The following is a 62,247-nucleotide window of genomic DNA, read 5'->3' on the forward strand; positions in this document are numbered from 1 at the left end:
GGGACCTGGGGGAAGGCGGCTGCCTGAGCTGATGCTGGTAGAGCCGAAGAGCCGGTTGAGAAAAGTAAGACTGTTTCTCCCAGCTTGGGTGCCGGCTCCACCATTCCCAGGGATGCTGCTTTCCGTTCTAGCATAGGTGGGAAGCAAAGAGGGCTCTTGGCAGGAAGGTGCGCCAGGAGAGGCTGGGGTCAGAGCAAACTTGCAGATAGAGCTTAGAGCTGCTGGTTGTTTGGCTTTGTGCAGCGCCGTGCTGTATTGCAGAGCTGGGTCAGGCTGCATGGAAAAGTGTCTCCTGGTTTTTATCCCCGGTTGTTTTATTCCCGTGTACTTGCCTCTGAAATCATTTTAATCATTCAAGTGCCAGGGAGGAGGGTGGACGGCTGTGTGGGGAAGAAATACGGGGAAGGATGTTTAACCTGTCTGCTTTTCGCCATTGTTTGTGCGTATCTAGAGAGAAAAATGCCAGCCGGGCATTGTAACCTGTCAGTTTTAATTAATCTGAATTTCGTCGTAATCGCCTTGATTTGAACGCACTAAGCAAATTGCTTTCATTTATTCCTGATCGTATAAAACGACCTATGTAGTTGGCTTGGGTGAGGAGTAATGGAAGATCGGGTTATTTCAAGCCTGGCTTTAGCTTTCGAGATGGCTTCGGGTAGGCAAAAAAAAAAAAAAAAGAAAAAAGAAGAGGGTTTTTTTAATACAAAGCAATCTTGGATGCGTTTCGTCTCCAGCTAGTGGCTGGTTTACATTTAAATATGTGAGGACTTCTAAATACCGTGCTGTATGAACTCTTGATGGGCAAATAAAACCGAAAGAGAAAGAACGAGTAACCCCCCCACATTGCCTGGTCCCATTCGGGATGTTTTACCCAAATTCCCCCGGGTTCTGCGGTGTGGATCTGTCATGCTTATGCATCTCGATTTCTGGAAGATGTGATATTAGTATCAGCATTTGTTGAAAAGTCGGGAAAGGGAAACAAACGGGACAATGAGCGGGCTTCCACCCCGGCATAGGCAAGAGCAGCCATATTAGGCTTAGAGGAAGAGCTCTTTTAATGGTTATCTTTGCTTTACATATGAGAGAAGAGACAAGAAACGATCCTTACCAGCTGGCTGAGCTGTACATGGGCATATGATTGCATTCTAAAGTGCAGCACGTACTTTAAACGCGTGTTGTACAAATGGCTTCCTGTAAATGTTACACAAGTACAGGTACCTTAATTATAATACAATTCTGAGAGTCCATCAAAATATGAAGTTGGAGCTTTGAAGTCGTTGATTTGACAGTCTCGGTATAGCGATACTTCCTGTACCCGCCCCCTAAAACAACCATTGATGAAGAAATGTCTTTAGTTCACGATATGTGAATAAGGCTCTCCTATAAAGTTAGCAGTGGTACAGTAAAATCTGATGTGTTTCTTGGCGAGTTGGGCAAAATAATTAAATAAAAAATTGGAATACCTTTATAAATCATTGTTAAAATTTAATGTGCATTAGAGAGAACCTTATATCCTATAAAATTCAATTTAGCTTAGAATCCCAGTCAATAATCTTGACGTGAATTTCTGTGGCATAGTGTGGCTCTCAGCATCTCAGAAACAGTCTGACTATGACAGGCTGGTCTCGGCGTTGAGGCATTTCACTTTCTGTAGTGTTCTGGGCTTAATCTAGAGGGCACATTATATATCTCACAACTCTCGTGTGTTGTTTATATCCCGAATTGGTAGGCAGAAAATGCTCGTTTGCCAGAGGCAACATGATAGGATTGTTTTTCTTCTTCTTCTCACTGAATATATTTCCTTGATTAACAAATCTAAGGTCAAGTTCAAGGCATCGATTCTAGCAATACTTTCAAATGTAAGTCGACATGGGAACGTTTTGGCGGACTTTTTTTCCTTTTTCTTTATTTTTTTTCCTTTTTCTTTCTTTTTTTTTTTTTTTCTTTTTTTTTTTTTTTTTTTTAATGTATAGAGTAAAGCGGCACTCCCGGTTGCGGGTGAACTTTGCATGGGAACATCGCCTGGGATATGGCCGTCCGCAGGGATAACTGTCGATTACTAGCACCTCGCTTTCAAGGGACCACTGGGGATGTTTCCCTAAATCGCTGTGCTTAATTCTTCATAAAATACGCTGACACGAAAGGGGATTGGTACCTACTTACTACAAACGGTGCTAACCACACGGTGCTTTGTGGGTCTGGGTGGGAGTCGGTGGAAAGTGCCTGCTTTTCTGTACTGGTGCATTATAACGAAGGAAATTTTTGCAGTTTAGAGCCCTCCGCTGGCTCTAGACACCCCTCTCCCGCAGACTAAGTTTGCTAGAAGCCTCTTGCACCTGTATCTGGATAGACGGGGGAAAAAAAATGAGCGACTGTGTGTATGTTTTCATGTGCCAGGAAAGCCTCCGAGGGTGTTCAAGGGGAGAAAAAGAGACATTTATAGAAGCATCGTCAGTCAATCAATTTTTGATATACTAGTTGGTCTGAGAAAAGATCTTCTTACGTCCGTCTTACTGCCAGCATTGTCTTTCAGGGGCAGGCTCCGAGCAGTAAATATAAACAATTTAGAGGGGTTCAGCGCCCCGGGACCTGGGAGCTCAGGGCTGGGGAACAGGGGGGTGAGGAGACACAACATCGTGAGAGACTCCCCGCGCGTTGGGAAGGCGCCGGGAGGCTGTCAGAACAACAAATCGTTTGTCTGCTAGAGAGCAAGAGAATAGCTGCCGAAAACATGAAGTTACCTATCTGGAAGTAGCTTCCTCTCCTGAAAAAAAGCCCGCAATATTTCGGCTTCTTGCAGCTACCAGAGTCAGAGAGCCCTCGGATGTTCATCAGCGCAAAGGGATGCAAAATATCATGATTGGTCGCCAACAACGGGTATACATCTGTAGGTCCGTAGCCGTTTAATCCTGATATTCAAACTAGACGGGAGGCTTGAAAGGAAAAAACCAACCACCTTCTTAATTTCAGCAACTGAAAAAGGCACAGAGGGTGACGGAGGAAAGGAAAGGATTTTGCTAGTGATATTAAAAAATAATCTAACGTATTCTAGCCCAGACGAGTGCAGCCTTTTGAGGTGTTCAAGCCTCTAAAATAATGTAATGTGGTTAAAAAAAAAAAAAAAGTCAGAATTACATTGACTTAAATCCTGTTTACATTTTCTCGTTCTATTTAAATGTATTCTCAAATTTCCTAGCAAAATCACAACCACACCGTTTCACGTTTTGGACAATAAGTAGCTGTCCGTTGTCACAGTACAGGGCTTCCATCTCACCGTTATATACACATAAACAAATATATATATATAATTAAAATCATCTATTATTTAAAATTTTTAGATAGCTATTGTAGCACCTCGTTCTATTTCAATCTTGTGGAAACATATTTAGTTTCAAAAAATAAATAAATAAAAAGAAGTGTATGTATAGCTTCTTTCCATAGCAGACAAAACGGCAAATAGAAAAGAAACGCCTTCTGAGAATTTCTGAGCCCGAGGTATTTAAAATCCAAATAATAAGCAGGCTTTTCTAAAGCTGCATTCCTGGCAAATTTTGCGACGAATTATCGCCTTGTGCCCCTATTTGCACTGGTAAAGGTAGGAAGACGGTGCGCTTTTCGTTGGCAGCAACATTTCAAATTCCCTAATGCTGCGTTTTTCTAATAAGCCTTTGTAGACTGTAATCAACCCTCAATTTTACAAAACACTGTCCTAATTCCTTAGATATTTTCTCCTGCTCGAGTCCTAATACCCGCCACCCTCCCTATGAGAGAGAAGCAGCAGAGATTGAAGCCAGCAATCCTGTAATATTTTAATTAGCTCCTCTTGACGCAAATTCCTTCTAGCACACGTTTCTCCTGTTAATTAGAGGCACCCACCCTGCTGGCAAGGTAAATGGTTGGCTTCAAATATTTTTCAAGCAAAGCCCGGTACAAAAAGACAATTTAGATACAATAGAACTTGACCTTTTGAAGAAGCAGTAGTGAGTTAAACACTTTCCTTTGCACGCCATCTGTATATGTAAGAGCTAGACTATCGAGGCGTCCTAGTTCTGTTTATATTCCTCCAAAGAAGAGATGTAACTTTTTCTCCTCCCTTTGTTTAGCTTAGCTATGGGTAACAGTCTCCCCACCTCTTGGCCACGCTTCTCCTTTGCAAAACCGTCTTGCAGCAGAGGTTCCAAATTCAGAGCGGTTTTACCCTCTCTAATCCGGTCGAAATACATGGGAAGGCGTAACGAATGCATTTTGCTTCTCCAAACGAAATGCCTGCCTTTGTTTATGTTGTTCTCAGTGAGGTTAGCGAGGGGAAGGCTCGGTTTTCCCCATTCCTCAACGCGGAAGTCCCAATTACTGTATTAAGAGAGCAATTCAACATTAGACCAAATAATCAACATTGATAATTGTGCTGAACACAGCAACTTAACAGCAGGCTGCCTGCAATTACCCACACATTCCGGGACTTTAAGCGTACATTATCTCTTGTTTCACTTAACAGCAAATAAAGCAGAGAACAGCCTGTGCCTTGGGTGTCTACTCGCTCCCAGACGAACTGTGCCCCCCTCGGTTTTCCGCATCACCCTTCCCCCTTGTTGTGCAGGCGGCACCCGGAGGCATTTTGGGGTCCCCCTGCGTTACAAACCCGCTTGAAGAAATAGGCTGCTTGGTTGGGAGAGGTGGGGGAGAGAGCTCGAGCGATTCAAAAGCAGGCATCGGGGCTGCACGTGTGCATGCTGTGCAAGCACATATATGCCCAGACACACGCACACCCACGCACACACACTCCTATTTCCAGTTGCCTTCTCGCCCTTCTTGCCTTAATTTCCCTTTGTTTCGCAGAGGCAGCCCCGACCTCTGGCACGGCGGAGCCTCGCACGGCGCCGCAGCCCCGGCTGCAGAGAGGAGCGGCAAAGAGCCCCATACAAACCTGTGCCAGCTCTGCTCCCCATTTCTAGCCCCAAGGTTTGAAATTTATTGAAATGCAAGAGGGCGGCTGCAGTGAGTCCGAGGAGGTGGCGTCCCGCGATTAAGTGTTGGGCAGCTCTGTCATGTCTGCTCTGACACAAGCTGAAGTTGACTGCCAAAGTGCTATAAAACCGCAGGTCAGTCTAGAACTGTTTTCGGTTCCCCTAGACGCGCCGTGTTCAATTATAGCCTTAAAAGCCCTAATACAAGTGCAAGAATTTGTTTGCCATCACACAGAGGCGGGGCGAGGCTCGGCAATGGTGGCGCCTTTGTTATCTCAAAGTCACTGAAATCCTTATACATTCCTTTTTGTTCGAAGGGAGGAGTGTCTGCGTGTGTGCAGGGTGTGGGGAGAGGTTTTTCATCGACGGAACTGAACGGTGCGGGTATACAGGGAAAATAACCAATGTTCGGACACCAAAAGAGGGCTTCCGACCCCCCAGCCCACTCCACCCACCACCACCACCACCACGACCACCCCCCGTAAAACACCTAGGAGGAAAGTAAATGTGAGCAAAATTACAGCGTTAAGGAAAAAGCCAACCAGAGCTCTTGTACACCCCTCCCCACCTCAAGTAAAAAAAAAAAAAAAAAAAAAAAGAAAAAAAGAAAAAAAAGAAAAAAAAAGAAAAGAAAAGGAAAAAAAAAAAAAAAGAGAAGGAGAGAGAAGGAAAGCCCCCCAACCTTTTTACAATCCCTAAACGACATTGCAGTCTTCTGCTAGCAATTTTGACGACATGCAATCTCTTTCCATCCACTTTCTAGCAAATATGTCAAGCTGGAAGATTAATTCATTAATTTCAAGTTCAGCTCACAGACGTGCGGTAAGCATAAGAAGTTCTTGCAGCAAACCAAAATAAAGAGTTCATTACAGGGATACGTCCAGAGCATTTGATTTGTGAACGGTAACCCTTGTAAAATAAGAAAAAGGCATATAAACATTAATGCTAATAAATTAGTTTACTCCACTACAAAGTAATTACTTGATAATATTGAATTTACAGCTTGAATTCAAACGCAATAGTTAACTATAATGTAGGGGAAATACATAATGAGAATATTTTCTCTCTGCACAACATGATTAGATTTGTTATTGGGTCGGTTACGATAAGCTAAGCAATAAATAAACAAATCGATGTTGACATTTAAATACCGAAGATCTCCAGAATTTACTAGAGAACTTTTCTCCGGATGTATAAATACTTCCACAGCACTGCAGAGGGAGAGGGGGGAAAATCCAAATATTATTTCCCTAACATTTTCGTTTCCCTTTCACTACCCTCCCAAGTCCACGGGGGCACGGATCTTGAACTACGTCTGATTTCCTCAGAGTACCGACTTCACAATTAGCCTTTTGCCATTCTGCTTTTCTATTTTGATGAAATCCAGCCGGAATTCAAATATTTCTTTTCTGAAATCGAGCATCAGAATAGCAAAAAAAATACTTTTCCGAGAACTTAGGGATGTCCGTGCCTCAAAAGGTGCTGTATTCTTTGGCGTATTTCTCTGTTTTCTTTGGCTCTGCTCATTCGGTGGGGTGTGCATTTTTATTGGCAGAAAAGCACTTTTTATTCTCTGCCCTGTACAATCCGCTTTCTATATCATCCCTTTCATGCAACAATAGTAAAAGTTTAACCAGGTTTTTAAAATAGGTCTCCCTGGGTCTCAGCCTTCAGCGACGACACAAAGCTAAAAGGAGAGTATCTCGGTACGGCGAGTTTGTTCCTACGGGTTAACAGTATGTCAAGTAATTTTAGCTAGGCTTCTGGCAATTAAACTCGGAGTATTTGTCAAGCCGGGGTAGCCAAATATCCACTGGTTTTCCAAGCATTTAGCCGCAGTGTTGAGGCGGAGAGATCAGCAAACGGTCTTTAGCTCCGTGGTCTGCACTTTAAAGGGCTTGCTGGCTTTCTGGCGTTGCGAATGAGGCAAGGGACGATTTGGAGGGGGTAAGGAAGGGAAACCTGCGTCCTGGGAACCCGACATTGTTAGCTACCTCCAGTAAAGCTTGGCTGAAGCCGCGCGGGGTATTTGAGGTTAATATGTAAGTAAGGGAAGGAAGACACTAAGCGCTTCGGAAGTGAACATGAATGCAAGCATGTAATCTATTCACCATGAAAATCAGTAAAGACTTGACCCTGGCACATTCTTCCTAGTAAGGTTTCCAGAAAAAACCCTTAATGGTGAGGGCTTTTTTCTCTTTTAGGGGGGAGGAGGGGAAGCCCAAACCAAACCAAACCAAAAAAAAAAAAAAAAAAAAAAAGGAAAAAAAAAGGAAAAAAAAGGACGTTTTCTTCAGGAGCGTTTCCTCCTCGGAAGCAGCTTTCCAGAAGAAAGCGTGCGTCCATCTCTACGGTGCCCTCCTTCTCGTAGCCTGCCAGCGAGCCGCCGAACGCCCCAGCAAGCCCACAAACAAACAGAAAGGTCTCACCTAACCCTGAGGGGAATTGATAAGCCTCTCTGCTCCAGAGCCAGAGGGTGCCAGGGACCGGGCGGCTAAGTCTGGGGCAGTGGCAGGGCGGCTGTGTGTCCCCCAGGGCTCCCCCCCGGCCAACCTGCGCTCGGCTCGCCCCTGGGCGCTGGCGACGAGCTGTTGCTTTCCCCCGCGACGGCCACAAAGGGAGCGGGGCCCGGGCCCGCCGCTCGTCAATGTCAACGTCGGGCCACGTGACCGCACCTCCCTGCCGCCGCCGGGAGAGCTCTCCACGTCAGCCTACGTCTCCCCATCTCTTACTTCACGGATCCGCTTCAAAGGGGCAGCTGCGTTAGAGAATCATGTTAAGCTCAGCTAATGCGGAGAAGCCGAGGTAGCCCTAATGATGGATTTTGATGAGCGTGTTCCTTGTTCCTCTAACATGTATTTGCCAAGTTGTACTTACTACGTCTCGGGTCCTGATTTTTCCAGCCTCCCTTCTTTTTTGCCCCAAACCCCGTCTTCTCGCCCTATGACATACTCCTACTCCTCCAACCTACCCCAGGTCCAACCTGTGAGAGAAGTTACCTTCAGGGAATATGCCATTGATCCCTCCAGTAAATGGCACCCCAGGAACAATCTGCCCCACTGCTACTCCGCAGAGGAGATCATGCACAGAGACTGCCTGCCTGCCACCAACACTGCTAGCATGGGCGAGATGTTCGGCAAAAACACAGCTAACGTCTACCACCCCAGCACCAACGTCTCCTCCAATTTCTATAGCACGGTGGGCAGGAACGGGGTCCTGCCCCAGGCTTTCGACCAATTTTTCGAGACGGCTTATGGCACGGCGGAAAATCTGGCCTCGGCGGACTACCCGGTAGACAAGAGTGGCGAGAAGGCGCCCGCGGCCGCCGGGGCGGCGGCGGCGGCAACTTCAAGTTCGGAGGGCGGCTGCAGCAGGGCGGCGGCGACGGCGGCGGAGAAGGAGAGGAGGAGGCGGCCGGAGAGCAGCAGCAGCCCCGAGTCATCTTCCGGCAACAATGAGGAGAAATCCGGCAGTTCCAGTACGTATAAAGGCAGCGCCGGAGCGCTTTTAGGAAAGGCAGCTTGAAACCTAGCGCACCGCCGCTGTTAAATTTTTATATGCTGTTTTATAAGCATATAAGGTTTATGAAGGGCCTTTAGATTTCCCCCAACAAAACTTTGTTATAAAAGGCGAGATCACGTGTTTAGTGCTGAAATTGGCCGTGAAATACCCACCGGGCAATGGATGCCTAAAAAAATTTTTTTCTTTTTTTTGCTCCTTTCTTCTTTTTTCTGCTTTTTAAAGAAAAATAATAATAAAAAAAGAGTTCCGTGGTCAGCTCTTGAAAATATAATAACGTTAGTTCTGTGCCTGTAAATTCGGCAAAAAAAGGAGATCCTGACTCCTTTGATATCAATGTAATCCAGTGATTTTATAAAAGCCATGTGTTGCACCAGAAGTCTTGTTAGGAGCTGAATTCAAAGCCTTCGCCGTTTTAACGATTGCACTAGAATAGCGTTTAACAGATAAAGTAGCCGCCTGAACTGTAGCAATATATTAAAAGAAGCAAATTAACCTAAAGCTGGCCTTTTTGTCTAAAGGAAGCCATTTTACTAAGGCACTGTGGCAATTACGTGTTGCCTTCTGTCCAACAGTTTGTTACTTACAATTGTTATTCAATCTGTCAAAGTCTGATTTTTTTATGTGGGCTTTTTAAAAGGCAAAGCTAGTATACGGCCGGGGGAAAAAATACCTCGACAATGAACTGTACCAGAAAAGGAAGTTTTTAAAGGGATAGCAACTACGTTTAATGTAAAGAGCTCCTGAACCTTGAAACCTTTTATATTCTGCTTAATGAACTTTAAAACCGTAATGGCTAATCGAGAGGAGAATACCTCGATGCGGTGGAGAGCGTGCTTGAAAATAGCCGGCTAGGGGGAGAAGGAGACGCCTCAGCCTTGGGCTTAGGGGCTTTTCCTCTGCTCGGGACGTAGAGACGGGATTAGGCCAGGGAACGAGGGCGAGATCCAAGCGGGTACGGGCTCGGGGAGGGCTGGGCGCGGGCCCCCCCGCCCGCTGCAGCGCTGCCCGCTGCAGGCAGCCAGGTGATGGCTGCTCCCTGGGCAGCTCCGCGTGCGTGGGGGCGCCCGGCGGAGCAGCCTACAAAGGCTTTCCTCCGGCTCGTGAAATCCGCAAGAACCCCCCGCCACCACTCTTTCCTCCAGCTGCCCTCCCCGCGGAGGAAGCGAGGACGGATCCCCGCGTCTCGGCGGGGGTTTCGCCCTGCACACTGCCCGGGGCCGCGGCGCTGCAGGAGCCGGGGTGTGCCGGCGGGTCCCGGGCCCGGCTGCACGCACCCGCCAAGGCAGAGGGCTGGCGCCAAGCCCCGGACCTACCAACGCCGACCTCGGAGCGGGCAAAACGCGTCTTTTGCATGTTAACGTGCTTTGCCGGAGAGTCCCCCCATTCCATTTCAGCCCCCGCCGCCGGCCACCGCCGGGTCTCAAATGTTTCTGCATTTTTTCGCTCCACAGGTGGACAACGTACGCGTAAAAAGAGATGCCCTTACACCAAATACCAGATTAGAGAGTTAGAAAGGGAATTCTTCTTCAGTGTCTACATAAACAAAGAGAAACGCCTCCAGCTCTCCCGAATGCTCAATCTGACCGACCGTCAAGTCAAAATATGGTTTCAGAACAGAAGAATGAAAGAAAAAAAAATTAACAGGGACCGATTACAATATTACTCAGCTAATCCGCTACTTTAAAACTCATAGCGTTTTTCAAGATGAGATTAAATTCAGATTTCGCCCTTGACAAGGTCAAGCCACGGGGTTACGTGGAGGAAGGAGGTGTGTATCTGACGGGACTAGAAGAATCTAAGGTTTTACACACATGTAAACCTACTCTGGAACTGCGATGATAATTTTATATATATATATTTACATATCAACTGGAATCGATTTGATTTTGACACACATGGGATCCATTTCTAAACGTGCACGTCACCTCTGAGTGCAAAATTCATACCTCTTACCTTTCCAGGCACTGCGGCTCACCCTGCCACCGCTTTCGGCAGGCACAGGCGGGGACGGTCCTCCTCTATCCCCGGACTCGCCCACCCTCGGCCCTTTCTCGCCCCTGTGCTGCTGTGGAACAGCTGTCTGGAGATTGCCAGGTCGGGCTCACCCAACCAGGACCACTGCAGAATATAAAGTCTGTGAAATAATCTTTTGCTCTTCCTTAGAAAAATATCTGGGTTAGAGGCAGTGTTCCATTGCTCATGGGTTTGAAATAAGAATTGAAGGACGGAGACACACACACCCACACACATGCACACACACACAGAGAATTAAAGGAAGGGGGGATGTCATGTCTACACTTTCCCGGGGCCAACTGCGAATAGCTGTAATATGGATGTAGTGATGGTTATAATAAAGTTTCCTTTGGGGGTGTGGGAAGGTATGGGGGCGAGGGAAAAAAGACCTAAATGAAAGACTTAATTATTTACTTTAAAAGATCAGGTATAAATTCGCCATATGTCGTAAAGAAGCAATCACTAAAAATAAAATTAGAAAAATTTAATTAGCTCTTGTTTTATTTATGACAACAGACTATGTGTTGCCATCTTTTTGGAGACAAATCATACACAAATACTAAAAATAAATCGGCAAAAAAGTGTGAATTTCAGCATTTTAACAGAAACAACTCCATAAAGGAAACTAACCTTCTGGCTTCTGGCTCACAAACTTTCTTCAGGAAATACCTGTGGAGAACGACAGTTTAGCAAATACCACACAACACTTAATTGAAACTTGGAGTTGTGCAATGCACTAACATTGGATCATTAAAATAACTCTATTGCATGTTCGTTTAAAGGTGACTAGTGAGGAGTTTAAACAGAAGCCAAACAATGTAAATATGGTAATTTTGTTGTTGTCTACTTTAAATGCCACGAGCGCTACTTTGTCGCCCAGTCGACATATGCAAAGAATGGAGAGTTGTTTGGACTTATTTTAAATATCTATAAATATATATATTTCCCTGCAGGAACCAAAGCGTGAAAAAATGCAATTTAAAAAAAAAAAAGAGAAAAAAAAGGAAAATATTTAAAATTCTATATCAGTTTACAAAGGATACGGTGTTCTATCGTTGAGGTAATTTGCTGTTGAGAATATCTGAATGTATATTTCATACAGGAACGGTGTTTTACAAGACTTGTAAATAATAAGAAGAAAAAGAACCCATGACCTATTTTGTTCGAATGCCTTTTTTTTTCCCCTGATTGATTTTTTTTGTTGGTGGTTTATTTTGGTTTTTTTTTAATTGTTCCTTTGGGGCTAAAGGGTGTGGGATTTCTTTACATGTGCAACAAAGTGGTGATAAGAATGTTTTTGATTAATAAATTTTACCAAATGGATGTAATTTCTTTGTCACAATTCACAAAATGCAATATCTTTATATGACGTCACTGTTTTCAGTATGTATCATCTATATGTATATACAGTTTTCTTTTAATATGCGAAAGTATTTGGTTGCATGTATACAGTGGAACAGCGCACAAGGAAAATAAAAAAAAAAAAAAAGGTAACTTTATATTTTTACTCTGGTGTTACGTTACTGCATGTTCTTTTATCCAATGTAACTCTGGGACCCGAAATTCCTCATGACCTTGTTCGGTCATTTGGGGCGAATTACTCTTCTTTTGTGAACTTCGTCGTTAAATCTTCTACTCTGGAGTTAACAAGTGGACCTGGGCTTGTTTGGGCACAGTTTCAGCGGGTCACAGGAAAAGGAAAATTAAGTGTGTTCATAGCTCGCTACATGTTAGGCCTTCTTATCCTGCCAATATCGGCGGGGCAAGGTCCTATGCTCGAGGGCTGGATGTGCCATTGCTGTTTGCTCCCCGCCAACATGTGTCCAGGAGAAATGTTTGTCAGTAGCATTTGGGACACATTTTATAAGCTGGCACCAAAGGGAAGGTTCAAGCCATTTGATGGATGTGGCCAGAATTTAGGAGCCTTAAGAAAACTGTTGTCTTTCGGGAAAAAATCCGCATGGCAGTGTGGTGGAAATGGACTGTTTGAAATTGTCCTTGATCTCCAACGCAGGGAGGGGGTGGACTGAGGTGGACAGCGGGGGGAGGAGGGCAGGAGGGAGAAAGTTGGAGGGGGCAGGGGGGAGAAAACCCCAAACTCCAAACAATAGCTGAGATAGGAATGTGTTTTGAGAAGAGTGTTTGAATCTTTAATGTTGACCCTAACCCTAATCAGGAGAAGAAAGTGCATTCTGTTTTTGCATTGTTTACTGGCTTTGAACTTCTGTATTGCTTGGACATCACCCATAACCTTGAGGTGAAGGACTTACTGACTTGGGCCTTTGTTGACCACTGCCACCCAGCCAGACAACGTTTACCCAAAGGGAATCTTGAAAAATGAGGGGGAAAAGAGGGGACTTTGTTTGTTTGTTTGTCTAGTATGCAAGGGGGAAAGCCAGTTAAAAGGAGACAGGCAGATGGACCGACAGACGGTGAGAGAGGGATAGAGGTACGGATGGAGAGCTGAATGGCAATGAAAGTTAAGCCTGAAAGCTTCCTTTCCTGGTTAAAAATTAACTGGTATTCAGAGCCAATCCAAGAGACAGTAAAAACATGGAGTTTCTGTGGTCGGGGTTTGGATTTCCTAGCCCAATAAAATCGCATCCTCTGTGTTGCTGTGACATTGCGGCCATAAAAACTGTCCGTGACTTGTCCGCTCGCCTGTACCAAATGCATCGCTATAAAGGCAGTGGAGGCTCTTCCAGAGGTTTTTACACCGGGAGGTGAGCGACCATTGCTCTCCGCCGCCACCGCCGCCGCCGTCTGTCTGTCCGCCGGCCCTCCCGCCGTCCTGCCGCGGGGCCCCGGCGGGCGGGCGGACGGACGGACGGACGTCGGCCGCGGTTTAGGGGCTGCTTTGCCACAAGATGGCGATCTTCAGATCAATGTCAAAGCCGCCCAGGGCAAGGGAGCAGCTCTGCAAAAGGAAAAAAAAAAAAAAAAAAAAAAAAAAAAAAAAAAAAAGAAAATCTTGGCCTTTGTTCACTTTGCATCCCTGGAGCCACACGGGTAATTATTGCACTTACCGGGCTCCGCTGTACAAAAAGCCGCTCGGGATGCCGGGGGAGGGGGGAGACGCAGGGGCTTCTCGGTGGAGTTAAAGCCTCTGGGTTTTGGGTTAGGAAATGCGTGAAGGTAAGTGTTTTATACGTCTACCGGCATGGACAACGGCGAGGAGTGTGCAGGGACTGGAATGGTACCCTGTGATCTGGGGTGGCCCTTGCCCCGACCGCTGAGCACCGCGGAAAAGAACTGTAAGGAGGGGAAGGGATGCAAAAAGTTGGTGATTTGGATGTGAAATAATATAGAAGGGACTTTCTAAGTTGCAGTTGACCTTTTATTTTCTCTTCGTTTTGGCCAGCCGCGTGGAAAATCCACGTTATCTGGAAATATTTTTTCAGAATAACTTGTAGCTTTCTTCCACTTATTAAAAAAAAAAAAGTAAAAAAAATGTAGCATTGGAAATATTATGAAACTTGACATTTATGTGTGGAACAGTAGGTGTCTTCAATCAAATAGATCTATGGCAACACAGTCTGCAAATGACAGACAATTCTGACGATCTTATTAGTCTTGAACTGTAGTTTAGTTAGGGTCGTTTGGTAACTTTAAAGGGTAGTCTGCTTCCTTGCAGCTGGACACAGATCGTGGTAAACAACTTTTGACATACTTATGCTAAAAACTGTTCATGTGGTTGCATATTAAGTCAGTGTTCATGCAAGACCAGATTTAGATTTCGATTTTCTATCTTTCTTTCTTTCTTTCTTTCCTCCTTTCTTTCTTCCTTTCTTCCTTTCTTCCTTCCTTTCTTCCTTTCTTTCCTTTCTTTCTTTCTTTCTTTTTTTCTCTCTTTCTCTCCTTCTCTCTTTCTCTCTTTCTTTCTTTCTCTCTTTCTTTCTCTCTTTCTTTCTTTCTCTCTTTCTCTCTTTCTTTCTCTCTTTCTCTCTTTCTTTCTCTCTTTCTTTCTTTCTTTCTTTCTTTCTCTCTTTCTTTCTCTCTTTCTTTCTTTCTCTCTTTCTTTCTCTCTTTCTTTCTCTCTTTCTCTCTTTCTCTTTCTTTCTTTCTTTGCACATGTGCTGTAAACAAACAATAGTCACTCATTCCCGTGTGCTCAGGGCTGCTCTGGATTGTAGCTTTGAAACTCTATCCTCTCTACGAGTATCCCTAACTCCAGGTTACTTTTCATGCCCATAAAATTTTCACATGTTTTTCTTATGTCTCCATTTGAGAAGGGCGGGAGGGAAGGTGGTATTATATGGAGGAGATACTGGCTTGGCTACATATTTTAATACACATGTCTCTTAGGACAGAGTTTTAAATATCTGTCCGGAAAAATGAAAAGTATTATTTTGTCCTTTCTCTTCTATGTATATAATGCCATTTGCCTGCAGTATTTTTTTAACTGTGCTTCCAGGAAACTGTTGCAAGTGTAGTTAAAAGCACATGCTCAGTCGACAGAGAGCAGTTTTCAGATGATTATCGGAACCTATCGATTTCATCAAAGACGCTCCATTAAAAGCTCAGGGATGTTGATCCCTTTTGACTTCCCCTCAGCAATGCCAGGACGCGAGAAGCCACGTGAGAAGCAGGGAGATTTGAGGGTCCCTTTGCAACATTTCATTTTACACCAGTCAAGTTTAACTCCGCATATTTGATCAAATATTTATTTTCCCCCTTGTTGTTTCCCTGTCCCATTCAATACTTGGCTGAATAAATCAAAGGGACCCCAGCAGCAGTTAAAGCGCCCTCTGGTTACGAATTGTTTACTGACGGCCGCGGTCATAGGATAATATTTTAAAAAAACAAGCTTGTTTCTTACAATAACTGTTTATTATTTCACATTATTTGGGTTTGCATGTTTTGGAGGGAAGAGGGGAAGCCAGCTCAGTGTCTACACTGTGTTTAATTAATCGTTTACTCAACTTCAGCTCACATACCACATCCAAACCCCTGGGAGGCTTTTTCATAAGCTCACTGGGTTTGTGTTTTGTTGTCTTTTTTTTTTTTTTTTTTTTTTTTTTTTTTGGGGGGGGGGGGTGTCTCACAATCTTTTCATTAAATGCTCTGAAATCGAAACTTCTGGCCAACGTGTGTGTCTGAGAGCCAAGCTATACCACAACAACAACAAAAAAAGATATTTGTTTATGCATCCAGATCTTCTTTAAAGGGAAAACAGCTACAAAAAGGGAGAAGGGCTGCAGTTTCAAATGCTTAATAGAGCTGTGCGGCCCATCTCTCGCAATAGAAGGGGTACACTTAAAAGACAGACTTGGGTGTGCAATATTTTCCCCACACATATATAACCCGATACCGTTGTTACTTCTGCACGGTGTTTGGGGGTCTCCGAACAATGGAAAGCCCCGTTGCTTTCGTCAGTTGCGGAAAATGGCGAGGAAATAAAGCCCTAATGAATTGGTTTGGGTGTATTTTGTCCTGCCGCACACTAGAATTTGAAGCTTGTCAGAATTACTTGCAAAATATGTTCCTAATCCAAATAAGTAAAACGATACATGTATAATATGAAACACAGTTAGGAGAGCAAGCCTCTGGATGGCTGGAATAAAATTAAATCTCAGCCTAATTTTTAACAAGATAATCCGCCAAAACAAGCCAACCTCCCCAGCACCACCACCAGCGTGAAAGAATTTCTAGTAAAGATAAAATTAGTGGGGCCGTCATTTGTCACCTAACTTGGCACAGATGCAGTTTCTAAACCTCCTGTCTGAAATCCGCCTTCTTTGGAGCAAATCCAGAAAAAAAGGGGAAAAAAAAAAAAAAGAAAAGAGGAGTCTGGCACACACACACGTTCCAGGCAACTGACAGTTCCAATATTAAATAACTATAGTCTGATCGCATTAATTTTTGGAGCTGTATAAAAAGCAGTCCACGGCTGTATTCTCAGATAGGCGGCGCATGCACTCCTGCACAGACTGCAAGGCCGTTTACGTTTTCACAAATTGCAGCTTGCCCGTGTCTACAAATAAAAGCATATTTTAATTAGCTCGCAAAATGCGTCTCTGGATTAACAGCGCTGATCTTTTGGGTTATACGGGCCAATAATAAAAAGATAAATCACGGTTTAACACGATACGTTTTGAGATTTCCAGTCAGAGTTTGCTTAGGCTGAGCTGTCGGTTTTTATTTATTCCCTTTTTGTTTTTAATTTTAGTTCAACCAATAAAACGTCTTAACGACGCTATTAATGCATCTATTATATTTTTCTTAGATCAATAAAATTTTATTTTGATAGTATTGTCTATGTACGCCATGAATTTAGATTCTCCACGAAAGCACCTTCTCGCCGGCTTTGATATTTATCAGAATTTTATTTGCTCGGTTTTATAGACCCTCGGATAGCTTTACTTACAGAAGTAGAATTAAAAAGAAAGTAATTCTCGTCCCCTGGCGTCTACAATATTCTTTAAAATTTCTTTTAAATAGGGGTTAAGTTCCAAGGGACACATTGTTAAGCACTGGTAATGCAGTAGCTACACTCAGCGCATGCCAAATTAGCTCAGTTTAGTCAGAATTGACCATTATCTTTTATAGTTACGAATCAAGTGAACATTATTAGTTTTACTTCACTGGGTTTGATGATGCTGGTTATTATTTGCCTTGGCCTTGTTAGCGATTAAAGAAAGCAGAGATAATGCAACGCCGAGCTGAGTTCATGATCTAGACGGAGTCGGTGCCTTGACCATCAAACCGGCACCGTTTCCTGCGGTCAACACAGCACCCCACGGCAGCTCCCGGAGGACCTGACACGGGGCTGGGGTAGCCCACTGCTACAAAACCTAAACAGGGAAGCTAAAGAAAACCTCCTAAAATTCTCACCGGCCTCTGTGCCTTTTGTCTGATTCCCTTGCATTAGATCGCACAGGGAGGAGAAGCCTCTTCGATGCACTTCCAGACATTTTATTCCGGCTGACGAGAATTGCAGCATACTTTTTATAGTACTTTCCTTCACTTTAATCCAATTTTTAAAAGGGAGCTGCTTATTTTAAAAACAGCTTTGGAAGGATTTCAAGCATTTCTCCTCGGTTCCGTATGGCTTTTAGATTTGCAATCCGTTTCTATTTAATTTGGCAAATGCAAAATAAACATACCGCAAGAGCGGACTTCCCCGGAGTAATTTTTATACCTGACTTGTGTAGAGAAATGTATTTGGAAGGCGGCGCTGGGGCTCACGTTTCTTTTCATTTAGATCTGTATTTATGAAGCTAAGCCTATTGATAATAGCCTTCCTGTATACCAGCCAATAAACCGGTTCCTTATGCGGTATTAATTTTGTTAGTAATGATATGGCCCTCATAGGAATCTGATAAGACTTCGGCCATCGCACATTAACACATCCGAAGTTAGTCGGGTTGGGAAAATACAATGTTACAGGAGGAAATGTGGGAAGGAAAAAAACCTCGAAGGGTTTCTATAGGGTGGGAGATCTGCCCCTGCCACCGCATCCCACGGGCCTGTCAGAAAGAAATCGTACTGTGATGCTCGCCCCATCACGTTGGAAAAAATGAGGCGCCTTTCCACAGAGATTTTATGGGTGTTTCAAAGTTGCAGCATCCCCTGCCTGCCCTAGTGCTTCCCGGAGCGCTGAGGGAGTCTGGGGAGGGCCCCGCGGCAAGGGACACTGCCCTCCTGCCGCAAGGAGGGATTTCTCCAAGGGAATGTCACTCTGTGGAAAAAAAACTTTACCCCGTGGCAGGCAAACACTGCCGGACAAGACCACGTGGGTCTTGACAGATCCGTGGGGTGAGGGGGAAAAAGTGCTCCCTGGGGGTTTTGAAGGCCGAGGAGAGGGCCCGGGGAATTCGGGGCGCCGCGCCCGCCCCGGCACCACCCTTCCCGGCAGGCAGCGGCCCCATCACCGCCGCCAGTGCCCTCCCGGACACGGCAGCCGTGTGCCCGGCAGCACCTCTCGTCCCGGGCAGTGATGACGCCCGGTCGGCAGCCGCTCTCACCCGCCCGGCCAGCTGGAAGCGGAAAGCGGTCGACGGCTGCTTCTCCAGGCGGTGTGCGTGGAGAGGAGCGAGTGATGCTCCTCAGGGGTGGGCAGCGTGAAATGGGCAGCCTCAGGCTTCCTTGAACTAAAGTGCCCTTAGTTCCGCGGGCCAGGCAGTAAGGCGACTTCAAAATGGCATAAGCGGGAGATGATGGAAGTGAAAGCAAGTCCTCATTAAGCATTTCATTACGAAATCTATCTGTCTCTCTGTCTGCGTCCCTGCCTGTCTGCTATCTGTCTGCTACCTCCGCCACAATTACATATTGACTGGGCTGGACTGTCTAGTAGCTCGGTATTTATCTAGCTACTCTTATTTCTATTATTTAGTACATTGCTTAACGGAGACGATGCTTTTGAAGAGGCAAAAAGTGAAAAGACCCAAATGGAGCGGGAGGGAGGGGAGATATAAAAATGATCGTCCAAATATAAACACATCAATAAACATGGTGCACAGCATCCTGCGAGGATCCATTTGAACTGCTCGAGTCTGGATTCTTTCTGTGACATATGTCTGGCTTTATATTTTAAATGGTAATCAGACCTCAGGAAGAATCTAGCGTTAACTAAAGCATTAGAAGCTGCAACCGCACAATCAATCCTCCCAGAGTGGCATTGCTCCCTAAGAGATTCCTCAGCGCAGCGGCGAGCATTTTATCTCCAGGAAAATTAAGCCCAGCCTGGCGTCGTGGCGGTGATGTTAGGCTGCAAGCAGCCCCCTTCCTCGGTAGTTTAACGCGGAAGGCACCAGGCCCCTTTACGGTTTCCAATGATCCGTGATAAACAATAACACGTCTTTTATTTCTTAAAAAAACGAGACAATCAAATAAAATGAGCAAAGGCTGAGCATAAAACACCGGGCGAGCCGTGGCTTTATTAATTTCGTGTGACACATAGGCTGTACAGGGAGGTGAGCAGGCATTGCTGCTGGAAAGCCCAACCACGGGGAGAGAGGAGCGATAGTAAAAGCTTCATCTGGACACTGCTTCAGCCTAGGTATAATAAACATCAGGACCGCCGGGCTATTTTATAGCGGTGCGTGTGATAAGAGGGGAGCAAAACTTGGAGCCAGTACCAGCACAGCCCTCTCCTTTCCTTTCCCCTTCCCCTTCCCGGGAGCGCGGCTCCCGCCTGGACGCAGGCGCTCGTCCATGTGGTCGAAGCGCGCGCCTGTGTGTATGGAAATCCATATTACACATTAATATACATCTATCTTCCAAATTCAGAGGTCGACCTGAGAGCAGCTCTGTGCATACGAAACCAGACGGGGAGGGGTTGCTGGGGAGGCCCGGGCTTCCATTGGCTGCAGGCGCCTGCCGTGGTGCGGGGGTATCTCTCATCATATTCAGCATGTTTTGCACAAGAAATGTCAGCCAGAAAGGGCTATCTGCTCCCTTCGCCAAATTATTCCACAACAATGTCATGCTCCGAGAGCCCGGCTGCAAACTCTTTTTTGGTAGACTCCCTGATCAGCTCGGGCAGAGGGGAAGCGGCGGGAGCAGGAGGCGGAGGCGGAGGCGGAGGCGGCTACTATCCCAACAGTGGTATCTACCTGCCACAGGCGTCCGATCTGTCCTACGGGCTGCAAAGCTGCGGACTTTTCCCCGTTCTGAGCAAACGCAATGAAGGTACTTCTCAAAGCATGGTCCCCAGCTCGCACTCCTACGTGTCAGGGATGGAAGTGTGGCTAGATCCCCCCCGGTCCTGTCGCATGGAAGAGCCGGAGAGCCAGCAGGCCACCTCGTGCTCCTTCGCTCCAAGCATTAAGGAGGAGAGTTCCTACTGCCTCTATGACTCAGAGAAATGCCCCAAGAGCTCGGCCGCCACAGACCTCGCTCCCTTCCCCCGGCTGAATGCCGAGGTCAGCCCAGCCAGCAGCGGCGGCGGGGTCCCCGTCCCGGGCTACTTCCGCCTCTCCCAGGCTTATGGCACTTCCAAGAACTACGGCGCGGGGCCAGCCGGGGCTGCCCCTTTCCCTCCGCAGCCCCCCGGCCGCTTCCAGACGCCTCCATCTTTGCCTCCCGTCCCGGACGCGGGGAGGAAGGAGGATGAGGAACGCTCCCCAAGCCCCTTGGCGTGCGTCTCCCAGAGGGAGGACGAGACTCAGGCTTCATCTTCCACCGCAGAGGAGCTCTCTCCAGCTCCGTCAGAGAGCAGCAAAGCTTCTCCCGAGAAAGAGCCTGTAGGTAAGCGAATGATGATGGTGATGGTGGTAGTGATGATTAAAGAGAAAGAAAAAAAAAAAAGAAAGAAAAAAAATAGTCGTTGAGGATCATAGCGGCATTGAGATGCGAAAGGAGGATCCCAGCTGCCCCGCGGGGCTGCCAAGAAGCGCTGCTCAGACTGACCTTCTGAACTTTGTAATATTCGGGCATGGGGTTGCCGTAAAAATTAATGTCCGTCCTGTAGTTTAAAACCCTTAGAGCCTCTGCTATGGGCAACTTTAGCATGCATGCTGCTTAAACATATAGAAAAACAAGATCAATCTCTCCCCCGTGATGTGAAGGTGCCTACCAGATAACAGAGATATTTGTAAAGCATCCAAAATAAGCAATAGGCAGTGCCAATAAATAAACCTATTAACGCGGTAAGTTATATTTTACGATCCAGAATGCTTTTCGGAATAACAGCCGCGCTGAAATGTGCCATCTATGAGCTGCTATCAAATTAGACTGATGAATGCACAGCGAATATCCTTCAGCATCTACACTAGATAACAGAGATGTTATTTATACATTTCCTTATATATTTCCCTTTCGGGCACCCATGGCAAAAAATAACTCCCCTTCTTCGGACGGCAGACTTTTCAGGAGCTTCTCTCCGTCCGCATTTCAGACGCCCTGTTATTCCTTTCAGGCGACCCGTTGGAAAATAGTATTTAAAGAAAAGGGGGGGAAAAAAGGGTCAGCGAAAAACCATTAGAGAGCCAACCCCAAACCACTAACCACTCTGAGCCATCAAGGGATTGGTGTTACCTCTTTCCCAGCCAGTTCCACTGATAGAAATCACCTCGAAACTTTTTTATTATTGTTATGACTCTATTTTTTCTTCCCCAAAATGGTTGGAAAAGAGAAGGCCATGGCGAAACTCTCCGGAAAGGCAGGGGTGAAGGCAGGGAGGCTCCAGCTCCCCAGCTCACCTTGTTTTCCACCTCCGTAGCAGACTCACAAAGTCCGGATCCGGAGGCTTTGTTTTTTTGGAAGCAGGTGCTTGCGGGGAAGGAAATAAGACTGCAGGCCCTTCACCAGCTGCCACCAGTACCAGAGGGCTCGGAATGGCCGACAGGGAGAGGGTAGGAGCTCGTTTTGGAGGGTCGGAGATGAACTACAATCTGGGGCACGCTGCCCCGCCAGAGGCTGTCCGGAGGTTTTTTGAGCAGTGGCAGTTCTTACCCGGACATACCCAAAATCTTTGGGAAACCGTTTTGAAGCTCTCGGTTCTCTCAAGGATACCCCACATTCCAACTCTCTGCAGCTGGCGGAGTGAGCCCACCGCACACACAGACACAGACACACGCACAGATGCTCCTTCCACCCTCTCCCCCACAGCTCTTTGCCTCCTACCCGATGGTAACGTCCATTTTTTACTTTCTCAAAACTAGGCAATTCAAAAGGAGAAAATGCAGCAAACTGGCTCACGGCAAAAAGTGGCAGAAAGAAACGATGCCCCTATACCAAGCATCAAACTCTCGAGCTGGAAAAGGAGTTTCTATTCAATATGTACCTGACTCGTGAGCGTCGCCTAGAGATCAGCCGCACAGTCCACCTCACAGACAGACAAGTTAAAATCTGGTTTCAGAACCGCAGAATGAAACTGAAGAAAATGAACAGAGAGAATAGGATTCGGGAGCTCACAGCCAACTTTAATTTCTCTTGATGAACCTATAAACACATCTTTATGGTTTAAAGAGCCAGTATCATTTTCCTAGGCTGTATTCATCCGCACCTGTATGGATTAACGATTTTAGGCGCTCTCAATATGTCCTTAACCTCTTAAGAGCTACTTTGAAGGGTGGGCTGACTAAAGTCAAGCTAAAGCACAAAATGCCGTGTGTGAACCTCCCCTCTTCCTTCAGCCTTTCCCGGGGCTAATTTGTTCCTCTAAGCTTTGAAACACAAAAATACCATTTCAGAACCTGAAAATATGTTTTCCCCCATCTGTCTCTCTGAAAAGTAAACAATCTCGGCTAAAGGTACATTCTTTTAAAATATAAGTGCTGTAACTTGGACTGTATGTAGCTGCACAATGAAGAATTTAAGCGTTGCCATATTTCTATATATTGGAAGCTTTCCCCTTCTCTGTTTGCCGTTTCTCCCCCTCCCCCTTTTTTCCTTCGAAAAGCAGGACTTAAAATAATGAAATGCAGGCATCCTTTAAAGGAGTTTCTCGGGAACGGGTGTTAGGAGTGATTTTCTTTTCTTTTTTTCTTTTTTTGTTTTTTTTTTTACACTTTACCATAGAAGTCAATATTACAGCTTTAAATTTGGCCAGGAAAATGAAATATCTTCTCTTTAAAGGTATAAAAGATTTCGTTTTACTCATGGACTAAATTATTACACTTACCTCTGAATTCCTCTCGCTGGTTGTAGATATTTACTTAATGTAGTTTTGCTTAAATATGTGAATTTGGTGATTTTCTTTTGTGTCTATATATAACGTTACCATTGGTAACGCATGACAAGCACACAGAAATTCCCCCTTGAGAAGAAAATAGTCACTTTTTTCCTCACTAATTTCACTGAAAAGTATATATCCTGAACATCAGATGGACTTTCTGAGCCAGAGTCTGAGATTGCGAGGGAGAATATGTTCGCCTTCCTTTATACTGTGAAGTTACATGCATTAAAGGGTCAAACATATAGGTGAAAAAATTTTAAAAGTTTAAAAAAAAGAAAGAAGGGGAAAAGCTATAAATACAGATATGAATAAATGTCTATTATTATTAAAATGCCGATACTGTTTTAAGCAAATGCATTTTATCGTTATTATAAATGTTAGTTCTAGCTATATCTAGTTCTTACCTTAAATCGGAATAAATTAATATTGTTGTAATGCTGCTGTGCGTGAAAAAGACGATGTTTATGTTCTCATAGAAGAATAAAAAAAACGTGGAATGAATCCTTTTAATTTTACCTCTTTTTGTGACTGTTTATCCTCAGGTTCTACTTTATGTCTTCGAGAACTTTTACAACAGGAATAGTTGCCTAAACCCCCTGCAATTACTTTAGGAATCTATTTAAATATTACCTAGACGGTCGTAATTTGTCTGGGCCATATAGCGATGGTGCTCTAAGGTTTGTCGGCTTTTGTTCAGTTTTATGACTTGCTAGTATATCTGGATTGTTGCTGTCTTGAACGAGTGGTTTCAGTTGACTGAGGAACTGCATAGACTGAGGAAGCAAATTACTATTTCTTGAGAGTAGGGAAAAGATATATTTCTTCTTTTTTTTTTTTTTTTTTTTTTTTTTTTTTTTTTTTTTTGTTAATCGAACACCTACAAGTGTGCAGAGATCTTTAACTCCAGAGGACGTTGACAAAATTCTAGCTTTATCTCAGGGCCGAGAAGAAATCGTAAAGGTGAGCTCATGGGGAGGGGGGGGAACCCAGCCTCGCCTCCCTGCTAGCGGGCCCCTCCAGACAAGACTATTCCCTACCTGGCTGCATGTGGAAGGGCTTATTTCACACAGGCTGCCTTTTTTTTTTTTCTTTTTCCCCGCATCCTCTCTTCCCTGCTGCATGTTTAGCTAATAGAGTCTTGCACAAAGGGAAGGCAAAAGGAAGGCTGGAAGAAAAGGGACAGCTAATGCTTCCTTGCAAGGGTATATGTATGCCGGGAGGAGGGGGGGGACAGACTTTGAACCCGGGCTTCTTGGGAGCCGTTAGCTTTTCGTGATGTAACATTGTCGTGCACGGCCCTTTTTTCCCCGATTACATCTGCATGGAAAGGCGAAAGCTGCCCGCGCGCGCGTGTGTGGGTGGTTGTTATTATATTTTACTCTTGTTTTCATTAACCCACCCGAGGCTGGCCGGGGGGCGCGGAGGGGCGCCGGCGGGGTGGGCGGGAGGGCGAGAGGGATGTTTTAGTCACGTTTCTGGTTTTATTTTCGTAGCGGGATCCTTGCGTTAAGGACCACGGCAATGGGGAAAGTAATAATTAGCGCCTGAGAACTGCTCTGTGGTTTAGGTAGTTTCATGTTGTTGGGGCTCCACCTTTCTCTCTACAGCACGAAACTGCCTTAATTACTTCAGTTGATATCATCACCAGGTATGCTTGGTGCGAGGGTCCTTTCTGCCCGAAGAAATCTTAGCGCGAAGTGAACTGTAGGCGTCAAGTCCCAATGCCATTGTTTCCCATCTGCAGCGGAGCCTCCTTTGATTCCTCAGATAAACACGGCAGCCGAGGGGGGAAGCTTGACAAGTTCTTCAAGGTTAGCTAGCTCCTAAGCGAGTCTCTACCTGCTTGCGGGTTTTTAATATATCTCGTTGGCTGCATTCAAGGTCAGGTGCGTTTTTGCATTCCGCTCGGCGTGGGTCGAGCTCGGGGGGCCGGGGGGAGGTGGGTGGCTGTTTTATTTTTCAATCTGGATTTATTAAAAACCAAGAGACCTGAAAGCGTGCCTGGGGGAGGGGGTGGGGAGAGATCAAATCTGCCTGCCCCGCTCCAGGCGTCATCAAAAACAAGGGCCCGGAGCGCAGCGCCCGCGGCCGGGTGAACCCACTCGCGGCGGGGGTGCCCAGCCCCGCCGGCGGCTCTCGGCTCCCCTGGTGGGGTGGCTGGGGCTGCCGGAGCCTGGCGCAGGGCTCCGCTGGCTCCGTGCCTCCGCCGTCGGGCCCGCTACCCCGGGGCAGCCCGGGGCGCCGGCTGCCCCGCGGCCCGCAAGGCCTCGGTTACGATCACGATTGCCGTGCGGTCTCTCCGCGGCGGCGGAACGGGCAACAGCGACCTCTCCGGGCCCGCTGCAGTCGCCGCCACCGCCGCCTTTTGTGTTCGCAGCGCGACCGCGGGCAATGGGCGGGCTCCCGCCGGGCCCTCCGCCGGCAGCCAGCGCCGGCGCGGCCGCGGAACGGGGCACCTTTGGCGGAGGAAAGCAGGGCGGGGAAAAGGACAGAAAACGCACTCGTTGCTCATTTATTTCTATTTATTTTTTAGCGGTCATGATTAATTTTGTCTAAAAAAAATAATAGTAAAACCTAAAAACTTTTTCGAAACTTCGGGCTGGGCAGCAGGAGCTCGGATGAGTTTGGATAGCGGATTTCAGCCATCCTTAGAAAAGCAGACATCCCCGGCTGGGGCAGGAGCAGAGCTCTGCATTGCAGTCAAATTTAAGAGCTTGTGTTTGCCTCTACACACGAGGCCTGACGGGCTATCTGCAGGGTCTGTGTACATTTCGGGGAGTGTATTTACAGTGCCTATGTCTGTGCGTGCCTGTATGGCGTCTTTTGCCTCTGCCCTTTTGATTCCCAGTTGAATCGCCTCATCCTGATTTTGGACGATTTCTTTTAAAGTCTGAATAATTTTTTCTCTTCGCTGTGCCAAAACCCCTCCGTACCTTCGTACCACCACCGGTTCCGTGAGAGAGGTCTACAGCGGCAGGAAACCCTGGGGAAAGGCGATCCTGAACTTCCCGTTCGGGAGAGATCGCCAACACCCGCGAATTCCTGCCCCGCTCCCGCGTAGGCTCCGCGCCTCCGCCTCCGTGGTGCGTGGCTAATGAAGCAGGGCTTGCAGATGCCCCCCCGCTTAAAAACCGACGGGATTCTTCCTGATGCAGCCGGGGGTCGGAGCTAGCGGAATGGGAGCTCTGCTTATTCAGTTATGTTGGGATGGAGGAGAGAGAGTATTTTTATTGGGACATGATCGCTCCAGCAGTGCTTCGTTCCTGGGAATTCTGGTTTCATACAGCATTTTTAAGTGAATGTCTGTTTCTGCCCTGTCTGGGGTCTTTTGCCCCCGAAGGTGTAAGTCACCAAAACCCTAAGTCATTTGCAAAGTAAATTGACGAAGCGAAATCGCCTTCGTGGCTCGTATGAAAAAGGTATTTTGGGTGAAAATGGATCTAAAACAGCGATAAAAGAGTCGAATATCCCAGCGTTATTATCAGCAACGTGACCGCGTGAAAAATGTCTAATTTTTTGCTATATTTCACCTCTTGCTTTCTGTACAACCTCTCCTGCCACTTGGATGCTGGCAGTGAACAAATGCGGAATTTTACAGGGGAAATAAAAATGCAGTCACGTTCTTTTAAACGCTATTGTTATTGTTATTCATTTGCTATTAGTTTTGGTGAGGAACCAAAAAAATAAAACCCGCTGCTGAAGTTGAGAATCCAAATTCGAATATAAACATCCAGGACTCCTGCAGCTAAGATTATTTTTTCTGAATGGAAAAAGGAAGTTCTACAATCACATTTCACCACAGCTGACTCTTAATAATAAATACAAATGACGTGGAGTTCCGTCTTTCCAGGAAAGACATACAATTATTTTTTTCTATTACGGACCGTCTATACAATGGGGGGAAAAAAAACCCGAGAGAGCTTTATTTGCATTTTTAAAATTGTTAGAAAATAACGGGCCCCTTGTTTATTGAGATCTTGCAACTGATCCACAATTTTCAAACTCTAATGGGGGATAATAGTTTCATTATGGGCCTTTGTAATTTTGAATGTGGGAGACAGCGGTGTTAAAATAGGACCTCTATAAGATTTCGGATTAAACTGTTGAGAAGACATGAAAAGAAAAAGAGAGAAGGAGACCGAGAGAGAGAGGGAGAGAGACAGCCCACATAGCGATGTAAAACTAATTAGAACCACATTTTCGCATGCACAATATTTACACGCGATTTTAATCATTACTCAGTCGTCCCTACCATTTGCTGGGCTCTATTTTTAATACAAGGTATTTCGAGTAAATTGAGCCTCTCATGGAGATTTTTTGTGCCCCCTGCATCTTAGTGACCGCGCTCCTTCGCCAGCCACGGGGATAAACAGCGTGAATGTCCGCCAGGGAGAAACCAGGGAGTCGCAAGCATGTTTGCCAAGCGCTCAGCCACGACTTTAATTCCTAACACTGGACTTGGATCTGGCCGCCTCTTACTTTCCCCCGCGCACCCTCCCCTCCTTCTGCGGAGGATTGTAACCCTCCGCTCGGCTTCCGATGCCGCTAGCGTGTGTCCTGCAGTCACAGGAGGTGCCAGCAAATAAATAACTATATTTGCACATAAATTTGATTCACCAGAATGCGGGACGGCCGACTGCGAACGCCCCTTTGATAGCCGCCTGGAGAAGCAGGGTGCCTTTCGGCAGAGGGGAGACGGGGCATTTTCTCCCGTTTCCCCCCGCTGCTTGCCTGCATAGTTGAAGAATTAATTGTGGTGATAAATACCGCTGCCCGGCTCTGCCCGCACTCCTTCCCTCCCGGCCAGGACGGCGGCTCCGCTCCGCTCTGCTGCGGCCGCTGCCGCCCCGCCGCCCAGCCCCGGCTCCTCTCCCCGGCCTGGCGAGGGGGTCCCCGGTCCAAGGGCAGAGGCGGCGGGGAGGACGAGGAGGGTGTTTCGGTCACTGCCGCGCCATGCCCGGCGGGGTGGGCTGGTGAAGTGCACTTTGGTGCGGGCCAGGCTAAATACCGAGCCAGCGCCTGCCCCTGTCCTTCTCCGGCCGGGCGGGGAGGGCCGGCTTTGCGCCGGGATTTCGGAAAGGGGATACGTTGAGTTTGACTTTCCCCTGCCAGCTCTGAGCCGAACGGAACGGTATTATTTACAGTGGGTTCCCAAACTAAACACAATAGTATAATTTAACCTTTCCAAGCACTCGTAAATTTTTACTGCTGTGAAACACAGCGATGCAAATGAGCGCGCTCATAGTTACTGACTTAATAACAACCCCGTGGCTCCCGAAACAATAACTCCTTATGAAATATAATAAATGTATATTTAAATACAGTATACCGCAACTACTATTTTACTCTTTTTATTGCTTCAGTTATTGTATCATTTTATGTGAAGGTCTCCGATCACAAGGGTGGTGGGATTTTTTTTCACGGAGAACACGACCCACTGATGGGATGATTAATTATGATATAAAATAGTCCGCTTGAATGAAAAAAAAAAAAAAAAAAAGAGAGAAAGAGAGAGGGAGAGAGAGAGAGAAAGAGGGAAGGGGGGGCTGTAATACGGAATCTGATCTTTTAATCTCAGTTGGCCGCAATTAAAACAAACCCCGCCGTATAACTCAAATATCCCTTTGCATAAAAACATATGGCCTCGCTATAAAAATTATGGCTGGAAAACACTGACCCATTAATAGCCCGCGGACTGATTTATACTTTATTGTTCTGCTCCCCCGCCACGTGACAGGCGCAGCCAATGGGCGCCTGCGCTGCCTTCAACTTATTACTGACTCTACTTCTCCGCCAGCACCAAGTTGTTACGTGAAACCCGCAGCCCCGAACCGCGGCGGGTCCGCCGCCGCCCGCCTGCCCGCCATGTCGGCTCCCGGGACCCTCAGCAATTACTACGTGGACTCCTTCCTGGTGCCGGAGGGGGACGAGCTGGCGGCGCCCCGCTACGCCCCCGCCCCGCTGGGGCCGCCGCCGCGGCCGGCGGCGCTGGCCGAGCACCCCGAGCTGGCCCCCTGCAGCTTCCAGCCCAAGGCGCCCGTCTTCGGCCCCCCCTGGAGCCCCGCGCACCCCGCCGGCGCCAGCGGCGTCCCCGCCGTCTACCACCCCTACGCGCACCACCAGGCGCCCGTGGCACCGCCCGACGGCAGGTACATGCGTTCGTGGCTTGAGCCTGTGCCGGGCTCCTTGTCTTTCCCCGGGTTACCTACCAGCAGGCATTACGGCATTAAACCTGAACCGCTGGCGGCCAGGAGGGCTGACTGTACCACGTTTGACACTCACACTTTGTCTCTCTCTGATTATGCTTGTGGTTCTCCTCCAGTTGATAGGGATAAGCAAAGCCACGAAGGCGCATTCTCTGAAAGCAATGGAGAAAGTGAGGCAAACGGAGAGAAACCGCAGATCGATCCAAGTAAGTGGGACGGCAAGGGTAATGGACTTAAGGGCTCTGCGCCGGCCGCGGGGAGGTGTCGAGGCGCTGGGGCTAATTACGCGGCCGAGCACCGGCCGCTACCGCCGCCGCTGCGCCAGCCTGCCGGGGTCTGCCATCTGCAAAAGCCAGAGCTGCCTTTCTCAGGCTCGAACGGGATCTCGTACGGCTTTGGCTTTCCGGGCTGAAAGGAAAACAAAAACCCACCCTACAACTGCAACTTAAACAAACATTAAAAAAAAAAAAAAAGAAAAAGGAGAGAGAGAGAGAGAGAAATGCAATAGCCGCCTATCCCCGCTCCTGCCACCCCAGCAAACTCAGCAGGACGTGCTCACATCCTCCTGCCTCGCCGCGCTCCCAGGCGTGGGCAGACGCCAGGGAGAAGGGTGCCTAGAAAGCACTGGATGTGAATCTGATCTTTTTTGAGACGGCTCTCAGGCCAGGGCGGTTATTGCTGGGCTGAGAACAGAAACCTCGCCGTTGACTTGGTTCCTCCCCTCCCCCCTTCGTCTCCTCGGTGGAAAACCCCGGGCTGGATGCTCCCAGGACTACGAGACTGGTGGCAGAGTGCCTCGGGATTACTATCGCGATTAACGCCGTGCGAATAAGGGTCCTAAGAGGGCGAGGGTTTAATTATGCCGGCTGTAGACTACTTCTCCATCTCCCTGGGTCTTGCCAGGGATGACACCGGAGAACGTAGAAATTAAAAAGAGAAACAATTTCGATGACATGTTGACCTGGCTGGTCACTCCCCGGGCTGGCAGTTTGAGGTGTGGGGTGGCCAGGAAGGAGGGAGGGAGCTAGAGAGAGAGGAAGAGAGAGGAGGAGAAAGTATTTTAAAACTGTATGCTACAAACAATAAAAAAGGCGAGGGGAGGCGGGGGTAACGGGGCTTTGCCGCGTGTGGTTGCGTGTGAGCTCCCCATGTGTCTGTATTTTGGAGTCCATTGTGCCTCACGATCCTCTGTGCCTGGGGAAATGAGAGCCACGTCCTAAACACGAATACCGGGACACCTGATCGGCTGTTTCTGCGTGGATTTCCCTCCCAGCCCCCTCCCTCCACACCCCACCCTCCCCCTCAGCCTGAACTTCTGTTGTTTTCGTTGTAGATAATCCAGCTGCAAACTGGCTCCACGCAAGGTCCACCAGGAAAAAGCGATGCCCTTACACCAAGCATCAGACATTGGAACTGGAGAAGGAGTTTCTGTTCAATATGTATCTCACTAGGGACCGTAGATACGAGGTGGCCAGACTCCTCAATTTAACAGAGAGACAAGTGAAAATCTGGTTTCAGAACAGGAGGATGAAAATGAAGAAAATCAACAAAGATCGAGCGAAGGACGAATGATGGCGACACGTGGGTTAAATTGAAAATGCATAAAGTAAAAGGAAAAAAAAAAGAAAAAAGTTAAAACAAAAAAATCATCCCCTCGAGCCCTGCCATGCAATGCATCTGGGTCCAGGCCTCATTTTTTCCCTTGGCAAATTCTGATTATGATTGTACAATGATAGTCACAGAGGCCAGATTGCCAGGAGAGGTACAGTAAGACTTTTAATTTTCTAATAGGAAAGAAAAAGGGGGCATTAGCACGAAAAGGCTGTTTAACTGGCTTGTATAAATCTACCTGTTTCTTCACTTATGGAAAGAGAAAAAAAAAGAAAAAAACTACCTTTTCATAATGCACAACTATTTACGGACTGTATAGTTTAGTCTACGTAGTTAATTTTATTCGCTCTTTGCGTGGCAGAGAGATCTCTGCTCTAATACTTGAACACTGTGTTTTATTGTGGTAATTATGTTTGTGACTCAATTTATGTGCTTGGGTGCTGTACCGGATGTAATGGTGTAAGCTAGAATTCAATTTGAACTCAGGTTGTTTATTATAAAAATTGCATAGAGTATAGCTCTGTAGTGTATTAAGTCTTTTCTGTATAATTAGACAGTTAACCTTTGATTGTAAAATATATATATTATATATCCCAATGCAAAATAATAAAATAAAGGTAGAAAAAAATTCGTTCGGGATGTCTGGGAATTACGGTTCTCAAAATATGAAGCAAGTCATTTTAGTATGCACAGTTGATATATATATAGTACTGTCTTCGTCGGTTGTATATATAATCTATATATTAAAAAAAAGTAAATAAACAGACTAGCTTAAATATTGTTTTTGCACCAGTGAGCAGTTAGCAGATTTCGGAGCTATACGTATATGTGAAAAGGGTAACTACCTATGGTTTATGTTTGAATTTTAATCGAATGATTTGATGGTTATTGTAATGAAGGTTAATTTTATTGATAATAAATTATACATTATAAAAACCTACATTTGGTTATTGTAAATTTGTATCAATTTAAAAAATAAATCTGGGAAGTTATGTTGATGCAGAACGTACACTGTCTATTTTGAAATAGTTACCTCATGGCCTACTGACCAAATCGTTGTGTTGAAATGATATTTAACTTTTTGCAAAATAAAATATATTGATTCTTTTATATTTTGTGATGTTTTAGCATTATTGAGGAGAGGTTCTTCCACAGCACACTGAATCTCGCCAGCAGATGTGGCAGGGCTAGGGCAGCTGCAGAGGTGAGGCAAGGAGTGGTATTATTTTCGAGCCAAGGCAAACCCACGGTTTTATAAACGCAGCCCCCAGGTGATGGAAATTTGGGCTTGTGTTCATCCTAAATGGACAGATTCAGGTCCTAAATGCCATAGCTTCTCTGAGGGTAGGCATCCTTCCCCCCTTCCGGATAAGATTTGGTAAGCCGGTGCTTAGCAGTGTGCGGAGGAAGCCCCTTGGATGGCAGCGGGGCACGGTGCCGAGCTAACGCCGTTTTAATAAAATTCGCCGGCGGGGCGGGGGAACTAGGACCAAACCAAAATGTCCGACGTTCTTCAGTGCGGACAATAATGTAAATCAGCTCAGACAGCGACATTTAAACTGAGATTGTTAATTAGCCTCCACCAGAAAATGTCCAGCACTAAGTGTGCTCCCACAACCCTTGTGAGAAGGCTCGCCTTACCAGGGCGTTAATTTCAAATTCCCTGCTAGAGATAATTGTCCATGCAAAATATGTTATTTCAAACGTCATCCACTTTTTTCCTTCCCTTGCCTTCACTTTTGGGGTTTTTTTTTGTTCCCCCCCCCCCCCCCCCAAAATGTCCCGTGGCAAAAAATACAACCCATTGCATTTTACTAGCGCCTCAGATGATATATGTATTTATAGATAGATATAGATACAGATAAAATTTTACTGACAATTATGGTAGAATTTATGGTGTCCATTTTAGTCGCTGATTTAGCCGAAGGAAAGCGGTGGGCTGGCAGCAGTCTACAGCAGAGAAGACAAAATAGTATTTATTTTTAAAAAGAGAAGGATGGTTTCTTTGGAGTGAAAGATTTCCATACACCCCCTCCCCATTCCACCTACCCCTCCCCCGCCGCCCCAAGCCAAACCAAGCTCAGCAACAAAAGAAAATAGCGAAGTCTATGAGCTTGCTCAAATTTACCCTTGTTTTGGGCGGACATCTTACTGCTCAGAGTGGATATCCTCCATAACATGAATCGCAGCACAGCTCTGCACCACACCGACCCTTGTTTGCAAATATGGCGAATAACAATAAAATCCTTCTTGTTTTACGAAGGTACCCTTACATATATATATGTATATATATACTTAAAGCAAAATAAGACGGAACACGCTTATGGTCTTGGCAGAAGTTGTTGTTAGGAAAATTCAGAGCCATACTACAGTGCAATAAAAGAAAATGACTGCTGTAACCGTTTATGGGGTGTAAAACGCTGCAGGGCTAAAGACAAAACTTAGGGAGCCGGCAAGAAGTTTACAGATGTGCAGAACGGCGGGAGGAAAAAAAATGCTTTCGACTTCACCTTAAAAAAAAAAAAAAAAAAGGAAATAAATCCGAGGTAAGATTTGATGAGTTCTAATTAGCAAAAGGGAGCTCGTTCTGGCGTGCACACACACAAAAAGCCCCTAATTGATCCCTGAGCCAGTATTTGGGGATGCTGGGACGCCCTCTGTTGTTGCAGACAGAGGCAACTTCAAAGAATCAGCATTAAGAGTGTGTAATAAATGACGGGTCTGCAAACTGTCTGGAATTCGGCTCTTAATGAGTTTACAACTGTCCAGCCACAATTAAGATTTTCTACAAAAGCCTTTTCATTTGTTTTGTCTGGCTGTTTTAGATAAAGCGGGAGAGCGGAAATAACAACCTTTTATTGGCCTTCCCGTGCTTAAATCCAGGCTGGGAGGTGGACATTTATCTTGCCAGGGGCTGGCGGGCAGAGGCGCGGGCTCCGGCGGGCCGGGCCGGGCGGCGGCGGGGCGGCCGTGGCGGCCGAGCGGCGGCAGGTGGCGCTGTGAGCCCGCGGAACAGCGCCCGGCCGCCCTCCGCCATCAAGCGCTCGGCCGCCTCCCCGACAGCTCCTAAAATGTCGACTTTATGGGAGCATAACCGTGCTTGGAAGCGCTGGGTTGGTTTTAACAAAGGCCGATAGGTTTGAGGGTGTTTTTACCCCTCTTATCCTCGAGTTTTTTCCCACCTTATCCGGCCGACCGGGCGCCGTCAGGGTGGCATTTACCGCCTGGCCACGCTCAGTGCACTCGTGGCAAAAGTAAAGCTTGATCTGCACCAGGGACACGCTGTTCATTTATTATTCTCAAAATACCGAGACATTTCCTACTATGTGATAGAGACGGATGGAGCCCTGGCACCGAACTGCCAGCTCCTCTTTCTTTCCCTTGCCCCAAAGGTTTGCTCTTCCCTGGTTAAGCTCTGAGCCTGCAAACAGGGTATCCTGATTTCCCAAAAGGCTGGTGTGAAATGAAGTATTGTGAGAAAGGGGGAATTGAAGGGTTCGAGCAGGATGTAACAGAGTCTCCCCGGCTCAGCCCGGGAGGAGAACGCCCAAAGAGCTTCACCTTTGGAGATCTGGGGCTAGCCGACGAATTTTCCAATGCCCTTGTCCGCTCCGCGTGGCTGAGACACAGCCGTGCGGGGAACCGGCAGTGCCGCAAAAATCTCGTTTGAAAATTATTTACCGGCGGCTAAAATTCTTCAACAGCTGTCTTTGATACAAATAAAAAGCCTTGCTTGTGTCCGAAGCAATTTCAGCTCTGTGGGACCCGTTGTGATTATATTACACAGATGTGAAAAGGCTGATGCTCTGCAAACTTGACGTGTCTCTCAAAGTCATTCCTAACTTGTTCTCGCCGTCTATTTTGTTTCCTCGAATGGTTTTCCTTTCTTTTTTCTTTTTTTTTTTTTTTTTTTTTGACGCTTTGCTTTTGTTGGCTTCCACGTCTTGAGAATGAGGCTTAGTGTGGAGTTGTGGAATATTTTCAGATGCCAATTGCCAAAAGAGACGGGGAAAAAAAGTAATTGGAAGGAAAATAAATGCAGGAGGAAAGGAAGCATAAAATATGGGCTGGAGTATAAACGTTTTATTTTGTAAGTTTAAGCCAGACAACTAAACAAATCGCTGCATAGTATTCCATAACAGAACTACTTTCTCTGCATCTTACTTACATTTCCTTAAATCAAAGCCAATCTCTTTATATCGAAATTCAGCACAGGGAAAGAATGCACTGAGCTAGTTTTTCCCCGCACTGATTCAAAGATTTAATTCTTTCTAGGGATAAAGACTAACAGCCACTCCCTGCTTTCTAACAAGAGCCTTCCTATCAAATGTTTGCCTACATTGGCAGTGCTAAACTTATTATGATTAATTATTTTTTCCTTGGGCAGTAAAATTACACTGAAATTTGAAAGTGTTTATGCATCGTCATACTAAGTAATAACTTGGCGCAGCACGTTCCATTATAATCGTGGATAAATTACGGCGAGAACAGATTCCAAACCAACAAAATCATCTCTAGTATGAACCACATCAAGATACTGCTTAGTACACAAGCCATAATCATGTAGTGCTCCCAGGTCGCTTATAACTTACGAGCACCGTTTTATCACTACGTTTTACTTCCCGGAAAAGCTCAGCGGCAAAGAGGTGTAGTCCAGAGTTTACAAGGAAAAAAAATTACAATTAATCCCTCATAGACGACTATTTTTAAAGCGTGTGAGAATATAGCCATGACCAAAAACTTGAAATCTGCTCCTGTTCACCCTTTCTCCGATTGGAAAAAAAAAAAATTCAAATGAAAAGCGTGTTTACAGGCGCGGGAATCTAACCTGATCTTGTAAGCGACAAAACGAGATATTTCAGAGGGTGTTTCAGAAGCAGCGTTATGCCTAACTCGCAGAGGTGGGGGAAGTCAACAAGGTGGCGGGGATCCATGTCTAGGGGTCCTTCTAGCATTTATTCAGTGAAGGCTTTTTGATAAATCTAAAGGGCTGGCAGGGAAAAAAAAAAGCTGAAAGCAAAATACATTTTTAAAAACCGTGGCGGCGATAAGAACACGTAAGGAAAGAAAAAAAACACATAAACGTGCAAATTGTAGAGAATCAGAGAGCTCGAAATACAACCACCCAGACAATCTATTCGGTCCTACACTATTCATATTTAAGTCTAGTCATTGGTTATATTTGCTATTTCTTTCTTCTTGCATCTTGCTATGTTGTCACCAGAAGAGCAATTTATTGGTCTAATGTCATCTACTCCAGCCTCTTTGATCTTCTTGGTCGTCGTCTTGTTTGCATCGCATTCGTTTAAGTTCTTGGGCCTCTATTCCTTTCCAGCAACCTCTTCTGCCGGCGTGTTCCCACACCGTGATTGCGACCGCAGGGATATTGTTTAATATTGGTGAATTGGAAGAAATAACCGAAGGGGCTCTTTCGGCGGCTTCTCCCTTATGCCTGCGAATAATAACTGCGTTTTCACATACTTAACACTTGGCAAACATTTACATGCATCCGCCACATCTGGATGCTCTGAAGCACCAGTATCTCAGGGATCTGGCTTTCAAGAATTGACTTGCTTCTGTCAGTAACCTGTATTCATGGGGCTGCAATAACCACGCATAAAGGGTGCCAAAGGGTGCGCGGGTGTGTGTGCGGGTATGTGTTGGAGGTGTGTAGGGGGGCAGAGGGTGCTCCACTTTTACAAAAAATAAAGTTTAGGGTCCGTGCGAAATATCGCCAAGAACAATTTTAACTGGTGAGAAAGTCTTTGTACAAGGGGCACCAAACTATAATTGAAAGGAGAATTTCCGGGGCAATTCCATTGTGCTTCTTCCAGTTTATGATGTGCAATACAGGCAGGCAGTAAAAGCTGTCTTTACCAGGACTCCCTGTCTGAGGGAAGGAAACTCATTTTACGATCCGTTTAAAGGAAGGGCACGGAGCAGCATCCTCAATGGAGAGCCATTCGCATTGTTGGGGAGCCCAGTGTTTAGAAAGGCAGCCACTCTCCCCGTCATCCGCGCGTACCGCTGCTGCCTCACGCTCTGGACTGCAAGGTATGTAGGGCGGAAAGGTAACTCGGGCAGTAAACAGGCGGCGGCAATTTGAAGCCATTTGTAGGCGATTTCTTCAACTCTGGAGTTTCAGTTTATTCTGTTTTTTCTTCTTGAGAAGTTCAGAAAGTTGAACCCTCAATTTTTAAAATTCTTTTTGCCATTATTTTTGGTGGGTGGTGGTTTTTTTTGGTGTGTTCTATTGCTGGGTGGGAGTTTTTTGTTTGGTTGGATGTCGTTGTTTGTTTGGGGGGTTGGTTTTTGTTTTGTTTGGGTTGTTTTTCTCCTTTCCCCGGGGAGGGTGACTGTGATTTTTTTTTTCCCCCGGTGCTGACTGCTAGAGAGTGCCTTGATTTCCAAGGCTCGGCACCCCTCGGGACCAGAGGGGGGTGCCCTCGCAAACCCTGTTGCAGGGTTACCTCCTGATTCTTTCCATTACGAGAAAACAACGCGGGGGGAATGAGCCACCCCCTTTAAACTTGATATAGATACATATACACACACATAGACATATATATTTAAAATTTTTAAATTTGATTTGTCGCAACGCCCCCCGGTCCATCAGCGACCACGCGGGGTGCGCGCGTCCCCAGGGGCCGAGGGGCCGGCCCGGGCGGCGGCTGGAGGGCGGCTGGAGGGCGCTGTCGGGCGCGGCGGCAGCGGCGGGAGCAGCGGCGGGAGCAGCGGCGGGAGCAGCGGCGGCAGCGGCAGCGGCGGCGGCAGCGGCGGCAGCGGCAGCGGCAGCAGCAGCGGCAACGGCAGCAGCCCCAGCCCGTCCATGGCCGGGCACCGTCGGGCCCCGGCCGGCACCACCTGTGAGGCGGGCGGGGATTGGCGGGCGGCGTCACATGACCGGTCACGTGCTCCGGGCAGCTCAGTCCAAAAGAAAATGGGGTTTGGTGTAAATCTGGGGGTGTAATGTTATCATATATCACGCTACCTCGTAAAACCGACACTGAAGCCTGCCGGACAACAAATCACAGGTCAAAATTATGAGCTCTTCGTATTATGTGAATGCGCTTTTTAGCAAATATACGGCGGGGGCTTCTCTTTTCCAAAATGCGGAGCCTACTTCTTGCTCCTTTGCAAGCAACTCCCAGAGAAGCGGCTATGGACCAGGCGCGGGTGCCTTCGCCTCCTCCATGCCCGGCTTGTACAATGTGAACAGTACCATATATCAAAGCCCGTTCTCTTCCGGATACAGCCTGGGCTCTGATGCCTACAACCTGCATTGTTCCTCTTTTGATCAGAACATTCCCGTCCTCTGCAATGAGCTAACCAAACCCAGCTGTGAGAAAGCGGAGGAAAGCAACCTGCACAACCAGGCTGAGCCTAATTTCCGGATATATCCCTGGATGAGGTCTTCAGGTAGGGGCGAGCGGAGAGGGCTCGGAGCCGTGGCAGTCAGGCAAAGCGTGTCGCCAGGATTACTGTCAGCACAGCCTTTATGGTTTTAATTATAGCCGAGGCGCCATTGCGTAGAAAGCCCGTGGCATTGTATGTAAATGAGTATCATAAAACTTTTTATTGCCCAATTAATGGGTTCTAGCCTCGTAAATTTATTTAACTCCATTTGCTATGGAATTTTAGCACTGAGTTGATTTGCGCTGTTTGCTACTAAAAAGCGGAGAGTTGGCTGCGGGCTCCCAGAGCCCCCGCGGGTAAGCGTCTCCCCTGCCCTGCTGTCGAAGTTGGGAAAAAAAATCCCGCTCGCTGGGGAAGGCGGAGGGGACAGGGGCGTTTAGGACCGAGGGACGGCATACTGAGGACTTTGCCAGCCCGCGTTGCCGAGACGTGCCACTCTCGTCCCCCCCTGCCCTTTCCACGGAGATAAGGATCTATAGAAATGTACTAAACAGGAAAACGGAGGGGGGAGGGGGGGCTGGGGGACGAGAGTCTGTGTGAAAAAGGAGAGCTCTCTTCTGGAGCTAAATGCTATGTATTGTTTACGATCCAGGCGGGATGGGGGGGGGTGGGGGGGGAGCCCACGACATTAAAATAAAATAAATACAGCCCAGCCTTCCAGCTTTTTATTTCCCCTTGTGAAACGTGAAAGTCTGGAAGGTTTTAGGGAAATACATCGCCTGGGGGAAAAGTTCCTCCTCTCAAAAGCAATTTCCTCCCCCACCTCCTCTCCTGAATGCTTTCTCTTCACTTTTTCTAGGTCTCGAGCAACTTAATTTTTGCCCTGCCTGAGCAGGGCAGGTCGTGTGGTTGAAATGTCTTTGTTAGGGCAAAGTGTGGGGGCGGGTGGAAGTCGAAGAAGGGGATCGTTCAGTCTGGCTCGGCCACTTTTTTGTTTGTTTATTTATTTATTCATTAAAAACATCAACAAGAAAAATAAAAAGAGAAAACTTTCCACTTCTCTTCTTGTCTAACTCCTGGCCGTGTGTTTGCCTGTTTTCAGGTCCAGATAGGAAGCGAGGGCGCCAGACCTACACCCGCTACCAGACCCTGGAGCTGGAGAAGGAATTCCACTTCAATCGTTATCTGACTCGGCGGCGAAGGATAGAGATCGCCCATGCCCTCTGCCTGACGGAGAGGCAGATCAAAATCTGGTTCCAAAACCGGAGGATGAAGTGGAAGAAGGAGCACAAGGAGGAGAGCTCCAGCACCCCGGCTCCCAACGAGCCCACGTCAGCAGCAGCTTCTGTCGAGAAAGTGGAAGAAGACGAAGAGGAGGAGGACTAAGAAGTCCCACTCAAGGAAGTGATCTCTTAGAATAGTGTATGCACATGACAGTTGGAAAAGCTCCCTTTAAAGGAAAAAAAAAAAAGAAAAAGAGAGACTTACTGTTTTTATTAAAAAAAAAAATCAGTTCCCTTTAATAATCATCTTGAAAGCGAGCATTTGCAAACATGAAAACATTTCTTGGGTTGGTTTTCCAGCCTTCTCTCCACTCTCCCATACTCCCCAAACCTGCCCTATGCCGAACCTTTCGGTAATATTTCCTAAGAGCATCTTACAATCAGTTTGGTTTTTTTCTTCATTAACCCAAACCTGGGTGGGCTTCTTCAGGGGACATTTCAGTGGGAGAACTGCTGCTTGCACAGATAGTAAACCGTGACCTTCCGAAGTAACTACCTGACTCAATAGTCCCAATCATGTGTAAGGGGAAAAGTGCATTAGGCTGACATTAAGAAAAACTACCTAATTTTGAATAAGTAGCTCTGCACTTCTCTTTTTGTTTTCTTTTTTTTTTTTATTGTTGTTAGAAAAGTATCATAAGTAATAGCTACACTAACAAAAGGTTAAAACAGCAAGTAAGGGGGAAAAAATGTTCCACAAACCACTACACTCTACAGCAATTATTTGTACTACCTATTTTCCAGACTACCTACCTATATATCTTGCTCTGCCTACCTATCTTCGAAAGTATACTGTATTTTAGTAGTCAAAAGGATGTTACAAGATTACTAATGTGAATCGCAAAATGCTTTTAGACATGTAAGTGTAGTAATTCGAAAAGCACGCATCAATAGCTTTGGTATAGAATTTGGTACCGAAAAGTCTGAATATATTTAAATTTAAAATAATATATTTATTCCAAAGCAATTATAAATGAAAACCATATGCTGCAATATATCTTTGTTCTCGATTCTTTGCTATTCTGAGAGAGGAAGCAAACACACGCCAATATTGTACAAAGCGGTTTAATATCTCCCGTTGGCTTCTACCTTCGGCTGCTTCTGCTAAAGGCCGTTTTCTTATTCTACATTGATCTTACTTAATACAGCGGAAAGTGTTCTTTGAAAAGTGAATTTAAATGATCATGTAACCACCTTAAAAAAAAAAAAATCCACAAACTGTTTGTCCTGATTATCTGAACGTGTTAATATGTAATACCATGAATTTTCCTACAATAGCAGATATTGTAATTTTTTTGTCATTTATATTCGTCTTGAACCTCATTTGTAAGATCATGTCATAAATTCGGAAGTATGTAATTAATTTGGAAAGTTTGTAGCATGATGTATTGTTAAGAACTCTGTATAAATCCGTCTTGAAGGTTTGGCTAAAGTTAATTCACAAATTGTATGTTACAATGTGTTTCGATGTGTTCGTTGTGAACATTTGGATATGCCGTGTAAGTATTGGAAGTGGGAAAAAAATGTCTGTGAACTCTCTTTGGAAGTGATACCGTGTTCAACTATCTCCCACGATAAATGTGTTTTATGTTACACAGAAAATAAATATGCTTGTTGACAATGAATTGTGTTTCTTTATTAAGGAACCAGTTCGAGGGAAGCATAAAAAAATATATTACACAGTCAAATAAAGAAATTAGACCCTCTAAACATTTTTTTTGTTGTTGTTAATCAGAAAGGAAAAAAAAAAATCCCAGGTGATGAATTGATAGGAATCAGTCAATATCTCTATCTCGACTTCGTGATTTTTTTTTCCCTGGCGTTGTTGATTAATAAAGCGGAAAGCCTTCTTTATGGGAGAGCTTCCTTCCACCGTGTTCCCGTGTCCTCTTGCAGTCATAACCCCAGTCCAGACGATCGGCGATCAAGTCGAAATCGCATGCAGTGAAAGAATATTTTGTAATGAACAGAAAGTGCAATGCCAAACTTCCAAGTGTAAATGATCTGATCGGATATATATGTGGTTTGTGTGTGCGGCTTTTGGGGGCCAGGGGGCATCACGGTGGCACGAAAATGGGAAAAAATTGCCCCACTTTAGAAAACGTCTCATTTTTGTCAGGTACCACGTAATATCAATGAGATCTAATATTTCCCTTTTTTAATTTTAATTAAAAAAAAAAAAATCTAACCCGAAAAGTCTCTTTATTCGGCCGGGTAAATAGAGGTAGACCTGGAGCATTTTTTGCGCTGAAGTTCCCTTTTTTCTACTACACTCCATTCCTGGTCAATGTACTAATTGTAATTTTAATAAAATTAGTACAAAGTCCAGGTCTTTTAAAAAACTCCAGGGCTGCCTCTGTGGTAAGATGGCGCCTCTCTAAGACCTGCCTCTTCTTAGTGATGAGGAAAAGGCCATAAATCCGTTGTTGTTTATGAAAATTTACAACTTTGCAATACAACTTTATGAGTTGTTCGGTTTTTCCATTGGTCGTTGTCGGTCATGTGGATGGTAACCGTGAACATGAACTTTTTTATAATTTCCCTTGCGAGAATAGAGCCGCATTCTTTTGCTGAGCTCTGTCCTGCTTCGGATCTCTCTGGCTTTCAATCCCCATTTCATTTGTTCTTTGTAAGGCAATAGTGAACAAAGTGTGCGGAGGTTCGGCATAAGCAGCCGCCTAGAACACAGATCCGGGATGGCAATTTCCAGTTCCCCCGCTGGAAGGTGTGGCATATTGGATTCAAAGCACTGGCGTGGCAGATTTTCAACTTGCAACCTGGCTAATTTCCTGCTTCTTCTGGCACCAAAAGGAGGGCGATTCGTCTCCTGTGCAGCCAAAGCGACAGCTGTCAAAGTCGCAGGGGCTCCTGTGAGCCAGAACCTAAAAGGTGAGAAATGTATATGACACTACTGTAAGCAGGGAAAAATGGTTTAATACGTTTAAATATTAGACATGTGCAATTAAACCAAATGGAAATGTTACCGGCCAAAAATAGAGATGGCTGCAGCTCAGTTGATTTTGACTTAACCAGTGCATGCAAAAATATGCCTAAATAAAATGTTTGTTTTCTGTGATTTAGCAAGGAAGCGGTGTATATATATATTTGTTTTTTCACGAAGTTGATTTCTTTTTGCATTAGCCAGGGGTATGTTGTGACGTTCAGGTTATTTTCTAATAATTCAGTTTTACAGCATCAGTGGAGGGGATTTTTTTTTCCCAGCACGAGGGAAAAAAAGTGATATCCCCAAACATTTTAAAATATTAATTCGCATCATTAACTCATTAACTTAAATTTCATTTGCGGTTCACGAAATTTAGATGTAATTTATTTTTTACTATTTCATTAAAAAAAATACCAAAAAAACCCCCAAAAAACAAACAGCACAATGTCTCCTAGCTTCTCTGCCATGTCCGGGAGGAAGGCTATTTCTAGACGGGGGGAAACAGCACGAATGTGCCTTGGATTTTCTTTATCAGATCAAGCGCTGCCTGCATAAATCCCTTGCCCCGCCGTGGGTCCGTTCCCGGCGGTTCGCGGCGTGGGCGGCTTGCGCGCCTCGGCTGCGCGGAGCGGGCTTGGCGGCGGCTTAGCCCATTTCAGCGCCGGAGACGGAGCTTTCCCCCCCCTTTCTCTCCTTGTTGTGACTGTTACGGTGCGGCGCTGGGGCGGGGGAGCGGCGGCCGGCGGGCCGGTGCCCCGCGGTGTGTGCCGGCGGGGAGCAGCGGGGACCCGGGGACAGCGCCCCCGGCACTCCCCGCCGCGAAGCCCGGCTCCGCTCCCGCCTCCTCACGGCGAAGGAGCGGCTCGGAGGGCTTTAAGCGGCAGCCTCGGCTCTGCTTGTGCCGCCGGGCTGATAAAGCACTGCATTTGCATTGCATTGCGGTATCCGCCGGACTGGAGCTGCAGTGAGCGCCGGATTATTTATTGCGGGGCCGCGGGTGCTCAGTGCTGCCACGGCGTGGCGGGATGGGGGAGGCGGGCGCGGAGTGGAGCGGCACCCGCAGTCCCTGGAAGAGCAGCGCTGGCAGCCTGCGCTGCTCTGGGGAGCCTAAATAAAAGACTAAGATGGCAAAAAAAAAAAAAAAAAAAAAAAAAAAAAAAAAAAAAAAAAAAAAAATCCGGCCTACCTTTTTCTGCGGGAGTACCGGAGCTCGCCCCCGGGCTAAATATTCCGGCAGGGCCGGCTCTGCCCACTCCATTTGCCCTCCGCTTCTACCTCGGTGTGTGTCAACTGCAAGTTACCACGGTGGGAGCCGGCGGGGGAGGACCCGCCCGCGTCCCCCCGGCCGGGCTCCCTGTACCCCGCCAGTCTAAACAACGGTCCGCCTTGCCCAAACTGTTTGGATTAGGAGCTATTAGTTAAAGGTTGGTTTTCATGACGCTGGCGAGCACGAGAATGATTTGAAAGTGGTTTTATATACCAGGAGAAGGAGGCTTTTAAGCTTAAGAGGGTAACTACCCCCGCACCTGTATCCGAAAGTCTCTGGGGTCGCGGACGCGTTTTCGGCGGGAGGAGGAAGGCGAAGTGTTCTGTGGAGGAGGTGCTGGGTGGAATTACGAAAACAAATAAACGGGGTATGAAATACACAGGTATCGCGAAGTGTGACTTTGTTTCGGTGGCAAAATGCAGAGGCTGGCTTTCTTTCTGCTTTCCAGAGTGGGGGCAGGAATGGTGAAGGAAAACTGCTGCGAAATGTGTCCAGGCAGGACATTTCCTCAGCAGACCTGGGGGGTAGCAGATTATTGTAATTCGGGGTTTTCTGGGATAGGGGGAGGAGCGGAAAGGACGCCTGAATGTGACTGAAGCAGAGATTGCAGTGCAGATTGTTTAGCTGTCACTGTAACTACTCTAACACGACCCGGTCAGGCAAACGTGCACATTTCATTTCTTTTCATATTATGGGATCGACGAAGAAATATTTTTCCTGCCTGCGGCCGGGCTTTCACAACTTGGTTTGGACGTAAACAGTAACTTGAAAAACGGGAAAGAAACAAAAAGAAACAGAGGGAGGAAAAATTAGGCTCTAACCGATGCTATAAAATGCAAATATAACTAAGCCTGGAGCGATTTTTATTTTAAATTTTGTTTTGGTCTTTGTGTGATGGATTCAAACAAAAGATCGTCTGCCCATAACTTTTTAAAGTAAGGCCGGTGGGGTTTGCTTGTCCCTAGTATTCATTTTTTCGTGGTGCGTTTTCGGTCTGACCTAAACTGGCGAAAATATGCTCTTTTAAAAACCTTTCCGCATTTAGCGTGCTGTGTATGGGTGCTTGCTTGCTGATGTTTCCTCCTTTTTAAACTCTATTCTCACTGAGTAAAAAAACCTTATTTTTCCGGAGGAATCTGCTTTTCAGGAAATACATGTTTCTGAAATGACCTCTCAAAGCATGCAGCTAGAGAGCTGTAATTCTACCAGGTGTGTTTGTGGATTAGCTGAGCTGAAGAGGTTAAGGAAGTTGAAAAAAAACCCGAAGGCAATCAACATCTGAATGTGAAAGTCCAGCTGAGACTGCAAACAATACAAACTATTGTGGAGCGATGTTTTAACTCGCTACTGTTTTATAGGTATCGTAATCTGCCCCCGGAAATGAGACAAATAGTCTCCCAACAACAACAAAACTCTCCTTTGAAAGCTGCTTTAGGAAACGGGGCTCGTACGAATGTCACTTTAGGTGACAGAGCGCGTTTAAAATTAGTCTATTCAATCTGTTGTAATGGGCATGGATTATGAGTAAACACAGCTTGGAATGAACAACCTCCTGTTATCTGCAGGAACTGCAGGGTTACGGCTGAATTAAATGCGCATCAGCAAATTTCATCAGCACTGTTACTGTCCGAGCCCTGGGCCAAGAATTATATTTCCGCTATGGGGTAACTGCCATATTGAAAAATGAAGGTGGAAATGTTTGTTTCGTGTATTGTTCTTCCCCTGTTAAAGACACACACCCACGTTTAATCAAATTATTCGGAGCAACAACGAAACCGATTGGCTTCTGCTGACTCATTAGCGGGGTTGTATTAATTAGGAATAGTCCTACTGGCTCGTTTTTGAATTTGAATGTTTGATTCCCTCGGCTCTACTCTGGCGGGAGGGGGGTAGACTTGGGGAGAAGAGACACATGGAACTTTATCTGGGCTGCCGGGGGGCGCCGGGAGCTCATACAGATCTTCCCGAGGCCTCCTCGGGCACTTGGTGCAAATCAAAAATCCCACTCCCCAGAAGGCCTCCGCCACAATCTCCTAATCACGGGGATGTTCATTAAGATACGAGACTTCTTCCATTGCAGGACGCGTTAGCCTCTCTCACAAAAGCTGGGTTCGGCGCCGGGGCGGGCTCCCTGATCTCCGAAGGGAAGCCTTAGTGGAGGGGCAATTTTCGACTGAATGGATAAATAAATACATTTTAGAATCGCTTAAAAACTGTTGGATGCGGTTGTGGCATCGCGACGGCAAAATGGAGAGAGGCCGGCCCCCCCCGGCCCCCACTCTGCGCGGCGCTCCGCTCCCCCCTTCACGTGCTCCCTCCGCTCCAAAGTTTCCCTCCGCAGCATCCTCCACTGCCGCCTCCTTCCCTCCCTCCTTCTCCCCTCCGCCGGAGAGCCGGGGGCAGTTCGCCCACCCTTCCCACGGGGTTGCGCGACTCCCTTGTCGTGGGGCCTCCAACTTTTAAGGGCGCCCCCCTACACACACCTCCAGCAGCCGGGGGTTGTGCCCGTTAGTCGCTTTCCCAACGCCCGCGCTGCCGGGAATTATCGCTGTTGCTGTTGTTATTATTATTGGATTATTTTCCCGCGGAGGGGCGGTGCCGCGGCGGGGGCGCGGCCGGTCCCGCGGGCTGCGCGGCGCGGTGCGGGGGGCGCGGGGCGGCGCGGCGGGGCCGGGGCTGCCGGTAAGTTGGCGGCGCGGTGGCGGCGGCCCCGGGGGAGCGGGCGCCGCGCGCGCTCCCATTGGCCGCCCCGCCGTCAGCTGCTCCTATTTTCTGCTGTCGCTTTTGGCGCTCGGCCATCCAGAAACAAACCACTTCGATGACTCCTAATAGTTATCGCCAGATGTACTAATACACAACAAATCACGGTCCGGGAGAGGGGGAGAGCAAATGAGTTCCTATTTCGTGAATCCCACTTTCCCGGGGAGCCTGCCCGGGGGCCAGGACTCCTTCCTCGGGCAGATCCCCCTGTACCCGGCGGGCTATGATGCTCTCAGGCATTTTCCGGCTTCGTACGGGGCAAGCAGCCTGCAGGACAAGACTTACACCTCACCTTGTTTCTACCAACAGTCCAACACCGTCATTGCTTGCAATCGGGCTTCCTATGAGTACGGAGCCTCTTGTTTTTATTCGGACAAGGACATTAGTAGCGCCTCTCCTTCCGGCAGTGGCAAACAGAGGGGGCCCGGGGACTACCTGCACTTTTCTCCCGATCAACAGTACAAATCCAGCGGCGGCCAAGCCAAAATTATAAATGACGAAGGCACCGACCGGAAGTACACGAGCCCTGTTTACCCCTGGATGCAGCGGATGAACTCCTGCGCTGGTAAGGCATCTCGGCGCAGTCAAGGGCGGGGAGGGGAGGAAAAGGAAAAGTTTCTTTTTTTTTTTTTTTTTTCTTAGATAAAGTCCAGATTGCTGGAGAAACACGGTTCCTGCAGGGCAATATGTAACATGAAACCTTCCCAGGTTATTTTAGACCTGGCACGTTGGCACCCAGGGAATGGTGGCCAATATCCCAGTATGTAGGTTTACCGGTGAAAGTTACTGGGGAATCCTTAGCAAGTAGAGGGGGGAAAAAAAGAAGTAAAAAGGAGCAAAGCAGTTTTATCACTGTCTTAAAGCCATACCAAAGCCTCTGCCCTGCTTCTTCATTGTCAGAGAGCGATGCATGGAATATGCCCTCTGTACTGAGGATCCAATGCATTTATGGTACATTCCTCCTCGCCCCCCTCCCCCAGCTCATTAGCCTGTGAGTATTGGATATTGAGAGCACGTTTCTGGGGCCGTGGGCGCACTTCCATGGCATCGCGAATTTTTTCTGACTTAGGAGTGAACTTCACATAATTGAACTATTCTGTACAGGAGTGGTGCTGGGGGAGTGGAGGGTGGGGGTGGAGTGGGAGGGTTGTATTGGGGTGACATTTATTTTTTATAATTCCAAATTTAAACGTTTATTTCAAGTGTTTGCTAATGACTCGCCTTCTCTCCCATCCTCCCGAGTTTATGTTTGCTGCAGGGTAGGTCTCATTCCTTTTTTTGAAAATTAAACTTTTAGCAAGACCATTCCGATGTTGCTTTGCATTCAAGAGCAATAAATTCCGGAGCAAATGGCAAAACGCTCTTCTACGATCTTTAGCTGATGTCTATAGTTATACTTAGAGACCTTCTGTAGTCCCAGCCATGGCAATGGCTGTGTGTTGGTGTCAACACAGCCACATGTGCGTGCACACACACACGCACGGACACATGCGTGAGGCTCCCCGGATAGCACACGTGTGCCTGTGTCTGTGTGTGTGTGTGCGCACAGGCTCCCAGAGCGCACAGAGCAGCCTCTGCTCAGCGACTCACACCGGGCTACCTCCTGCACCTTCCCTAGGTCCACCTTAAAGCCTCTTTGTATCCCACTTACCCTGCCACTGCCTCCGTAAGCACACTGCACGTCCGCATTTATAGCTCGTCAGGCAGTAGAAAAGGAAAAGAGAGAATTTAAAAAAAAAAAAAAAAAAAAAAGCCTCCAGGAAACCAGAGCAGCTTCCCCCACTCTCCGTGATTGTGCCTGCAAAAGGAGGCAGAATATACTAATCGCTCTTTCTGGTCTGAAATCACTGGGCCCTGTCCAATGCGATCGTTTTGTCTTTACTTCTACAGGTACAGTATATGGAACACATGGGAGACGAGGGAGGCAAACTTACACCAGATACCAAACGCTAGAGTTAGAGAAGGAATTTCATTTTAACAGATACTTAACCCGAAGACGACGCATTGAGATTGCAAACGCTCTCTGCCTTACTGAACGCCAGATTAAAATATGGTTTCAAAACAGGCGGATGAAATGGAAAAAGGAAAACAAATTCATAAATTCCACACAGCCCAGCAGCGAAGAAACAGAGGAAAAGTCAGGGGAGTAGAACCATGTTTAATAAACGCTACCAGGCCTTTCCTTAGCGCTTACTACTACTATTACTATTATTATTTACCTTGTGTTCCTTCTGCTACTGAAATCCTATAGGTTCGTCACAGTCTATTAATCCCCAAAAGGCTTGGTTAAAAGATGTATATTTGCAATCATCTGTGACTTACTTTAATATATGTGGAAGCCCCAGCTTTCGAGCTACAGGCATGTATGTATGTAACCACCTTCCCAAAGCATATATGGCGTTGGTTAAAGTATTAGAGAATTGGCCCAGAATTGTAAATATTTGAGATGAGCATCTATGTGTGGGCGAGTGTCCCTGGTGTGGTTGTGTGAGAAAAGATAAGCAAATTATTTTTAATCTTTTTTTTTAATTAGAAATGTTCATATTGTAGAAAGACAAGAGATTTTAGAAAATATTTGGTTTATGTTTTTGCCAGCTCCCACTACAGCGGGCCATCTCGTTGTGCTGTGTTTGGGAGTTTATGATCTGCAGGGGGAAAAAAAGTTTTAGTTATGTATAAGATATTTAAATGGCAAAAGGAAGAAAAATTCTTTTAAAAAATCGTTGTGTAAATCCCTGTGTATAAACTTTCAGTTAAAGCGAAGATGAATTGCAGGGAGATTTTTTTTTTTTAATGCCGCTAAACTGCTTAATCTGCACTACTAGTATTAAAGTAAAAACTCAGCGTTAAACTTCAGGGGAAGCAAGGGAAGAGGTTTCGAAGCAGGCAATTTTCTGTGGTTGCCGTTGAGCTTACGCTGAGGTTTTTTTGAGCTCCTCTCTACACTGAAGGGGCTTTGAATTATGGACTGCATTTCTTGGGGCTTCGTGAGCTTAGATTGATCCTTTTTTCTTTTATCTCTCTTTCATTCTCTCTTTCTTTCTTCCTCTCTTTCATTTTTTTCTTTCTTATTTAAAGAAAAGGTCTTATTAACTCGGGGATTTTCTTTCCTGCTTCTGCGGTGTCTTAATTCACATTTGCATTACTTAGCACTGGAAAAAATAAATTGATACTCTGAAGAAAAATAGCTGCCATAAAATGCTTCCACTTCGAGTTCTGTAAAAGTAAAATAAGCGCAGCAAAAATATTGATTAATATATGTGTTATACCTCTCTATATTATATTGAGTGTGCATGAGTGTGCATGTGAAGCTGTGTACAAACGCACTTGTATACGCATCGAGGCTCTTTTGTTTGGAAGGCAGAACAATTTGGGCTACCACTCCAAATGTTTTAAAAGCCAAATCTGGAGAATATAATGCAAAATGGCTACCGCCGCATTTAGAGGTTTTTTTTCCTTCCGAGAGGCGATAAAATAACGGCGGCCGTAAAGCCGCCTGGAATTTGACCCCCTAGTTGGAAAAACGCTGCACGATATTTATCTTCAATAGATATCTGCCATTTCACATCGGCAGGACCCGGCTGCCTCTCGAAAGGTCCAGCACGGAAATAAGTGTGGGAGGAAATTATATATACATACATATATATATGTAGAAGAGACACAAGCCTTGTCAGCACCCGAGAACGGTTCGTATAGGATTTGTGAACTGGTGTAAATAAGCCTCGCACGGAGGAGAAGGCAGACACAAAGCGGAGCGCTCTCTGCACACCCGGCTCTCCGGCGGCCGGCTCGGAGGAGCGATCCCCGCCGGCCCCGCAGCCTCGCCGCCGGTTGCCGGTGCCGGTGGCTGCGAGCCCCGCTCCGCTCCGCGCCTCTCCGCGCCGCTCCGCGCCGCCGTCGGGGACCGTCACCCCGGGCCGACCCCGCGGAGCCGCCGCCATCCCCCGCGCCGCCAGCGGGTGGCGCTGGAGGCCGGCGGACGGGCGGGCGGCGGCAGCGGCGGCGCGCACGGGAGGCGCGCCCCGGGCCGCCCGCGCCCTCCCAGCTCCCCCACCAGTGCACGAGTTTACCTCTAGAGGTCATCAGGCAGGATTTACGACTGGACAACAAAAGCACGTGATGTGAAGCCGTACCCCATATTTGGGTGCCTACGTAGGAGGGAACCAAGTACATGTCCCAGTCATTTCCATAATTCATCATAAATTGTGCAAGGGTGCTATAGACGCACAAAACGACCAAGAGCCACAAATCAAGCACACATATCAAAAAACAAATGAGCTCTTATTTTGTAAACTCATTTTGCGGTCGCTATCCAAATGGCCCGGACTACCAGTTACATAATTATGGAGATCACAGCTCGGTGAGCGAGCAATACAGGGACTCCGCCAGCATGCACTCCGGCAGGTACGGATACGGCTACAATGGCATGGACCTCAGCGTCGGGCGCTCTGCTTCTACCCACTTTGGTGCCAATGAGAGACCCCGCAGTTACCCGGCCAACACCACCTCTGCCTCGACAGAGCCCAGGTACAACCAGCCCGCGACGTCTTCCCACTCGCCTCCCCCTGACCCTCTGCCCTGCACCGCCGTGGCCGGTTCGCCTGTCAGCGAGAGTCACCACGGGGTGAAAAACTCCCTCGCCAACTCCACCAGCACTTCGTCCAATTCCAGCAGCAACACGCACATCAGCAGAGACGGGGTTGGCACCTCGTCTGGGACTGAGGAAGACACTCCAGCAAGCAGCGAGCAGGCAAGTGCCCCGACCGACCAAAGCACAGCCCAGCCTTCACAGCCCCAGATCTACCCCTGGATGCGAAAACTGCACATAAGTCATGGTAAAGCAAATACCCTCTTCTTTCTTTATTTCTCTGGAGGAAAAGGAGGGTTTAATGTAAACCGGGTGGCTGCGCCGAGCAAGGTCGGGGAGAGGGGGAGAGGAGGGCGTGAGAGCGGGCAGTCTCCGCGCACACCACAACTCTGCTCGCAGGGAAGCACGCTCCCTTCTCTGGGCGAGTCCCCCCCGAAAGGAAAAAAACCGCCCGGCCCCGAAAACACCTCCCGCCTGGCTCCCAGCGCCGGCGGGGGGAGTAGAAGGCGCCTTGCCGAAGGGAGATCGGGAGCAGAGGCTGCTCCCGGCTCTCCTCCGGATGGGGTGTCTTCCAGAGGGAACGGCGCGGCTGACCCCATTTATTTTGCTTAGACATATTAAAAAGAGAATAGGAAAGGGCGAGAAGGGCAGTTTTCACTGCTGGGAAGCCGTGGGGGAGGGGGGAGGGCGAATCGCCCCAAACTCGGAGGAGAGGGCTTGAGGGGCGCGGGGAAGCGAAGCAACTTTCAGCCCCGGGTACCTGCCCTGCCCTCGCTGCTGGGAGAGCGGCCGTAGGCTCGCTGCCTCCCAGAGCCTCCCCAGCTCAGCCGTGGGAAAGGGCTGCACGCTTCAGCCTTGCTCTCTCAACTCTGAAAACCCAGCTACCAGCAGACACATCCTCCAAATCAGCTTATCTGGGGGAGGCATGGGGGAGAATTAACCTTGTTAAAAAAAAAAAAAGAAAAAAAAAAAAAGAAAAAAATTCAATTAAAAAAAAATCGAATCGCAAATTCAAGCGAAAACTTACCGAGACTACCAAATCCCCCTCCCCCAAGCCTTTCCTAAGAGGGGCTGAAGGGGGAAACTTGTTGAGTGTTTATCCAAACCAGAAACAAAACCAAGCAGGACTGAGAATAACGGTCCTGGTCGCTGGTAGCTGCAATGAGACACGAAGGCTCCGAGTGGCTGCTGAGAATCTAAATCATGTACTTTTCTCTTCCAGACAACATAGGGGGACCAGAAGGGAAAAGGGCTCGGACTGCTTACACCCGCTATCAGACCTTGGAGCTCGAAAAGGAATTTCACTTCAATAGATACCTGACCCGCAGAAGAAGGATTGAAATAGCACATGCTCTTTGCCTCTCAGAGAGACAAATAAAGATCTGGTTCCAAAACAGGAGAATGAAATGGAAAAAGGATAATAAGCTGAAAAGTATGAGCATGGCAGCTGCAGGAGGGGCATTCCGTCCCTAAGCGTTTGATCAATTAAAAGTACTGAGCAGTATTAGCTGACCCTGCGTCGTCTCATGTCAGTACTAAGTTGACTTTCTAAAACTTCCTTGTGTTACTTCTGTGAAGAAACCCTGTTCTTGTCGCCCTTATTCATCTTTTAATCATGAGCCTGTTTATTACCATTCTCTCGCGTGTATAAGTAGATCTGCTTTTATCGTACATTTCTTTGTCTTGAATGGCTTTGTCTTGAAAAAAATAATAGATGTTTTAACTTATTTATATGAAGCGAGCTGTGTTACTTGAAGTAACTGTTAAAACAAAACAAAACTAAACAAAAAAGAACAAAAAGGAAAAAAAAAAAAGAAGTTAAAAAAAAAGGAGAGAGAGAAAGGAAACCCTCCCCCGGTTTAGTACAAATGTTATGTGTTGCACTCAACCTGCTTAACTGTGCATGTGTGGTCAAGTGTTAATGTCTGTATAGCTCCAAGCTGTTAAAAATATTTTTATTCAAACTACCTATATAATTCCTGTGTAATTAATGCTGTTGTAGAGGTGAAATGATGAAATCAACTGAACTTGTCCTACGTGTAGTGAATAGTGAATCTGTGACGAAAACTGTGATTCCAAGCAGTATGTCCTTGCTGTGCCTTTGTATATGACTCTTTGCACGAACTCTTAGAAGTGGCTCTTATTAAGCGCAGCTTCTGTGATGTATGTTTTTTGTGAACAAAGTTACAAATATAGTCAAAGTCTGGCTGTTTGAGCAAACTGTGATCAGCTTTTTTTTTATTATTATTATTATTATTTGTTTTTAAAAAAACCTGACTGGAAATCAACAAAAAAATAAACTTTCTATTGTAAAGTTTTTGTGATCTGGTTTGTGCAAAGCAAGAAGTTGTGCTTCCTGATTTGCCTCTGAAAAAAAAAAAAAAATTAGCCCGTGCAGAGTTTGTTATAATATTTTACCTGGCTCCTGCTGCACGTTGCAAATGGTGGATGCTGCAATTGTCCGCTATCAGTATTTTTAATTGAAAGTTTGACCATAAGTTCTTCCTTGCTTGTTTCTCGCTAGGTGGAAAGCTGCATCGCAGGACCACAATCAACACCCTTTGTGGCTGAATCAACTGTTAGCTGTTTGCTGATGGTTAAAATTTAAAAAACAAAACAAAACAAAACAAAAAACCCAAACCCCAAAACATGTGCTTTGTTAAAATATGCTGCAAGCTCCAGGGTGTGTTTGCATCGCTCTAGAATTTCTCCTGTGGTTTCATTAAGTATATTTGAGGACAACCATGTCCAAGCCCTCTGCGTCTATTAGTAACCCTCTCTAGCCACATTCCCACTCTTCACCCTTTAAAGATTTTTGGTTTTCTTCGCTACAATTAGTTTGCTATAAACGTAATGTTACTTACCCCATCAGAGCTTGAATGGTTAACTCTTCTGAGCTTCTAAGAGCAACTAAAGATTTGCACATTTACTGACTGGTTACATTGATGCCTTCCCTTAAAAGTTATAAAACAGTAAACTTTATAAGCCCTAGTTCCGGCTATATGACATTTGGGTGCCAAATGAATAGGGTTTTGTCTATGAATTAGATCGTAAAATCATCCATAGCACAGACAGATAGGCTCACTGGCTATAAAAAGTCACGTGGTGCCATTAAAGTAAGTTTTATGGTTTTGGGGAGTTGACATCCAACATTATATACCACATAACATATAATCTCACTGACGCTGGACTTCATTTGACTCTTTTGCAGGCTACGTGTGCCTCCTGGCCATTCAAATTGTCAGGTTTAGGGACAGAAGTATCCAAACCACAAGTTCTCAGTACTATGTGAAAAATGTCTCCTTGCAAGTCAAAGGTAAGTTTTGTGCACAAGTTCCTTAAAGTTTATTTGTACAGTGGGGAAGCTGAGGCTCCTGCTCGCTCTCGCTGCCTCTAGCCTCTCTCTTTCTTTCTCTTTCTCTTTCTCTTTCTCTTTCCCTTTCCCTTCCTCTCTGCCTGGAGGTTTTCAGGACGGTCCCACCGAGCCTGAGAGGCAGGATCAAGCACTAATGATCCAGGTTGTGCTGCAAATACCTCCCCCCCATCCCTTCACTCGCAGCAGCTAGCTCTCTATTTTAACGATCAAATCAAAGTAAACCACAATAAGCGACTTTGGCAGAGATGGATTTTGGGGCCTAGCTTTAATCACTTTGACTACCACAGAAGATAATTACTTCCTTTGCTCCAATAGACTCTCCAAGTTTGGAGAGGTTTTGTTTAGCAAAGAGTAGTTACTGCAGGCGATTAAAAAAAGGGGGAAACAAAATAGATTGGGCTCGATATTATCTGGGCAGCATCTAATGTAGGCATGATAGAGTTGGAGGCGTGATGATATGGTAATAATCTTTGGATTGGTGAAATATGTTGCACATCAGAGCCAGTATTAAAATGGCACAGACTGTATTGGACCGCTTAGATACATATTTTCTGCATTGGGCTGTGCAGAAAGCTTTAGCTGTGTGTATATGTACATCTGCGGCTGTGTAGTGTGTTTTGGGGGTGCGCATTCATAACGTTGCTGTAACTTTTTCCTGATTCTATATGTAACTGCATAAATATAAATATATTTAAATTATATGTGTGTGTGCCTGCATGTACAAATCAGTGTGTATGTCTGTGTAAAGCCGTGCACATGCATATATGTGTCTCACATTTGTGTATTCATGGATACAAAGGGTGTGTACGTGTGTGTACATATATATGTTCCTGTGACTTCCTTTTTTTTTTCTTTTAAAGCGAACCAATTGACTGTAACTTGTAGCATTAATACAAGAGACTACAGGTCATTAGAGTGCTGCAAATTATGAAATACGGGCTTGGTTTATTGAAGATTGTAAATATCCCCCTAGCTCTGCTCTCTCCCTTTCTGCCTTATATTGCTGGCTGCCATTGTTGGGTAGGCCCCAGCTGCGTGTTTACTTCAACATTCTTTTTATTTAAGTGGACTGTTCTCACTAGAGTGTGATTACTCAGCAATAAACTTTATGGCCGGATTTAACTTCAGTCTTTGAATTTCCAGGACTTGAATGAAAGGGTGAAAGGAACTCTATCTTTCTCTGGGTAACATTAAGGCCTGATCCTTATCCTCAGAGCTGTTACTTTGGCAAGTGATCTCGGGGGGTGCAAACAGACTAGTCAGGGGCTAGGGTAGAATTTTGAGAATTGCTATCTATCTATCTATCTATCTATCTATCTATCTCTCCAAACCAGCTGTGGCTATCTTTCTCTGCACAGGTTTGGAGTAACATTGATTCAGCAGATTGCACTGTTTTCCTTCATGTGTCATAAAGTCGGGTTTGCAAAAGAATAGGGTGGTTTGATGTGAGAGATGGGCTTTGTTTTATTTTGCTAGTGCTATGCCATTTGAACATTGTGGTTTAGGCTGCTTTTGCTACTGTGAGCAAAAATGGGAGAAAGGTGCAGGGTTTTTAGGAGGGCAAGGTTGTTGTGTACCTCTGCAAGGTCTGCATATTTCTGGCTGATTCCTATTTTTAATTTATTTGTCTTTAAAGAAATGGTAGTATCTAAGGTAGGTTCATCCCAAAGAGCTCAGTTTTAAGAACATTTATTATTTAAAGTCAACCCTCGTGGAAGATAAATAGTCTGATGCCTTTGTGTCTGTCGATCCTTCCTATCAACACTAAACAAACACATCTGCCTATATTTCATATTAAAAAAAATGAGAAAGTCTTTAAAAGAGCATATCCAAATGCACATTTGAAAATCATTTCCTTATAAACAGCTGGAGATTTTATAGCACTCTAGTTGACACGTTCTCGTCAATAGGAATATCAGAAAGTTATATATGATAGGCGTGTATTATATTATACTATATGCCATAAAATTTTATAGTTTGAGGCAAGGCATGAAAAACCCTTTAAAGTTTGGTCTTCATTTATATATGGGTCCTTTTCCAAGGAAAACCCTTTGCCTGTAAACGGGAATTATACTAGACACAAACAGCTCATGATTACTCAATATTCAACAACACTGCGCTATTTGAATTATCTGGTGAATATATAAGCATGCACAGACACCCGTTTGACTAATATTTTAGGATCCTGGAAAATCCTGGATTGTAATTTTTCATTGTCTAGAGTGAAAAGATTTGCTACCATGTATTTTCCACATTTTTGAATGTGGCTTCTGGACCATATCCCACACAAAACAATGTACAGACGTTCAAGAACTACGGAAAAGAAAAATATCCCTAAGTCCAGAAGCGTATAAACCCGCCTGTACTGCAAGAAACACTAACAACAAAAGAAAGTTAGCTAGAAATTACAACTTCACCATGTTTCTGGCCCTGCCTTATCCTAAGCATCACAGTTGAAACCATTCAAACCCAGAAATGCATTAAGATTTCTTAATACGCTTTGAAATTTGAAATTTGAAATTCAAACGAGCCCAGGCTGCCAAACTCTGTGAAAATAGTCCCAGGTCCGAATTGTTTTCGGAGGGAAAATGTCATGGGGCATTATCACAGGGAATCAAGCGAGAGGTTTTATCTGCACATGTTATTTTTCTGATGTGTTTGGGGGATTAATAAGTGCGCGTTTTTTCTAGTTTAGGAATGGCAAGTTGCGTTCGGCAATTCGAAATACAGTTTACCTAATCCTTTAAAAGAAATACTTGCGTGTAGTGTCTCCTGTCTAAGTGTAAGGCCAATTAAAGATTAGGCAGCTGTCTTAATGTGCGGAACCAGTGACTTTGCAAGACATAACTTTCTCTAAACCAGAAGTAAAACAATCCAATGGAAAGTCATCCGTAAATTACAGCTCTGCAGCCTTGTCTAAACCATGCAAACGCCCTAATTTCATAACATTACAGGGAAATTATTATTCTGCCATTTCCTTACATTTAATAAGTGTGTATCTGTGGAAGGGTGACAATAGAGGAGTTTGCAATCTGCTCCATGGAAAATTGAATGGAACTGATCATGAGGGGGGGATCAGGAGGTTTCGATTTCAAATCCTGAATACGGGAGCAATGCCCCTTCCATCCCCGCAAATACAGATTTAACGCGTTTAGTGCAGACACAAGTAAATCTCCTGACTAGGTTAAGATGTCGTTGGCTTTCTTAGTTCTTTCTCTTTCCTGCCCTCAAAATCTTCCCGATTTGAGGTTAGGGTTACTAGCTAGAGCAGAAAACCACAGTTCCCACAGTCGTCTGGTCATCTTTGAAAATATTATGCCTTTCAAATTAAAGCATCTTCACTAATGTCTCTCTGGAAGGCAAATACTCATGGACCACCCCAGTCACATGTTCCTGCAGCTACGCGCACAAACAATATCAAATCTGACACAGAGAGTGTGCAAAATTTGCATGGATTTTGCCTTATAACATGCAAAAGGAATCTTTTCTATATCCCCTCCCCCCCAAAAATGTCTTTTCAATAATAATATTTGCTATGAAGGTTATTGGGTAATTATTGCAATTTTGTGGAACAGTCCTTGCTTGAGGTGAAGTCTGTCTCCGGATAATAAATGGCAGCCCGTGCAGTTCACTGCCAGGTTAAGTAAATGCAGAAAAGATAAATCTGCACACCCTAGGAATCACCAGCAGAGCTCGCTTTAGACCAAGTTCACAGTCAACTCGTTTGCCTAGACAAGGCTTCGCAAACAATTAGAGTTGTTTCTTTATGTTTAAATCAAGGAGAAATGACTAAAACCCTTCAGCAGAGAGCTGCAGCTTTTCCCCCAACGCTCGTGGCTCCATTCCTTCCAACCTCACGCCCAGAACTTACCCAGCATTTCACCTGCAATTGTAACCATATAGCGCCTTTGAGTAACAGGCTTCCCTCCAACGCTGCCGAAAGGCTGTGCAAACTGATCTAACAGCATTTTACAAAGCTGCGAGATTAAGAAAAAGAAAAAAAATAATTAAAAATGCAAAAGTATCCGATTTCTCAACAGCAAGAAGAAGAAGAAGAAGAAAAAAGCGCCCTTAGAAAGCTGGGGGAAACGGCAGAAGTATTGAAACAAACAGTGCGAGTCTCTTACTCCTAAAAGAAGCTGCATAGCTTTTGTATATCTTTGTGGTTAAGGGCGTTACAACTGCAGGTCAAAAAGTTGAGGGTCAAAAGTTTACGTTTTGCACCACTCTTAGTCATTCGCCCAGACAGAGTTTGATGTCAATGTTATAGCCGAGATCTTGACTATCAGCACAAAAGATAAAATAGCTTTGAGTTACGTGTGTATCACAGTATGGACTCCAGGTGAACCCTACTGGCTGAATGACCTCAATTACCGAGGAAAGGATAGAAAATTCCTCTTTTCAAGAGTAATACACGTTGTATTTCATCTTGAATTATCAGCCACATTTGTGTCTGAATATCTCGGGTTCAGCCGCGGCAAGTAAACACGCGTGTTACCCCCACAGAAGACACTGATGTTGCCTCCTCCAAAAGTCAGGTAGCAAAATGCCTCACCCTTGTTTATTATATAATAACCTGCTCTAAGAGGTTTAATGTTACGCCTTCTCACTTTGCAAAATGGCAGGCAGATAAGATAGGAGCGAAGCTATTAACGCGTGTATTGATCCTAGCCGCGTCTTTGTTTTTGCTCTCAATTCTGTAGCGACCGCTAAACTGTGCTTAAACAGGACATGCCGGAGATAATACGGGCTATATGTTTGGTCCGAAGGACCTCGTTTAAAATGAGGAGCGGTGGAGCCGTGTTGCGATACCCATGGAAATATTACAGAGAAGCTGGCGCCCTGCACCTCTCCGTGTTTTGGAGGGTTCTCACAGCCTTCTGGAATTACCCGGGGCGACAATTCCCAGCGAAACTGGGAGTAGGACGCGTTGTTTTTCCTCTCGCCACCCACTCCTCTTCACTCCTCCAAGAAAAAGTTTAGTGGAATTTCTTAGCGCAGAGAGATTCCCACATTGCTGGGATTTTTTGTTCCCAGTGCCGCCTCTGAGTGAAAGCTTCAGCTCCTTGGTTAGACGTGTCTGCAGGGAGAACTAGCCAATATTGGTCCAGCAACTTCATTCTGGAGGACATAATCGCGATTCAGGGGTCGGTGGAAATGGGAAAGGATATTCCCAAATAGCCATAATCAGACCTGAAAGGTGTGAAGGAGGGGACAGTGCGACAAGGAAATCCAGAAAAGAGCGCACCTCACCCCCAACTACGCATTGCTGCCTTTCCACTCCCAAGGCAGCAGCCTAAACCGGCCTCTGTTTAACTGGTACGCGTGAATTATTCGCCAGAGACACAGCTGGATCGCGGCAGGCGAGCGCTGTATCTTGGGAACAAGTACGCGAGAGGTTAGATATCAGATTAGCCAAAGTGATTATCGGATATTGTGCCTAAAGTACCTGCTGAAGCCTGGGAAGTGTGTAATGCAAGTGTTTTCTCGGCGTGTAGACGCTGTTCACAAGTTGTTGCTGCTGCTCACTTGTAGCGAGCCCTAGTACTGCACGGTTAGGGAGCCTGCCCGCTCTGGAGATAGTATATAACCTTTCACATGCAGACTATTTATTTGGTGTAAGAGCGAAGCCTGATAACAAGCTAAAAACCGTAGCCAAATATCTATTTTGTTAGAGAATAGCAGGCGGATTGTTTCCAAGAATAACAATGCGTCTTTGATATACCCAGAATGAAAGCTGTTACTATAATCGGCTTACTCAAGAGTAGGTGACAGAAATCCATTTACTTCCTCACTAAAACAATTAGTGGTCCGGATTCCATATTTTAAATCTGGTTTAGAATAAAAATGTCAACGAGAATAATTTCAAAGAAGTTGAAGCCGCGACTTATATACATATGGACTCTTTTCAATTATTGTTTAAATTGTTCCCCCCCCCCAAAAAAAAAAAAAAAAAGAAAGAAAAAAAAAAAGAAAGAAAAAAAAAAAAAGAAAGGCAACAGGCTAGAACAGAACAGTTAATAATTTGAGACGAACTCTTTCTGTCCTTTCACTCTCTGCATTCAGTACGCTGCTCTCTGGCGTGGAAGGTCTGCTCAAAAGCCCATTCATTTAAAATCCGGGCACAAATCACATTTTACGTGTGTTTATTTAAGCGCACCAGGACAGAGTGAGCAAATCCCGCCAACTATCCCGTTGTTAAGAGGAGCTCCAGTGCCAGGGAAACCACCGCTTTTACCAAATGCTGAACTTGGGGCAAAAATGCCAACATTGCCCCAGCAGCGCCCATCGGGAAGGACGCTCTCGTCCGCGGAGGCAGGAGCAGCTTCGGGGTTGTATCATTCCCAGGAACAAAGAAATTAATACAGTCGATACATTCCATAACGTTTACATTTTCCCTCGATTTTTTTCTTATTTTTCTCTTAGAAGTAGTGACCTGGGCAAAGCACCCTGCTATCTAAAAGACACTGTTATAGACCTTTTAGAAAAACTAAGTCCAAGGCCGAGGTGAACTTCAGGTCACCGCGTCTAACAAATATGAAAATGTCGCCTGGTGAAGGGCACGCCTTGTTATTTAACAAAGACTGTCAATGTGTAAGATTAATAAGAAACAAAATGCACACGGTGTCACTTTTCGGTCACTTTGAAACTTGGGACAGCCTCGCATTCAAGAGGGGAAAGCTGGGACTAAATATATTCAAAATGGTTCAAATCAAAGTCAAGCCAGGCTGCTAGTGCGATTCTTCCTCCTCCTACCGCTCTCGGTGGAGGATGCCCGGCACGGCGAGAGGTTGACTTGACTTACTATTATTATTATTACTACTACTATTATTATTATTATTGCTGTTGTTATTATTCTTTTCTCTTTCGTGGTAATTACGTTTTAGCTGCGTATGTGGAGGGTAGCAGGAATGCTTGTCTGTTTCACCAGAAAAAGAGGGATCCCCTTTTCCCCCCTCTTTCGGTATGTATTGAGTTGCCTCTTCTTGGTGCATGAGCATTTACTCTCTCCCTCTCAACTTAATTCCAGTGCTGTCCCCATCCTGTTCTCGGCCAGCCTCGGCCAGGAGACTCTCGCTTCTTTATTAATTGATTGAAGTCTCCTTCTCCAGTGAAATCGAGCCTTTAGTCCTTCTGGTAAAATAAGGGAGCTGGCCTATTTTATCCTGTCCTTTTCTTTCTTTGAGAACTTAGGGTGATGGTACAAGTTTGTTAAAGGGAAGTACTGGGGGAAAAAAGGGGTTTGAGATTGTTTATTACAGCCATAAATCTTGCAGTAAAATGTCGAAATGGCCGTGTGCAAGATAACACTTGGTGGTCTTGGCTGGGTTCTTGTTTATGATAACAAAACCACAAAGACACGGAACAGGCCTTTTGGAGGTCCTGCCTCAGCACATCTTCGCAGACTAATAGAACCACACGAAAAAACCAGACTTGAGCTGAGTAGCTCAGGTCACCTTGCAGATTTACACTCGTATACAAAATTGAGTCCTTCTCTATGTAACCAAGCGCCAGAGCCCCACCGTAGAAAGAGGCACGGTGAAACTTTGAGATCTAATCACAGTAAATAATATGAAGCAGAGCCCGGTCAACTCTCCCAATATAACGCTGAGCTTACAAACCGAGACAACACTTTTCGTTGTGTTTTACTGTGGCGTGGGAACACAGCAGCCCGCTGTAGTGCTCCGGCCAGAGTGCCTCAGGACTTATGCCGAGGATAATATTTACGATACCT

General features: G+C 46.0%; 6 protein-coding genes across 6 annotated transcripts; all 6 read left to right on the plus strand.

Annotated features, from left to right (window-relative positions):
• Positions 1-7,775: 7,775 nt before the first annotated feature.
• On the plus strand, positions 7,776-11,299 carry HOXA11 (homeobox A11). The gene is made up of 2 exons (XM_048302869.1): positions 7,776-8,442; positions 9,938-11,299. The coding sequence occupies exons 1-2, from the start codon at positions 7,779-7,781 to the stop codon at positions 10,168-10,170; spliced, it is 897 nt and encodes a 298-aa protein (XP_048158826.1). The 5' UTR covers positions 7,776-7,778; the 3' UTR covers positions 10,171-11,299.
• An 8,548-nt stretch (positions 11,300-19,847) lies between these two features.
• On the plus strand, positions 19,848-23,616 carry HOXA10 (homeobox A10). The gene is made up of 2 exons (XM_048302858.1): positions 19,848-20,690; positions 22,106-23,616. Exons 1-2 carry the CDS (start codon positions 19,871-19,873, stop codon positions 22,378-22,380), a joined length of 1,095 nt encoding a protein of 364 aa, XP_048158815.1. The 5' UTR covers positions 19,848-19,870; the 3' UTR covers positions 22,381-23,616.
• Positions 23,617-28,891: 5,275 nt separating this feature from the next.
• Positions 28,892-32,029, plus strand: HOXA9 (homeobox A9). Its single transcript, XM_048302883.1, has 2 exons — positions 28,892-29,533; positions 30,661-32,029. The coding sequence occupies exons 1-2, from the start codon at positions 28,987-28,989 to the stop codon at positions 30,897-30,899; spliced, it is 786 nt and encodes a 261-aa protein (XP_048158840.1). The 5' UTR covers positions 28,892-28,986; the 3' UTR covers positions 30,900-32,029.
• Positions 32,030-37,768: 5,739 nt separating this feature from the next.
• HOXA7 (homeobox A7) lies at positions 37,769-41,202 on the plus strand. Its single transcript, XM_048302963.1, has 2 exons — positions 37,769-38,357; positions 39,397-41,202. The coding sequence occupies exons 1-2, from the start codon at positions 37,982-37,984 to the stop codon at positions 39,678-39,680; spliced, it is 660 nt and encodes a 219-aa protein (XP_048158920.1). The 5' UTR covers positions 37,769-37,981; the 3' UTR covers positions 39,681-41,202.
• A 5,283-nt stretch (positions 41,203-46,485) lies between these two features.
• HOXA6 (homeobox A6) lies at positions 46,486-49,799 on the plus strand. Its single transcript, XM_048302947.1, has 2 exons — positions 46,486-47,113; positions 48,439-49,799. The coding sequence occupies exons 1-2, from the start codon at positions 46,678-46,680 to the stop codon at positions 48,696-48,698; spliced, it is 696 nt and encodes a 231-aa protein (XP_048158904.1). The 5' UTR covers positions 46,486-46,677; the 3' UTR covers positions 48,699-49,799.
• Positions 49,800-50,641: 842 nt separating this feature from the next.
• HOXA5 (homeobox A5) lies at positions 50,642-53,410 on the plus strand. Its single transcript, XM_048302931.1, has 2 exons — positions 50,642-51,383; positions 52,359-53,410. The coding sequence occupies exons 1-2, from the start codon at positions 50,822-50,824 to the stop codon at positions 52,607-52,609; spliced, it is 813 nt and encodes a 270-aa protein (XP_048158888.1). The 5' UTR covers positions 50,642-50,821; the 3' UTR covers positions 52,610-53,410.
• Positions 53,411-62,247: the final 8,837 nt, after the last annotated feature.

Source organism: Corvus hawaiiensis, chromosome 1 (assembly GCF_020740725.1).
Source record: "Corvus hawaiiensis isolate bCorHaw1 chromosome 1, bCorHaw1.pri.cur, whole genome shotgun sequence".
NCBI lineage: Eukaryota > Metazoa > Chordata > Aves > Passeriformes > Corvidae > Corvus > Corvus hawaiiensis.

Coding starts and splice junctions, on each gene's coding strand:
- HOXA5 (XM_048302931.1), top strand. CDS start 50,822: ATGAGCTCTTATTTTGTAAACTCATTTTGCGGTCGCTATCCAAATGGC. Junction 51,384..52,358: donor AAAACTGCACATAAGTCATG/GTAAAGCAAATA, acceptor TTTCTCTTCCAG/ACAACATAGGGGGACCAGAA.
- HOXA11 (XM_048302869.1), top strand. CDS start 7,779: ATGATGGATTTTGATGAGCGTGTTCCTTGTTCCTCTAACATGTATTTG. Junction 8,443..9,937: donor GGAGAAATCCGGCAGTTCCA/GTACGTATAAAG, acceptor TTCGCTCCACAG/GTGGACAACGTACGCGTAAA.
- HOXA9 (XM_048302883.1), top strand. CDS start 28,987: ATGTCGGCTCCCGGGACCCTCAGCAATTACTACGTGGACTCCTTCCTG. Junction 29,534..30,660: donor GAAACCGCAGATCGATCCAA/GTAAGTGGGACG, acceptor TTTTCGTTGTAG/ATAATCCAGCTGCAAACTGG.
- HOXA7 (XM_048302963.1), top strand. CDS start 37,982: ATGAGCTCTTCGTATTATGTGAATGCGCTTTTTAGCAAATATACGGCG. Junction 38,358..39,396: donor TCCCTGGATGAGGTCTTCAG/GTAGGGGCGAGC, acceptor GCCTGTTTTCAG/GTCCAGATAGGAAGCGAGGG.
- HOXA6 (XM_048302947.1), top strand. CDS start 46,678: ATGAGTTCCTATTTCGTGAATCCCACTTTCCCGGGGAGCCTGCCCGGG. Junction 47,114..48,438: donor GCGGATGAACTCCTGCGCTG/GTAAGGCATCTC, acceptor TTACTTCTACAG/GTACAGTATATGGAACACAT.
- HOXA10 (XM_048302858.1), top strand. CDS start 19,871: ATGTCAGCCAGAAAGGGCTATCTGCTCCCTTCGCCAAATTATTCCACA. Junction 20,691..22,105: donor TCCCGAGAAAGAGCCTGTAG/GTAAGCGAATGA, acceptor TCTCAAAACTAG/GCAATTCAAAAGGAGAAAAT.